The sequence below is a fragment of the Oncorhynchus mykiss genome, chromosome 1 (assembly GCF_013265735.2).
Source record: "Oncorhynchus mykiss isolate Arlee chromosome 1, USDA_OmykA_1.1, whole genome shotgun sequence".
Lineage (NCBI taxonomy): Eukaryota > Metazoa > Chordata > Actinopteri > Salmoniformes > Salmonidae > Oncorhynchus > Oncorhynchus mykiss.
Window position 1 is genome coordinate 90,761,577 of NC_048565.1, and position 72,089 is coordinate 90,833,665.

At 44.0% G+C, this 72,089-nt stretch overlaps 2 protein-coding genes across 2 annotated transcripts; one reads left to right on the forward strand and one right to left on the reverse strand.

Moving 5' to 3' along the window:
- The first annotated feature begins 5,849 nt into the window (after positions 1–5,849).
- On the forward strand, positions 5,850–37,068 carry LOC118966085 (myosin heavy chain, fast skeletal muscle-like). The gene is made up of 41 exons (XM_036988574.1): positions 5,850–5,892; positions 6,405–6,450; positions 6,580–6,807; positions 7,154–7,300; positions 7,490–7,646; positions 7,866–7,893; positions 8,150–8,258; positions 8,365–8,457; positions 8,633–8,693; positions 8,855–8,953; positions 9,238–9,341; positions 10,436–10,574; positions 10,838–10,956; positions 11,125–11,274; positions 11,372–11,542; positions 11,757–12,060; positions 12,654–12,718; positions 12,801–12,888; positions 13,004–13,121; positions 13,253–13,376; positions 13,538–13,674; positions 14,813–15,068; positions 15,283–15,525; positions 15,962–16,138; positions 16,237–16,382; positions 16,574–16,664; positions 17,251–17,640; positions 17,738–17,864; positions 18,038–18,156; positions 18,300–18,496; positions 18,646–18,829; positions 18,965–19,130; positions 19,444–19,568; positions 20,460–20,768; positions 34,247–34,450; positions 34,590–34,715; positions 34,855–35,025; positions 35,310–35,414; positions 35,503–35,598; positions 36,072–36,203; positions 36,959–37,068. The coding sequence occupies exons 3-41, from the start codon at positions 6,592–6,594 to the stop codon at positions 36,974–36,976; spliced, it is 5,811 nt and encodes a 1,936-aa protein (XP_036844469.1). The 5' UTR covers positions 5,850–5,892; positions 6,405–6,450; positions 6,580–6,591; the 3' UTR covers positions 36,977–37,068.
- A 4,679-nt stretch (positions 37,069–41,747) lies between these two features.
- On the reverse strand, positions 41,748–52,355 carry LOC110513773 (myosin heavy chain, fast skeletal muscle-like). Its single transcript, XM_036990082.1, has 19 exons — positions 52,256–52,355; positions 51,203–51,321; positions 50,885–51,034; positions 50,604–50,720; positions 50,077–50,380; positions 49,572–49,636; positions 49,402–49,489; positions 49,169–49,286; positions 46,746–46,869; positions 46,443–46,579; positions 45,038–45,293; positions 44,017–44,256; positions 43,526–43,702; positions 42,992–43,324; positions 42,771–42,897; positions 42,479–42,597; positions 42,139–42,335; positions 41,821–41,989; positions 41,748–41,768 (listed from the first exon to the last, which is right to left on the reverse strand). Exons 1-19 carry the CDS (start codon positions 52,353–52,355, stop codon positions 41,748–41,750), a joined length of 2,961 nt encoding a protein of 986 aa, XP_036845977.1.
- Positions 52,356–72,089: the final 19,734 nt, after the last annotated feature.

The following is a 72,089-nucleotide window of genomic DNA, read 5'->3' on the forward strand; positions in this document are numbered from 1 at the left end:
TAACCTCTACCCTTATCCTTATCCTAAACTCTAACCCTAACCCAAACCCTAACCCCTACCCTTATCCTTACCCTACACCCCAACTCTAACCCCTACCCTTATCCTTACCCTAAACCCCTAACCCTAACTCTAACCCCTACCCTTATCCTTACTCTACACCCTAACCCTAACTCTAACCCCTACCCTTATCCTTACCCTAAACTCTAACCCTAACCCAAACCCTAACCCTAACCCAAACACAAACCCCTAAACTCTAACCCTAACCCAAACCCCTAACTCTAACCCAAACCCATAACCCTAACCTTAACCCTTAACTTAAACCATTTGAAATGTAAACTTCAATGGGATTAGGGACATCCCAAGGATGCTGGATATCACAGACCATTTTCAAATCAGATTGGAACCACATTCATAGGTGGTTTGAAATCAGAAACAAATCAAATTCATGGTCATGAACGGTTAAACTTTTTTTTGTCTCTTACGTGTTGGGCGCTAGCTACTCAGTTGACAGTTTGGCAAGAAAATGTGCTAGCAAACTAGATTGTTTACACCCTAAGGTCGATGGTTGGCTGGATGTCCTTTGGGTGGTGGACCATTCTTGATACACATGGGAAATCCAGCAGCCATGCAGTTCTTGACACAAAATGGTGCGCCTGGTACTTACCATTTCCTGTTCAAAGACACTTAATTTTTTTTGTCTTGCCCATTCACCCTCTGAATGGTACACATACATAATCCATGTCTCAATTGTCTCAAGGCTTAAATCCTTGTTTAACCCATCTCCTCCCCTTCATCTACACTGATTGAAGAGGATTTAACAAGTGACATCAATAAGGGATCATAGCTTTCACCTGGATTCACCTGGTCAGTCTGTGTCATGGGAAGAGCAGGTGTTATTAATGTTTTTTATACTCATCCTTGTATATATTTAAGTTATTTATTAAGTTTAACCAAAGGGGAGAAGTTATTTATTAGGTTTAACCAAAGGGGAAAAGTTATTTATTAGGTTTAACCAAAGGGGAACCGTTATTTATTAGGGTTAACTAAAGGGGAACCGTTATTTATTAGGGTTAACTAAAGGGGAAAAGTTATTTATTAGGTTTAACCAAAGGGGAACCGTTATTTATTAGGGTTAACTAAAGGGGAACCGTTATTTATTAGGGTTAACTAAAGGGGAAAAGTTATTTATTAGGTTTAACCAAAGGGGGAAAGGAAGTTGACTGTTGAAAACCTAATTAATTTACTTCTAACCAGTTGACACCACTTTTAGAGGTCGATTCAAAGAGTAATTTTTTACATATCCTATTATCCTATCATCAGGTCTTCAGTCTTTACAAATATAACAGCTGCCAAAGAGGTTCAGGACATTACCACAACAGCAGTTAAACTGGACAACCTTCTATTCAACTCCTTCTATTCAACTCCTTCTATTCAACTCCCTCTATTCAACACCTTCTATTCAACACCTTCTATTCAACTCCTTCTATTCAACTCCTTCTACTCAACTCCTTCTATTCAACTCCTTCTATTCAACACCTTCTACTCAACTCCTTCTATTCAACTCCTTCTATTCAACACCTTCTATTCAACTCCTTCTATTCAACTCCTTCTATTCAACGCCTTCTACTCAACTCCTTCTATTCAACTCCTTCTATTCAACTCCTTCTATTCAACTCCCTCTATTCAACACCTTCTATTCAACTCCTTCTATTCAACTCCTTCTATTCAACTCCTTCTATTCAACTCCCTCTATTCAACACCTTCTATTCAACTCCTTCTACTCAACTCCTTCTATTCAACTCCTTCTATTCACTCCTTTTATTCAACTCATTCACAGGCAGACAGGAACACTTTCCATTTCCAGCATTATTTAAATCAGTCTTCCAAATAGTGTGACTGGATATGAAGTGTTTCACTTGTAAACGTTGATCATTGGCCTCGTCTAGTGGATTGGGCTGTCACTTGTCCAGACTCTACTAAAGGCTTGGCTAGGACGAGTCCCCTGCTCCCCCAGACTCTACTAAAGGCTTGGCTAGGACGAGTCCCCTGCTACCCCAGACTCTACTAAAGGCTTGGCTAGGACGAGTCCCCTGCTACCCCAGACTCTACTAAAGGCTTGGCTAGGACGAGTCCCCTGCTCCCCCAGACTCTACTAAAGGCTTGGCTAGGACGAGTCCCCTGCTCCCCCAGACTCTACTAAAGTCTTGGCTAGGATGAGTCCCCTGCTCCCCCAGACTCTACTAAAGGCTTGGCTAGGACGAGTCCCCTACTCCCCCAGACTCTTCTAAAGGCTTGGCTAGGACGAGTCCCCTGCTCCCCCAGACTCTACTAAAGTCTTGGCTAGGATGAGTCCCCTGCTCCCCCAGACTCTACTAAAGTCTTGGCTAGGATGAGTCCCCTGCTCCCCCAGACTCTACTAAAGGCTTGGCTAGGACGAGTCCCCTGCTCCCCCAGACTCTACTAAAGGCTTGGCTAGGACGAGTCCCCTGCTCCCCCAGACTCTACTAAAGGCTTGGCTAGGACGAGTCCCCTGCTCCCCCAGACTCTACTAAAGGCTTGGCTAGGACGAATCCCCTGCTCCCCCAGACTCTACTAAAGGCTTGGCTAGGACGAGTCCCCTGCTCTACCAGACTCTTAAGATTGTAGGATTCCCAGTTTTATGTATGTTCTCTGTGTGACATGCGTCACCTACTGTGATTATTCCCAGGTGCTAGATGTTAGAGTCGGACAGGGTTTTACCATTAAATGGCCAGTATTTCCCCTGTGTCTGTGTACAGGTTGGCCTGCTCTGGGAGGATGAGAGAGGGGACGGTGTGGACTGATCCTAATTCCATGAACAAGTTGGTGAGTCTAAAAATAAGGCCGTCCATAAAGAAGGAGGCCGTATCCTCTGGAACACGGCTCAAATAGCAGCAGATCTGCCAACAAAGCAACGAAGCAATGCTAAATTACTTTAGAGATTGCTGTGGAAGCTGGATGTATTTCTGACACTGAACATGGCCATATTGGGCTCGTAACTCATCTGTTGCTTTGGTAGACTGTACTTCTTGCAACTCTGCTATCGACTGTATGGGATGAAATTGGAGTGTCAACAACAGCTCAGCAGTTGGGGTTTGATACTTTGACATTTCTATGTCAGCGGGTAACATTCCAAAACAACTTTAGTCTGCATGTAATTCTGACACCCAGTTTCGGGAACGTGGCCGTTGACTGGAGAAGTTCACTGACAGGGGGGGGTCATCATGGGGACTACTTCTTGTAACATGTTGTAAGTTTGTCTAAAGATCTGTAAAGCTTGATAGAAAAACACAACGGCTAATTGATCCATGTGTTTCTCCTTGTAAATGTCTGAGTTGAATATTACATTTACCCCTCCATTGACTTCACACTGCGTGCTGAAAAGACCTCATAACCTGTAATGTGGACCACAGAGAGTTCCGGTTCAGAACAGCACATTATTTTGACCTTATTGGTCGACCACGAGGTCCTGACATTGCTGACGTTGGCCACCATAATAGATGGACAGTGAGATAATTGACATCTGAATAAGAGCTGAAGGAATCCAGCTTGGTTGTTCTGTGGATCCATGCCACAGCATGTGACATGTCATATATGAGATAATTGAGATCTGAATAAGAACTGAAGGAATCCAGCTTGGTTGTTCTGTGGATCCATGCCACAGCATGTGACATGTCATATATGAGATAATTGAGATCTGAATAAGAGCTGAAGGAATCCAGCTTGGTTGTTCTGTGGATCCATGCCACAGCATGTGACATGTCATATATGAGATAATTGAGATCTGAATAAGAGCTGAAGGAATCCAGCTTGGTTGTTCTGTGGATCCATGCCACAGCATGTGACATGTCATATCCAGATTTACATTTTGACTGTGACATTTTAATGGATTGAATCATGTTAAAAGTGCCAGAGCCTCTTGAGTGTCTCAGTTGTCTCAGGCAAACTCCTGTCTGTGGTGATTAAACTACTTTGCGAGCCTAAGTCGTTGAAAGCACCATTAAAATGTCTTGGATCAAGAGTTACTGTCCGATACTCCCAAGGTCCTGCCAAAATATTTTAAATATGTACAATGACAGTTTTATTATGACAGTTTACTCAAAGGTTTAATGACATCTGCCAGTTAACAGTGTGTCAGAAGCCAGAAACTCCTGTTCTGGACAGCCCCCATTCCACATAGTGTGCAGGTTCTTATTCCACACCAGCACTATGTCCCTCGGATACCAAAACACAGGTTGAATATCATGCCAGATCTTTGCACATTAAAATAACTTTGAATGTCATAAACTCTTAGTCTGCATGGTGTTGATGTTCTCTCCACCCACAAACACGCCAAGTAAATATCTTGTGTCTAATAACAGTGGCATCTGCTCAACTAGTGCATACAGCAGCTCCCCTCTTTGGGGCTCCTTGTACTGATGTGCTGGGTGGACACTGCTCACAGAACAAACAGGGGGTATTCAGGTGAAATGTTCTGAACGTTGCTGATAGAAATGTATTGAATAGAGCTGACGTGATTCTCTATTCTACCTGACAGAGAGTCATATCTGTTCTACTCAATACATTTCTGTCTGAACGTTATGTACGGATTCACCCTATTGAACATTAATATAGCTGGAACCACATTAGACATAAAGAACATTTAAACGACTATTAAATGCAGAGGTTTTGAAACACAAAAGATTTGATAGAGTTCGAAGAATGTGAAATGCCTGTCCATAAAGAAGACCTTGATCAAATACATGTACTAAACATGATTTAAAGCAATGCCTCTGCTGATGGTGTCTCCTTCACAAGTTGCATTGAGGTATAAGTTGTGAAATTGTTAGATATTACTTGTTAGATATTGTTGCACTGTCGGAACTAGAAGCACAAGCATTTCGCCACACCAGCAACAACACCATCTGCTAACCCCATCTGCTGAACACGTGTACAGTATATGACCAATACAAATTGATTTGCTAGAGCTGTCTGTTAGAAAGATATTAAAAATATATTAAAACTGTATTGTAAAGGATTAATTCAAATGTAATGGAAATGGAAAGGAATCTGTTACTTTATTGTAACTATATAGTCATTTTAAAGCAGTTTTATAGAAGCCAGCTGCTAAATGGTTTAACTCAGAGTGTAATAAAAGTTTGAGGCAGCTACTTGGCTGTCAGAAACATGAGTGGATAAGATGATTTAAATACTGTACTGATGTTATGTAAGCCTAAAGAATCCTCCTGGACCGTTTTAGACAACTGACATGTGAGACAAAAAAAAGCTCCTGCAGCATCTTCAATAGATCATACTGTAGATAAATAACTACACCGTTGATTTAACCCTTTTATAGCTTTTAAATAGGTATTTAATATGATAGATCACAAGTATGTGGTGACTGAGGAGACAGTTCAGATTTGTTTTCAAGCAAAGTATAAAACAATCGGTTTAAAAACACATTAAGTTGTTGATGAAGATGAACGTAACTAAAATGTAATGAAATAAGGTCAGATTATTCTGAAATGTTTTTAGTGGTATTGGGTTAACAGGAACTCCATTACAGTATTTGAGGCGCTATGGTAGAAACATTGGAGTCAATCTGATATCGCAAACTTTTGATACGGTCATAATTATTATTAATGACATCTCTTATTGATGTTAACTCAATTCAATTTAAAACCAACTATTGCATTAAAAAGTAACGTAATGGGAGTGTTGCGCTCCTGGGAGTTGGTGGCGCTAGTGAGACACAGAAACACAGAGGGCTCTCAGTCAATCCATGTCCTTTACCAGAGTGGTCCATAATTAACTTTTGCCTGGTTGTCAGTTTCAACCAGATATAAGCAGGCTGAGACCCCAGCATCCATAAGTCAGACACCTTCTTCCTCTGTGGTAAGACTCTCTCCACCTCCTCACATGTATACATTTGTGTCATCTTAGCACTCAGCATGTGAGGCAGTGGCTAAATGCACTGTTTCAGTTGACTTCTGCATTTCGTCATTTACATTATTTCTGCATTGTCAGATTTTACAATATGTACAATATATACAATCAACTGACATTCATTTAAAATGTTTATACTTTAAATGTGTTTTACTTAAAACTTTACTTTTTTAGCTTTTATTTACTGTCAAAAGTGGTTCTCCTGCTGTTTATAAATGGACGGGTTGGTTTATAATGTAACTGGGTTTTCAGGGGTATTTATTTGAATTATTGACAGAATGTGTAGTTAAGTGAGTTGTCACCAGGAAATGAAAGTTACCAGATGCACCTGTAGTTGAATTGGACAAGGTTGTCATGATTGGGTTGAATTATACAGTTCTAAATGGTTTCTACCTCTTCGGGGGGGCTAAATGATAATGCTTTAGACTTGTGCGTATTCACAACAAACTAATGTTTCCCAGGGTTCTCCAAGAAGTACAAATTCATCTGTAGAAGGGGAAAAAGAAGGTGAGACATATTTTGAGTCTTCATAAGAAAAGTGACAAATGTTCTGTGAGAGATACCACTCACAACTCTGTTGACTGTGGAGGAAGCACCACAGAGTCAATCATGTTTCTTGTTTCGTCTCTTTCCTAGTGATCCGTCACCATGAGTACGGACGCGGAGATGCAAATCTACGGCAAGGCTGCCATATACCTCCGTAAGCCTGAGAAGGAGAGGATGGAGGCACAAACCGCACCCTTTGATTCAAAGAACGCATGCTATGTCGCAGACACCAAGGAGCTGTACCTTAAGGGTTTGGTCACTGCCAGGACTGAAGGAAAGTGTACTGTGACAGTCGCGCATCCGGACGGCACTAAGGAGGTAAGCCTGATTTGAAAAGTATTCAAATTTCTCTGTCTTGAAATTAATATCACAATAATCAAAACATGCCAATAGACCAAATGAAATCAATAACAGCAGTAGAATATAACCTTGAAAAACATACGTTTTATTGCTGCTATTTAAAAATAGCATGACATTTTCTGTACTGACTAGTTAAGAATCACCATGTGTGTCAGTGGCTGATGACAAAGTAGTTGGATTAGATTGAGGTTTGCAGTTTTAAACATTATTTTTTTTTAAAGATTGAACTTGTATTTAATGAGCAAACAGAATTCAGTCCTACCCAGTTTGATCTGTGTATAATCTAGATTTCTGACTGTTTCAGGAAGGAAAAGAGTTCAAGGAAGCAGACGTCTACCAGATGAACCCCCCTAAGTACGACAAGATTGAGGACATGGCCATGATGACCTACCTGAATGAAGCCTCTGTGTTGTATAACCTCAAAGAGCGTTATGCAGCATGGATGATCTATGTAAGATACCTGTCTAAACATACACACACATACAGTACTACACATAAAGTCATGGTAGAAACCAAAACAGACCAAATACAGTAGACCTACATTACTATACCATAGTACACCCACATCCTCACATAAATCCAGGTAAACGTCAATCTGATTGTTCTAATCCCCTAATTGAATTTATTCTCGTTCATCCAGACCTACTCTGGGCTGTTCTGTGCCACAGTGAACCCCTACAAGTGGCTTCCTGTGTACGACATGGAGGTTGTTAACGCCTACAGAGGGAAGAAGAGGATGGAGGCTCCACCCCATATCTTCTCCGTCTCTGACAACGCCTTTCAGTTCATGCAGATTGGTACGAGGTCTAATGGAAGGATGGATGGAAGTTAAAATATGTTTTAGGGACGTATCTGCTGACTAGAAGACTACGTTAGAACAGTTTGCTGGTAACATCTGATTTGACTGGCCTTGAATGGAAAAGGTTCCTAATTTAAATCCATGATGATGCTATGAATTCAATAATGTCCCCATAATGTTGCTTGAGTATGATAATCAATATGTTGTTTTGTTGCAGACCAGGAGAACCAGTCCGTCCTGATTACGTAAGTTGTTTACTAAAATCTCACTTGAGAAAATGTTTCTACTGCATTATGTTGTGTCACTTGGGTGTGATATATTACATTATGAATGGATTAGGCTACGCATAGGAATGAGTCGATGAGCGGGGATATTTGTTAATGATTTACTTATGAATTAAAATACGTCAACAGTGTATTTTTCAATGTTATTTATTAGTGTAAGACGATCTGACATTCAAACATGTGACTAAAACCCTTGATTCTCTGTCATATTAACCAGCGGAGAATCCGGTGCAGGAAAGACTGTCAACACCAAGCGTGTCATCCAGTACTTTGCCACCATTGCAGTGTCTGGTGCCAAGAAGGAAGCAGAACCAGGCAAAATGCAGGTATGTTGAACCTTTGTAAGACATTTCAGTTTGGTGGGCTGTGATCAAGCAATCGAGAATAACTAACTTTACCAGTTTCTGAGCAACTTGTGTTTGTCTCAATCAGGGGTCTCTTGAGGATCAGATCATTGCTGCTAACCCTCTGCTGGAGGCTTACGGTAATGCCAAGACAGTGAGGAACGACAACTCGTCTCGCTTCGTAAGTATGAAGGGCACACTGGGAAAGTGATCTATATTGGACAAATGTATTTCAGTATTTCCCTTCTGTTGTATCAATAGATGTCCAACAAACTGTAACATTTAAAGGGGTCTATGAAAGTAAAATGATAGATGTATTTAGTTAACCCCTTTCTAACCCCCATGCTCTACTTTAGGGTAAATTCATCAGGATTCACTTCCAAGGTAGCAAACTGGCTAAAGCTGACATTGAGACCTGTGAGTTGATTTGGATTATTTCTCAATTCTTTACTAAATTCACACAGACTTTTTGGGGAGATAAGCTTTATCCAATGCTCTCTCTCTCTCTTTCTCGCTCTCTCTTCTCTCTTCTCTCCTCTCTCTCTGTCTCTCTCTCTCTCTCTCTCTCTCTCTCTCAGACCTGCTAGAGAAGTCCAGAGTGTCCTTCCAGCTTCCCGATGAGAGAGGTTACCACATCTTCTTCCAGATGATGACCAATCACAAACCTGACATTATTGGTGAGGCAAAGTAGAGGTTCAGGGGGAATGTTTCCTACCTCCATTATAAATACTATTACAATGAGTACATCCATGGTAACAAGGCATCTAGATATGGGTGAGGTCTTTGGGAAATATATATCAAGTAATGGACTGTGATGCACTAGTCCACGAGTCTCAGTTGATGCAATTTATTTTATACTACATCCTTGAGTCCATCTACTGAGTAAAGGAGAGATACTGTAAAGGTAGGACAGTACAGTTCTAAGAGATTTAACTGACAAGACATCCTCTGTTGTCCATAGAAATGTCACTCATCACCACCAACCCCTACGACTTCCCCATGTGCAGTCAGGGTCAGATCACTGTGGCCAGCATCAACGACAAGGAAGAGCTGGATGCCACAGACGTGAGTCAAACAAAGGGTTCATTATATTCTATATATGGAATGGGTAGGACCACCATACACACTGAATGCACTGTGCAATTCCAACCTGGTGGCTGCTGGGAATTTTCATGTATTTGTTTGTTTGATTCTAAATGCCTTGAGTTAGTGTTAGGAATTTTATGAATAATAACTAAACAATAACTACATTTTAAATAGAACTATAACCAATTAAACTCTACTGTTTTATTATATCTGATCAATAATGTTAATTCATAAGGAAGGGATTGTGTAGCATGAAACAGGGGGTAATTAAACATAATAAACACCATTCCAACCAGGTTGGGGAGGAAATGGATTGTGGGTTTTTAAGTAAGCAGAAAGGATCGTTAACCTGTGGTTGAACCGACTCAACTTAGCTCTGGGATGTTCAGATAAGGCAGCAGTGTTTTCCTGGGTTTTCCATCATCTGGAACTGTCTTCTAAATAGTGATGGATGAAGGTGAAGATTGCAGAAGTGAATCTTGATAAGTGTGTGTCTGGAGTGAGCGAGCAAAGCTAGGGGGTTGGAATAAACTTGTGAACCTGTTATGTCCTGGTCGATAGGAGGAAGGACATTTTATAACCTATGACGTCATATTTTGTACATAACCTGTTGTTTGTGGTTTCATGGCAGCTCGCTCCGAGAATAAATAATATTTTTCTAATTTTGATAAGACTGGTCTCAGTCTATTTTATGCAAATAAGAATCTTACAAATTCTCCTAAAATAGACTAAGTGAATTTAATTAATGAACACATATAGGAATTATGAAAGTCCGATGACAGTTAGTTAGGCATGTGCCTCAAGGAACTCTTCATGCCTTCACACTTCACCTTGAGGCCCATACTGTACATGTAAGACATCAACAAGAGAGTGTCACTAAGTCCCTGTGGAACTGTGTCAAATGTATCTTGTGATGTCATCTACCAGTGTTGGTCAAGTGTAATCACGTGGATCTGAGAAGCCAGTCAAATGTCCATCCCATTTGTTCTGTTGAGAAAACAGAACTGTAGTGTACTGTATGTGAGAAAACTACCGTTCAGTTCATCACCATTGTACTTCCTGTCTAATGCCAGGATGCCATTACAATCCTGGGCTTCACTAATGATGAGAAGATCAGCATCTACAAGCTGACAGGAGCTGTACTGCACCATGGCAACTTGAAATTCAAGCAGAAGCAGCGTGAGGAGCAGGCCGAGCCAGACGGCACAGAGGGTGAGTCCCACTCATAGATATACAATAAGTAAAGCATTAGTCCCATTCCCAGTCCCACTCATAGATATACAACGTGTAAGATATACAGAGCCTCCTCAAAGTCCGGCAGGAGATCATTTATGGAGCCCAATTTACAACCTCCAGAAATGATTTAAAATTATGAATGTGGGTTCAAATCAAAACCTAGACCCACAAAAAACTTGTCCGAAAAGAAACAAATGATCTTGTGTTTCTGAGTCTGTTGTTGTTGGTTCTCTCTCCAGTGGCTGATAAAATCGGCTACCTGCTGGGCCTAAACTCAGCTGAGATGCTGAAGGCTTTGTGCTACCCCAAAGTGAAGGTCGGCAATGAGTATGTGACCAAGGGACAGACTGTGCCTCAGGTAAGGCGGCCAAACACAGCGTCTACCATTTTCTGAGAACCATACGTCTTTTGGTGATGAGTGAATTGCTTGTTTTGAATAGTGGTGATGTTTTCCCCGAGCTCTTTTCACCTTGTCACTAGACATGGTCAATATCTCATGTATTCATTTGAGCTATTATCATTGCAGGTTAATAACTCAGTCTCGGCTCTGGCCAAGTCCATCTATGAGAGGATGTTCTTGTGGATGGTCATCCGTATCAACGAGATGTTGGACACCAAGAATCCAAGGCAGTTCTACATCGGTGTGCTCGACATTGCCGGGTTTGAGATCTTTGACGTGAGTCTGAGACCAGAACAAGACAATTAGTTGTGATTGAGAGGGATTACAGCCTTGTATGATGATGAAATGATCACTTCTGAAATTCCATCAACAGTACAACAGCATGGAGCAGCTGTGCATCAACTTCACCAATGAGAAACTGCAACAGTTTTTCAACCACACCATGTTCGTCCTGGAACAAGAGGAGTACAAGAAGGAGGGAATCGTCTGGGCCTTCATTGACTTCGGCATGGACTTGGCTGCCTGCATTGAGCTTATTGAGAAGGTAAGCTGTCTGTCAGGATTATAATGGACCTCAACAGCAAAGTTCAAATGGAGATATTATCACATGGTACAACACATCTGACTGTTGAGAACTCAATATGTTTACTATTATGCCCCTAAATGAAGATACTCTCATAATAGCATATTTGCTAAAAGAACAAATGTGATCCTAAATGTTAATATCACTAATTTGATGTACATCTCTTTTCGTAAAGCCATTGGGCATCTTCTCCATCCTTGAAGAGGAGTGCATGTTCCCCAAGGCTTCAGACACTTCCTTCAAGAACAAGCTGTATGACCAGCATCTTGGCAAAAACAAGGCATTTGAGAAGCCCAAGCCAGCCAAAGGCAAGGCAGAGGCCCACTTCTCCCTGGTGCACTATGCCGGCACTGTGGACTACAACATCACTGGCTGGCTGGACAAGAACAAGGACCCCCTGAACGACTCAGTTCTTCAGCTGTACGGGAAGTCTTCAGTCAAACTGATGGCTACACTGTATGTTGCTGCCCCACCTGAGGGTAAGATTAGCAGAACATCAAAAGACTTCATGAAGAACTAGTTACAAATCAGTCCCATATTCTTTAAAGGGTCAGTCTGCAGTTGCTACATCCATTCGTGGATGTAGAGGTTAGAGGTTAAAAGATATGTACCCATTCATTCTTGAACATTTTTTCTTAAAGAACATTGGCTTAGTTCACCTGTCGTACCCCATCAGAACCCAAAATATGAGCTTGTTTTAATGCTTGTAAGGAAAGTAAAGGCAAACATGCACTTTACAGCCTCAAAACATTATTCATACTATCATTTTGATATCATGGATGGTCAGTCCTTCAATACATAGATCTGTCTATAAATTTGAGTGGTTATGTTTCTCCATTCATATCTCTCAGTTTTTTATCAAAACAGGGGCAGGGAGCATATTTTGTTATTGTTTCAACTGCTGATTGCTGCTTTATATGTATCACAATTTGTCAGGGTGATTTACTGGGTTAATTTACTCATTCAACAGGTGTTATTTTACACAATCTCATTGGCAGCACGTGCATTAAGATAAATGTGAAATTAACATGAGATTCTCTCATTTATATGGAACTTTTCTCCATTATAACAGATACAACCAAGAAAGGAGGCAAGAAGAAGGGTGGTTCCATGCAGACTGTGTCCTCCCAGTTCAGGGTGAGCTTTTAAAATGTGGATATTCAGCTGTAGTGATTATCAGAAATGATTTCTGAGAACATGGTTTGTAACCCTCTTACAGGAGAACTTGGGCAAGCTGATGACCAACTTGAGGAGCACTCATCCTCACTTTGTACGCTGCCTGATCCCCAACGAGTCAAAGACTCCAGGTACAATAGAGGTTGAGTTAAATATGACATCTTGTCAGTACAGAGTCAGTAACACTAACAAACCAGTCTATAACCTGTTTATGAGTATTTAAAGAGACTTGGTTTGTGTTTCCAGGTCTGATGGAGAACTTCCTGGTTATCCACCAGCTCAGGTGTAATGGTGTTCTGGAGGGTATCAGGATCTGCAGGAAGGGCTTCCCTAGTAGAATCATCTATGCTGACTTCAAGCAGAGGTACACGCACGCACGAGCGCGCGCACACACACAGAAATATGATCTCTAAGGGTTTTCCCAACATCAGAATAGCCTTATTATGTTACGTAATATAACCAATCTATTACATCTTGACATTTCTCCTGATTCAGGTACAAAGTACTGAATGCCAGTGTCATCCCCGAGGGACAGTTCATGGACAACAAGAAGGCTTCTGAGAAGCTGCTTGGGTCCATTGATGTGAATCACGAGGACTACAAGTTTGGACACACCAAGGTCAGTCAAATACCCCCAAGCAAAAACACATTTCTATATAAAAGAAATGTATGAGTTGAACAAAAGTTAAGTAAAAACATAAAAACAACTGCAAAAATACTTTCTATCTCTTACCACCTCTTACCACTGGTTCCATAATTGACCATGTCAACCTGTGTCAGGTGTTCTTCAAAGCCGGTCTGCTGGGTGTCCTGGAGGAGATGAGAGATGAGAAGCTGGCCTCTCTGGTCGGCATGGTCCAGGCTCTCAGCCGTGGATTCCTCATGAGGAGAGAGTTCACCAAGATGATGGAGAGGAGGTGAGGAAGAGTAGACATCTTGGCAAAGAATTCTGTCAAACACCTGCATGTAATGTATAATGATTGTGTACTGAATATGCTGTGAGTTGTTCAGGATGAGAAAGTACATGATATAATATTCTATTAAAGCAGCAGGTTGGGATTTAGCAAGCTGTTCAATTGTTATTTAAATAAGTAATATTTACCCATTTTCTCTGGAATAATATGAAATGCCTCATGATCTTAGGGTTACTTGTCAGTCATTCCCTATGTAGCGCTATCTATACATTTAAGAGTGGTTTCATTTCCCTATCCCCATTCCTCAGCTGTATACAAAACATGTCAGGGTCCCTGTTTTGTAATTCTTCAAATCCCAGAATGTAGTTTTAAAGTCCTCCTCTTTAAAACTGGAGGAGATCTTTGTTACTGTAATTTAATTATTCCAATGTGTTTTCATTAATTGAATTCCCTTAATCTATTTTAATGAGAATTTGTAAGGTTCTTGTTTGCATAAAATAGACGGAGACCAGTCTTATCAATAATAGGTAACAGAATATATTCTCGGAGGGCGCTGCCAGGTTACCACGAGCAACAGTTTATATACAATAACATGACGTAATTTCATTTTTTCTAAAATTAATCTCCTCCTCTCGACCGAGACAAAGGGAACTTTAAAAGTTCATTCAAAGTTCATTCTGATCCCCCTAGCACATACACAGGACACACAACCCAAATGAATTAACTTTTGACTCCTCACCATTATCGATCACCACTTAGCTGACAGTTCTAACTAACAGAAAACCTAGGAATGCACTCACTGCCTTATCTAAAACACACCAGAGCTCATTTCTTTGGTTCAACCATAGGTTAACCTTATCTGTTTACTTAATCCACAACCCATTCCTTTCTTCCTAGTTGGAATGGTGTTCATTAACTTTAATTACTCCTTGTTTGTGTCACACAATCCCTTCTTATGAACTCATATTGTTAATCAGATATAATAAAACAGAATATAAGTTTACTTTGTTACAGTTCTATTTAAAATTAGAATATTGTTCAGTCATTTAATCATCATTTTCCTAATAATCTTTAAACATGTCACTCACCATGTCACTCACCATGTCACTCACCATATCACTCTATCCTTTCTGTGGACCAGAGATTCCGTCTTCACCATCCAGTACAACATCCGTTCATTCATGAATGTGAAAACCTGGCCATGGATGAAGTTGTACTTCAAGATCAAGCCCCTGCTGCAGAGCGCTGAGACTGAGAAGGAGCTGGCCAACATGAAGGAGAACTATGAGAAGATGACGTCGGACTTGGCCAAGGCTCTGGCCAAGAAGAAGGAGTTGGAGGAGAAGATGGTGGCCATGGTGCAGGAGAAGAATGACCTGGCGCTTCAAGTCGCATCTGTGAGTGAGCAACAACCCTCATCAGAGCACATTTAGACACACAAGTACACAGATACTAACACAATCGCTATGTGGCTAACTCAAGAAAATGCCCATGGTATATATTTATGTTTAAAACTTTTAATTGATTTGCTCTGAATTATTTGACTAAATAAAGTCTATATGTTGATACGCAAAGTGAAAACACAGTTTTTTTCTCTTGTTCTGAAACCAGGATTCAGAGAATCTGAACGATGCTGAGGAAAGGTGTGAGGGGCTCATCAAGAGCAAGATCCAGCTGGAGGCCAAACTCAAAGAGACGACTGAGAGGCTGGAGGATGAGGAGGAGATGAATGCTGAGTTGACTGCCAAGAAGAGGAAGCTGGAGGACGAGTGCTCTGAGCTGAAGAAGGACATTGATGACCTGGAGCTCACCTTGGCCAAAGTGGAGAAGGAGAAGCACGCCACTGAAAACAAGGTCTTGTAGACAGTCTAACCAAACAATAATCCAAAGAATGATGAACTCAAAACAGAAATGGAAGTCAAGTCTTTTTGTGAGTGCAGTAAAAATGAAGACACAAAATAGTGTAATATGGTCTACTGCCCACATGGGAGTATACCTGGGGTGGCAGGTAGTCAAGTGGTTAGAGTGTTGGACTAGTAATTGAAAGTTAGCAAGATCGAATCCCAGAGCTGACAAGGTAAAAAATCTGTCATTCTTTTCCTGAACAAGGCAGTTCCTAGGCTATCGTTCCTAGGCTACCACTGTTCCTAGGCTATCATTGTAAATAAGAATTTGTTATTAACTGACTTGCCGAGTTAAATAAAGGTAGAAAAAAAATATTCATTGCATGTTCTGCTACTTCACTTATGGTGAATTGACAGAAAACTATGTTTGTTGTGGCCGTTTTCAGGTTAAAAACCTGACCGAGGAGATGGCGTCTGTGGATGAGAGTGTTGCCAAGCTGACCAAGGAGAAGAAAGCCCTCCAAGAGGCACACCAGCAGACACTGGATGACCTGCAGGCAGAGGAGGACAAAGTCAACACTCTGACCAAGGCCAAGACCAAGCTGGAACAGCAAGTGGACGACGTGAGTGGAGTTTGACATTTTGGCCATGATATTATGCAAGATGATATAATCTACAGTTGTTTAGATTTGACCAACACATGTCTGTTTATATCTTGTAGCTTGAGGGTTCTCTGGAGCAAGAGAAGAAGCTCCGTATGGACCTTGAGAGAGCCAAGAGAAAGCTGGAGGGAGATCTGAAACTGGCCCAGGAGTCCATAATGGACCTGGAGAATGACAAGCAGCAGTCTGATGAGAAAATCAAGAAGTAAACACAAATAAATGACTACAGTATTCCCTGCCTTCTTGATCAACATAATGGTTCTTCTTGGCTCATTCTTGTAATCATGAAATAGTCTTTGTATGTGATTCTTAAAAGCAAAGTGAATGGTAGCTTAGGCTCCCTTTACACTGTCTAACCTAAACAAACTTTGCAATCAACGTGTTTGTATTTGTTAGGAAGGAGTTTGAGACCACCCAGCTCCTCAGCAAGATAGAGGATGAGCAGTCTCTGGGAGCTCAGCTGCAGAAGAAGATCAAGGAACTCCAGGTACAGTACAGGATCTAAGCTCCAGTACAGGAAAATAACCAATGCATTTCTTCTGGTAGTGTAACATATAACTTTAGACCGTCCCCTCGCCCATACCCGGGCGCGAACCGGGGACCCTCTGCACACATCAACAACAGTCACCCACGAAGCATCGTTACCCATCGCTCCACAAAAGCCACAGCCCTTGCAGAGCAAGGGGAACAACTACTTCAAGGTCTCAGAGCAAGTGACGTCAAAGATTGAAACGCTATTTAGCGCGCACCACCGCTAACTAGCTAACCGTTTCACATCCGTTACACTAGCACACATTCTTCCTGGTGGATTCTGATGGCTCAGTAAGATGGAAGATGGTGCTTCTTGCTGGTGCTTCTAATCTATGCAAAGATGTTGCTTCTTACCGTTGTTAGTGTGGTTCCTGCATGGGACAATGTCTAATGAATATATTAAATATGTTAGTGTAGCTATGTAGCTATGTATAAACACATTTATGATAAATATACAGTACATGCTATTATTATGTAGTGAGGTTCAATTGTTTCAACTGTATTGTAGTGTTCATTCCCCCTGCTCCTGACCCTTTTTCTAGGCCCGTATTGAGGAGCTGGAGGAGGAAATTGAGGCTGAGCGTGCTGCCAGGGCCAAGGTTGAGAAGCAGAGGGCCGATCTCTCCAGGGAACTTGAGGAGATCAGCGAGAGACTGGAGGAGGCCGGAGGCGCCACTGCTGCTCAGATTGAGATGAACAAGAAGCGCGAGGCTGAGTTCCAGAAGCTGCGTCGTGATCTTGAAGAGTCCACCCTGCAGCATGAGGCCACAGCCGCCGCTCTGCGCAAGAAGCAGGCCGACAGTGTGGCTGAGCTCGGGGAGCAGATCGACAACCTGCAGCGAGTCAAGCAGAAGCTGGAGAAGGAGAAGAGCGAGTACAAGATGGAGATTGATGACCTCTCCAGCAACATGGAGGCTGTCGCCAAGACTAAGGTGAGTAGTGATGTTTTGGTCAAGCAGTGTTGAGGATGGTCAGCTAAATTACCATTAAATAAACTGAAGTTTACAGTTACATATGTTTCACTAACAGGGCAATCTGGAGAAGATGTGCCGTACTCTTGAGGACCAGCTGAGCGAGCTCAAGACTAAGAATGATGAGAATGCTCGCCAGGTCAACGACATCAGCGGACAGAGGGCCAGACTCCTGACAGAAAATGGTACCTCCAACAATGAACAACAAACCAATATAGTTCACCTCAGTAGTACACAATAACATGTGTCGGGGACTGTAAATTCAGTCAACACAGTTTCTGCACTATGATACCTCAAAATAAAATGTCAATCTTTGAGAACAGAGTCCCCATAACAAGATGTTCCTCTTTCCCTGCAGGTGAGTTTGGTCGCCAGCTGGAGGAGAAGGAAGCCCTGGTGTCTCAGCTGACCAGAGGCAAACAGGCCTTCACCCAGCAGGTGGAGGAGCTGAAGAGACTGATTGAGGAGGAGGTCAAGGTAAGGCATCCTAAATGGAAACCACCTTCCAGTTTAGATCTTTATCTACACATAGACTGTTTCTACACCTCCCTCAGAGACTTCTACTGTCATCTGTTTTACTCTCCCTCTCTAATCTCTCTTTGTCTTTCTTTATCTCTCAGGCTAAAAACGCACTGGCCCATGGTGTCCAGTCTGCCCGCCATGACTGTGATCTACTGAGAGAGCAGTTTGAGGAGGAGCAGGAGGCCAAGGCAGAGCTGCAGCGCGGCATGTCCAAGGCCAACAGTGAGGTGGCTCAGTGGAGGACTAAGTATGAAACTGATGCCATCCAACGCACAGAGGAGCTGGAGGAGGCCAAGTGAGTTGCTCTCAATAGTAAAGACTAAAATAAATGCTGTGGATGGTGAGGCTGGTTGGGGATCTGAGAAAATGGTACTTCAATATGTAGTGCAGTATTTGTTTCACAACAAGTTACTCACCATAACACCACCCGCTGTTGTCCAACAGGAAGAAGCTGGCCCAGCGTCTGCAGGAGGCTGAGGAGACCATTGAGGCGACCAACTCAAAGTGTGCCTCCCTGGAGAAGACCAAGCAGAGACTGCAGGGAGAGGTGGAGGACCTCATGATTGACGTTGAGAGAGCCAACGCCATGGCCGCTAACCTTGACAAGAAGCAGAGGAACTTTGACAAGGTGAACATTTATAAACCGCACTCTAGGTTGATATTTTCTGTCTGCTATTTGATCAGTTGCAGTATAATTTTAGCATATTCCGATTGAAAACTCTCTTTCAATGAGTTGTAATGAAAATCCCATGGATTTCCCCAGGTTCTGGCAGAGTGGAAGCAGAAGTATGAGGAGGGCCAGGCTGAGCTGGAAGGAGCTCAGAAGGAGGCTCGCTCAATGAGCACTGAACTCTTCAAGATGAAGAACTCCTACGAGGAGGCTCTGGATCATCTGGAGACTCTGAAGAGAGAGAACAAGAACCTGCAACGTGAGCATTTAACAGCAGTTATTTTTGCATGATGTTTGACCAGTGTTTGAAAATGGAATCGACTGGAATCATCAACATTATATCAAATTGCTATTACACAATCTCAGAATTTTTACATATATTTTAAAATATATATATTTTTGGAACTTGTAATTGGTATTCCTTTGAACAACCCAATGATGTGGGGTGGCAATTAGATTTGCAAGACAATAACTAATTATCTGTTATTATGATTCATTATAAACTTCAGTGCATTGGTGATATCCACTGAAAATCTCCCAAGTCTCAACAGCTTCTGTGTTTGTGTGTGCAGAGGAGATCTCTGACCTGACTGAGCAGATCGGAGAGACTGGCAAGAGCATCCATGAGCTGGAGAAGGCCAAGAAGACCGTGGAGACAGAGAAGTCTGAGATCCAGACCGCTCTGGAGGAGGCTGAGGTACAAACTACAGCTGTTTGATAGGAAAAGCAGTGTTACACTTGGCAATGCCAGCTACAATCCAATGCTCCCTTTTATTGGTGTTTATTGTAGTCATATATATGCAATTCCTTGTGTTTTGCACATCCAAATGTCCTGACCCTTCGCTAAGCTCCGCCCTAACGTTTGTGGGCAACCAATCCCTGTTCTCCAATGGATAGCAACTATCGTCGAGTCGGACACATCGAACAAGCTCTTGTTTCAAACACATGAAAACCAGTAGAAAAAGAAAACAGAAACAGACTTTTCTTAAAATAAAATTCAAGTTTAATAATTGAACAGTTCACCAGGGGTACTTGCTACTTGAATCCTGAAATGCAGAGCCTGTTGATAGAGTGAATCCGATATACTTTTGTTGTATTGTTTTCTAACTCAGCTGGTTAGCTAGCTCTGTCTCATAGACCACCAAACGTTGCTAGCTAGCCATATAACTTATATGATCATGTACATTGGCTAGCTCAGTTAGTCATGTTATGAATACATCTCCCATCTGATTTAAACTTCAGGATACGATTTGAGACCACTAGTTAGTTCCGAAAGTAGTTATAGCTTTGACTGCATGCTGGCACTGAATTCAGAGCCATTCAGTGGCCACACTACAAAAATAATTTGACCAGGAATCCCTTTGAAGCAGCTGTAATGACAGACCAACACAACATACCTGAGGGGTAGTGTTTAATTTCATTGTGTATATAAAAACACAGTTTGAGATTATTGTAAGGGGTTTATGCCAGTGGTCTGAATGGGGAATTGGGCTTCCCAGGAAAATATAGTCTGAGGTTGCAACAGTAACCAAGGGGGGAGAGGAGCTGAGTGAAGGGTTGATTTGACTGACTGCTTCTCTTCGTTCAGGGCACACTGGAACACGAGGAATCCAAGATTCTGCGTGTGCAGCTGGAGCTGAACCAGATCAAGGGTGAGGTGGACAGGAAGATCGCTGAGAAGGACGAGGAGATGGAGCAGATCAAGAGGAACAGCCAGAGGGTGGTTGACTCCATGCAGAGCACCCTGGACTCTGAGGTCAGGAGCAGGAATGATGCCCTGAGGGTGAAGAAGAAGATGGAGGGAGACCTGAATGAGATGGAGATCCAGCTGAGCCACGCCAACAGGCAGGCCGCTGAGGCCCAGAAACAGCTGAGGAACGTCCAGGGACAGTTCAAGGTAAAGGGACTTGGACATCAGGCTCAAAAACCTGAACATGGGGAGGGATTTGTTTGTGAATCAGTAGAAAATAATAGATCAGAGGAATGTAATAGAGTAGACTAATATACTGTAGAAAGGTTGGGATATTAGAGTAGACTAATATACTGTAGGGATATTAGAGTAGACTAATATACTGTAGGAAGGTTGGGATATTAGAGTAGACTAATATACTGTAGGAAGGTTGGGATATTAGAGTAGACTAATATACTGTAGGAAGGTTGGGATATTAGAGTAGACTAATATACTGTAGGAAGGTTGGGATATTAGAGTAGACTAATATACTGTAGGAAGGTAGGGATATTAGAGTGGACTAATATACTGTAGGAAGGTTGGGATATTAGAGTAGACTAATATACTGTAGGAAGGTAGGGATATTAGAGTAGACTAATATACTGTAGGGATATTAGAGTAGACTAATATACTGTAGGGATATTAGAGTAGACTAATATACTGTAGGGATATTAGAGTGGACTAATATACTGTAGGAAGGTTGGGATATTAGAGTGGACTAATATACTGTAGGAAGGTTGGGATATTAGAGTGGACTAATATACTGTAGGAAGGTTGGGATATTAGAGTAGACTAATATACTGTAGGAAGGTAGGGATATTAGAGTAGACTAATATACTGTAGGGATATTAGAGTAGACTAATATACTGTAGGGATATTAGAGTAGACTAATATACTGTAGGGATATTAGAGTGGACTAATATACTGTAGGAAGGTTGGGATATTAGAGTAGACTAATATACTGTAGGGATATTAGAGTAGACTAATATACTGTAGGGATATTAGAGTAGACTAATATACTGTAGGGATATTAGAGTAGACTAATATACTGTAGGGATATTAGAGTAGACTAATATATACTGTAGGGATATTAGAGTAGACTAATATACTGTAGGGATATTAGAGTAGACTAATATACTGTAGGAAGGTTGGGATATTAGAGTAGACTAATATACTGTAGGGATATTAGAGTAGACTAATATACTGTAGGAAGGTAGGGATATTAGAGTAGACTAATATACTGTAGGAAGGTTGGGATATTAGAGTGGACTAATATACTGTAGGAAGGTAGGGATATTAGAGTGGACTAATATACTGTAGGAAGGTTGGGATATTAGAGTAGACTAATATACTGTAGGAAGGTAGGGATATTAGAGTAGACTAATATACTGTAGGGATATTAGAGTAGACTAATATACTGTAGGGATATTAGAGTAGACTAATATACTGTAGGAAGGTTGGGATATTAGAGTAGACTAATATACTGTAGGAAGGTTGGGATATTAGAGTAGACTAATATACTGTAGGAAGGTTGGGATATTAGAGTAGACTAATATACTGTAGGGATATTAGAGTAGACTAATATACTGTAGGGATATTAGAGTGGACTAATATACTGTAGGGATATTAGAGTGGACTAATATATACTGTAGGGATATTAGAGTGGACTAATATACTGTAGGGATATTAGAGTGGACTAATATACTGTAGGGATATTAGAGTGGACTAATATACTGTAGGGATATTAGAGTGGACTAATATACTGTAGGGATATTAGAGTAGACTAATATACTGTAGGGATATTAGAGTGGACTAATATACTGTAGGGATATTAGAGTGGACTAATATACTGTAGGGATATTAGAGTAGACTAATATACTGTAGGGATATTAGAGTGGACTAATATACTGTAGGGATATTAGAGTGGACTAATATACTGTAGGGATATTAGAGTAGACTAATATACTGTAGGGATATTAGAGTGGACTAATATACTGTAGAAAGGTAGGGATATTAGAGTAGACTAATATACTGTAGGGATATTAGAGTAGACTAATATATACTGTAGGGATATTAGAGTGGACTAATATACTGTAGGGATATTAGAGTGGACTAATATACTGTAGGGATATTAGAGTAGACTAATATACTGTAGGGATATTAGAGTGGACTAATATACTGTAGGGATATTAGAGTGGACTAATATACTGTAGGGATATTAGAGTAGACTAATATACTGTAGGGATATTAGAGTAGACTAATATATACTGTAGGGATATTAGAGTGGACTAATATACTGTAGGGATATTAGAGTGGACTAATATATACTGTAGGGATATTAGAGTGGACTAATATACTGTAGGGATATTAGAGTGGACTAATATACTGTAGGGATATTAGAGTGGACTAATATACTGTAGGGATATTAGAGTAGACTAATATACTGTAGGGATATTAGAGTGGACTAATATACTGTAGGGATATTAGAGTAGACTAATATACTGTAGGGATATTAGAGTGGACTAATATACTGTAGAAAGGTAGGGATATTAGAGTGGACTAATATACTGTAGGGATATTAGAGTGGACTAATATACTGTAGGGATATTAGAGTGGACTAATATACTGTAGGGATATTAGAGTGGACTAATATACTGTAGGGATATTAGAGTAGACTAATATACTGTAGGGATATTAGAGTGGACTAATATACTGTAGGGATATTAGAGTAGACTAATATACTGTAGGGATATTAGAGTGGACTAATATACTGTAGGGATATTAGAGTGGACTAATATACTGTAGGGATATTAGAGTGGACTAATATATACTGTAGAAAGGTAGGGATATTAGAGTAGACTAATATACTGTAGGGATATTAGAGTGGACTAATATACTGTAGGGATATTAGAGTGGACTAATATATACTGTAGAAAGGTAGGGATATTAGAGTAGACTAATATACTGTAGGGATATTAGAGTGGACTAATATACTGTAGGGATATTAGAGTGGACTAATATATACTGTAGAAAGGTAGGGATATTAGAGTAGACTAATATATACTGTAGAAAGGTAGGGATATTAGAGTGGACTAATATATACTGTAGGGATATTAGAGTAGACTAATATACTGTAGGGATATTAGAGTGGACTAATATACTGTAGGGATATTAGAGTAGACTAATATACTGTAGGGATATTAGAGTGGACTAATATACTGTAGGGATATTAGAGTGGACTAATATACTGTAGGGATATTAGAGTAGACTAATATACTGTAGGGATATTAGAGTGGACTAATATACTGTAGGGATATTAGAGTGGACTAATATACTGTAGGGATATTAGAGTAGACTAATATACTGTAGGGATATTAGAGTAGACTAATATACTGTAGGGATATTAGAGTAGACTAATATACTGTAGGGATATTAGAGTGGACTAATATACTGTAGGGATATTAGAGTAGACTAATATATACTGTAGGAAGGTTGGGATATTAGAGTAGACTAATATACTGTAGGAAGGTTGGGATATTAGAGTAGACTAATATACTGTAGGAAGGTAGGGATATTAGAGTAGACTAATATACTGTAGGGATATTAGAGTAGACTAATATACTGTAGGGATATTAGAGTAGACTAATATACTGTAGGGATATTAGAGTGGACTAATATATACTGTAGGGATATTAGAGTGGACTAATATACTGTAGGGATATTAGAGTGGACTAATATACTGTAGGGATATTAGAGTGGACTAATATATACTGTAGGGATATTAGAGTGGACTAATATACTGTAGGGATATTAGAGTGGACTAATATACTGTAGGGATATTAGAGTAGACTAATATACTGTAGGGATATTAGAGTAGACTAATATATACTGTAGAAAGGTAGGGATATTAGAGTGGACTAATATACTGTAGGGATATTAGAGTAGACTAATATACTGTAGGGATATTAGAGTAGACTAATATACTGTAGGGATATTAGAGTGGACTAATATATACTGTAGGGATATTAGAGTGGACTAATATACTGTAGGGATATTAGAGTGGACTAATATACTGTAGGGATATTAGAGTGGACTAATATACTGTAGGGATATTAGAGTGGACTAATATATACTGTAGGGATATTAGAGTGGACTAATATATACTGTAGGGATATTAGAGTGGACTAATATACTGTAGGGATATTAGAGTGGACTAATATATACTGTAGGGATATTAGAGTAGACTAATATACTGTAGGGATATTAGAGTGGACTAATATACTGTAGGGATATTAGAGTAGACTAATATACTGTAGGGATATTAGAGTAGACTAATATACTGTAGGGATATTAGAGTAGACTAATATACTGTAGGGATATTAGAGTGGACTAATATACTGTAGGGATATTAGAGTAGACTAATATACTGTAGGGATATTAGAGTAGACGAATATACTGTAGGGATATTAGAGTGGACTAATATACTGTAGGGATATTAGAGTAGACTAATATACTGTAGGGATATTAGAGTAGACTAATATACTGTAGGGATATTAGAGTGGACTAATATACTGTAGGGATATTAGAGTGGACTAATATACTGTAGGGATATTAGAGTGGACTAATATATACTGTAGGGATATTAGAGTGGACTAATATACTGTAGGGATATTAGAGTGGACTAATATACTGTAGGGATATTAGAGTGGACTAATATACTGTAGGGATATTAGAGTGGACTAATATACTGTAGGGATATTAGAGTGGACTAATATATACTGTAGGGATATTAGAGTGGACTAATATACTGTAGGGATATTAGAGTGGACTAATATATACTGTAGGGATATTAGAGTGGACTAATATATACTGTAGGGATATTAGAGTGGACTAATATACTGTAGGGATATTAGAGTAGACTAATATACTGTAGGGATATTAGAGTAGACTAATATACTGTAGAAAGGTAGGGATATTAGAGTGGACTAATATACTGTAGGGATATTAGAGTGGACTAATATACTGTAGGGATATTAGAGTGGACTAATATACTGTAGGGATATTAGAGTGGACTAATATACTGTAGGGATATTAGAGTGGACTAATATACTGTAGGAATATTAGAGTGGACTAATATACTGTAGGGATATTAGAGTGGACTAATATACTGTAGGGATATTAGAGTAGACTAATATACTGTAGGGATATTAGAGTGGACTAATATATACTGTAGGGATATTAGAGTAGACTAATATACTGTAGGGATAATAGAGTAGACTAATATACTGTAGGGATATTAGAGTAGACTAATATACTGTAGGGATATTAGAGTAGACTAATATACTGTAGGAAGGTTGGGATATTAGAGTGGACTAATATACTGTAGGGATATTAGAGTAGACTAATATACTGTAGGGATATTAGAGTGGACTAATATATACTGTAGGGATATTAGAGTGGACTAATATATACTGTAGGGATATTAGAGTGGACTAATATACTGTAGGGATATTAGAGTGGACTAATATATACTGTAGGGATATTAGAGTGGACTAATATATACTGTAGGGATATTAGAGTGGACTAATATACTGTAGGGATATTAGAGTAGACTAATATACTGTAGGGATATTAGAGTGGACTAATATATACTGTAGGGATATTAGAGTAGACTAATATATACTGTAGGGATATTAGAGTAGACTAATATACTGTAGGGATATTAGAGTGGACTAATATACTGTAGGGATATTAGAGTAGACTAATATACTGTAGGGATATTAGAGTGGACTAATATATACTGTAGGGATATTAGAGTGGACTAATATATACTGTAGAAAGGTAGGGATATTAGAGTAGACTAATATATACTGTAGGGATATTAGAGTGGACTAATATACTGTAGGGATATTAGAGTGGACTAATATATACTGTAGGGATATTAGAGTAGACTAATATATACTGTAGGGATATTAGAGTGGACTAATATACTGTAGGGATATTAGAGTGGACTAATATATACTGTAGGGATATTAGAGTGGACTAATATATACTGTAGGGATATTAGAGTGGACTAATATACTGTAGGGATATTAGAGTGGACTAATATATACTGTAGGGATATTAGAGTGGACTAATATATACTGTAGGGATATTAGAGTGGACTAATATACTGTAGGGATATTAGAGTGGACTAATATATACTGTAGGGATATTAGAGTGGACTAATATATACTGTAGGGATATTAGAGTGGACTAATATATACTGTAGGGATATTAGAGTGGACTAATATACTGTAGGGATATTAGAGTGGACTAATATACTGTAGGGATATTAGAGTAGACTAATATACTGTAGGGATATTAGAGTGGACTAATATACTGTAGGGATATTAGAGTGGACTAATATACTGTAGGGATATTAGAGTGGACTAATATACTGTAGGGATATTAGAGTGGACTAATATACTGTAGGGATATTAGAGTGGACTAATATACTGTAGGGATATTAGAGTAGACTAATATACTGTAGGGATATTAGAGTGGACTAATATATACTGTAGGGATATTAGAGTAGACTAATATACTGTAGGGATATTAGAGTGGACTAATATATACTGTAGGGATATTAGAGTGGACTAATATACTGTAGGGATATTAGAGTGGACTAATATATACTGTAGGGATATTAGAGTAGACTAATATACTGTAGGGATATTAGAGTGGACTAATATACTGTAGGGATATTAGAGTAGACTAATATACTGTAGGGATATTAGAGTAGACTAATATACTGTAGGGATATTAGAGTGGACTAATATATACTGTAGGGATATTAGAGTAGACTAATATACTGTAGGGATATTAGAGTAGACTAATATACTGTAGGGATATTAGAGTAGACTAATATACTGTAGGGATATTAGAGTAGACTAATATATACTGTAGGGATATTAGAGTAGACTAATATATACTGTAGAAAGGTAGGGATATTAGAGTGGACTAATATACTGTAGGGATATTAGAGTGGACTAATATATACTGTAGGGATATTAGAGTGGACTAATATATACTGTAGGGATATTAGAGTAGACTAATATACTGTAGGGATATTAGAGTGGACTAATATACTGTAGGGATATTAGAGTAGACTAATATATACTGTAGGGATATTAGAGTAGACTAATATACTGTAGGGATATTAGAGTAGACTAATATACTGTAGGGATATTAGAGTAGACTAATATATACTGTAGGGATATTAGAGTAGACTAATATATACTGTAGAAAGGTAGGGATATTAGAGTGGACTAATATACTGTAGGGATATTAGAGTAGACTAATATATACTGTAGGGATATTAGAGTAGACTAATATACTGTAGGGATATTAGAGTGGACTAATATATACTGTAGGGATATTAGAGTGGACTAATATATACTGTAGAAAGGTAGGGATATTAGAGTGGACTAATATACTGTAGGGATATTAGAGTAGACTAATATACTGTAGGGATATTAGAGTAGACTAATATACTGTAGGGATATTAGAGTGGACTAATATACTGTAGGGATATTAGAGTAGACTAATATACTGTAGGGATATTAGAGTGGACTAATATACTGTAGGGATATTAGAGTGGACTAATATACTGTAGGGATATTAGAGTAGACTAATATACTGTAGGGATATTAGAGTAGACTAATATATACTGTAGGGATATTAGAGTAGACTAATATACTGTAGGGATATTAGAGTGGACTAATATACTGTAGGGATATTAGAGTGGACTAATATATACTGTAGAAAGGTAGGGATATTAGAGTGGACTAATATACTGTAGGGATATTAGAGTAGACTAATATACTGTAGGGATATTAGAGTAGACTAATATATACTGTAGGGATATTAGAGTGGACTAATATATACTGTAGGGATATTAGAGTGGACTAATATACTGTAGGGATATTAGAGTGGACTAATATACTGTAGGGATATTAGAGTGGACTAATATACTGTAGGGATATTAGAGTGGACTAATATATACTGTAGGGATATTAGAGTGGACTAATATATACTGTAGGGATATTAGAGTAGACTAATATATACTGTAGGGATATTAGAGTGGACTAATATATACTGTAGGGATATTAGAGTAGACTAATATATACTGTAGGGATATTAGAGTGGACTAATATACTGTAGGGATATTAGAGTGGACTAATATATACTGTAGGGATATTAGAGTGGACTAATATATACTGTAGGGATATTAGAGTGGACTAATATACTGTAGGGATATTAGAGTGGACTAATATACTGTAGGGATATTAGAGTAGACTAATATATACTGTAGGGATATTAGAGTGGACTAATATATACTGTAGGGATATTAGAGTGGACTAATATACTGTAGGGATATTAGAGTGGACTAATATATACTGTAGGGATATTAGAGTGGACTAATATACTGTAGGGATATTAGAGTGGACTAATATATACTGTAGGGATATTAGAGTAGACTAATATATACTGTAGGGATATTAGAGTGGTTCTAATATACTGTAGGGATATTAGAGTGGACTAATATATACTGTAGGGATATTAGAGTGGACTAATATATACTGTAGGGATATTAGAGTGGACTAATATATACTGTAGGGATATTAGAGTGGACTAATATACTGTAGGGATATTAGAGTGGACTAATATACTGTAGGGATATTAGAGTAGACTAATATATACTGTAGGGATATTAGAGTGGACTAATATATACTGTAGGGATATTAGAGTGGACTAATATACTGTAGGGATATTAGAGTGGACTAATATATACTGTAGGGATATTAGAGTAGACTAATATACTGTAGGGATATTAGAGTGGACTAATATACTGTAGGGATATTAGAGTAGACTAATATACTGTAGGGATATTAGAGTGGACTAATATATACTGTAGGGATATTAGAGTAGACTAATACACTGTAGGGATATTAGAGTGGACTAATATACTGTAGGGATATTAGAGTAGACTAATATACTGTAGGGATATTAGAGTGGACTAATATACTGTAGGGATATTAGAGTGGACTAATATACTGTAGGGATATTAGAGTGGACTAATATATACTGTAGGGATATTAGAGTAGACTAATATACTGTAGGGATATTAGAGTGGACTAATATACTGTAGGGATATTAGAGTGGACTAATATATACTGTAGGGATATTAGAGTGGACTAATATACTGTAGGGATATTAGAGTGGACTAATATATACTGTAGGGATATTAGAGTAGACTAATATACTGTAGGGATATTAGAGTGGACTAATATACTGTAGGGATATTAGAGTGGACTAATATATACTGTAGGGATATTAGAGTGGACTAATATACTGTAGGGATATTAGAGTGGACTAATATATACTGTAGGGATATTAGAGTAGACTAATATACTGTAGGGATATTAGAGTGGACTAATATATACTGTAGGGATATTAGAGTAGACTAATATACTGTAGGGATATTAGAGTGGACTAATATATACTGTAGGGATATTAGAGTGGACTAATATACTGTAGGGATATTAGAGTAGACTAATATACTGTAGGGATATTAGAGTGGACTAATATACTGTAGGGATATTAGAGTGGACTAATATACTGTAGGGATATTAGAGTAGACTAATATACTGTAGGGATATTAGAGTGGACTAATATATACTGTAGGGATATTAGAGTGGACTAATATATACTGTAGGAAGGTAGGGATATTAGAGTAGACTAATATACTGTAGGGATATTAGAGTAGACTAATATACTGTAGGGATATTAGAGTGGACTAATATATACTGTAGGAAGGTTGGGATATTAGAGTAGACTAATATACTGTAGGAAGGTTGGGATATTAGAGTAGACTAATATACTGTAGGGATATTAGAGTGGACTAATATATACTGTAGGGATATTAGAGTGGACTAATATATACTGTAGGGATATTAGAGTGGACTAATATACTGTAGGGATATTAGAGTGGACTAATATACTGTAGGGATATTAGAGTGGACTAATATACTGTAGGGATATTAGAGTAGACTAATATACTGTAGGGATATTAGAGTAGACTAATATATACTGTAGGGATATTAGAGTGGACTAATATACTGTAGGGATATTAGAGTGGACTAATATATACTGTAGGGATATTAGAGTAGACTAATATACTGTAGGGATATTAGAGTAGACTAATATATACTGTAGAAAGGTAGGGATATTAGAGTAGACTAATATACTGTAGGGATATTAGAGTAGACTAATATACTGTAGGGATATTAGAGTAGACTAATATACTGTAGGGATATTAGAGTGGACTAATATATACTGTAGGGATATTAGAGTAGACTAATATACTGTAGGGATATTAGAGTAGACTAATATACTGTTGGGATATTAGAGTAGACTAATATACTGTAGGAAGGTAGGGATATTAGAGTAGACTAATATACTGTAGGAAGGTTGGGATATTAGAGTAGACTAATATATACTGTAGGAAGGTTGGGATATTAGAGTAGACTAATATACTGTAGGAAGGTTGGGATATTAGAGTAGACTAATATACTGTAGGAAGGTAGGGATATTAGAGTAGACTAATATACTGTAGGGATATTAGAGTAGACTAATATATACTGTAGGAAGGTTGGGATATTAGAGTAGACTAATATACTGTAGAAAGGTAGGGATATTAGAGTAGACTAATATACTGTAGGAAGGTTGGGATATTAGAGTAGACTAATATACTGTAGGAAGGTTGGGATATTAGAGTAGACTAATATACTGTAGGAAGGTAGGGATATTAGAGTAGACTAATATACTGTAGGGATATTAGAGTAGACTAATAAACTGTAGGGATATTAGAGTAGACTAATATACTGTAGGGATATTAGAGTAGACTAATATACTGTAGGGATATTAGAGTAGACTAATATATACTGTAGGAAGGTAGGGATATTAGAGTAGACTAATATACTGTAGGAAGGTTGGGATATTAGAGTAGACTAATATACTGTAGAAAGGTAGGGATATTAGAGTAGACTAATATACTGTAGGAAGGTTGGGATATTAGAGTAGACTAATATATACTGTAGGAAGGTAGGGATATTAGAGTAGACTAATATACTGTAGGAAGGTTGGGATATTAGAGTAGACTAATATACTGTAGAAAGGTAGGGATATTAGAGTGGACTAATATACTGTAGGAAGGTTGGGATATTAGAGTAGACTAATATACTGTAGAAAGGTAGGGATATTAGAGTAGACTAATATACTGTAGGGATATTAGAGTAGACTAATATACTGTAGGGATATTAGAGTAGACTAATATACTGTAGGAAGGTTGGGATATTAGAGTAGACTAACATACTGTAGGGATATTAGAGTAGACTAATATACTGTAGGGATATTAGAGTAGACTAATATACTGTAGGGATATTAGAGTAGACTAATATACTGTAGGGATATTAGAGTGGACTAATATACTGTAGGGATATTAGAGTAGACTAATATACTGTAGGGATATTAGAGTAGACTAATATACTGTAGGGATATTAGAGTGGACTAATATACTGTAGGGATATTAGAGTGGACTAATATACTGTTGGGATATTAGAGTGGACTAATATACTGTAGGGATATTAGAGTGGACTAATATATACTGTAGGGATATTAGAGTAGACTAATATACTGTAGGGATATTAGAGTGGACTAATATACTGTAGGGATATTAGAGTGGACTAATATACTGTAGGGATATTAGAGTAGACTAATATACTGTAGGGATATTAGAGTGGACTAATATATACTGTAGGGATATTAGAGTAGACTAATATACTGTAGGGATATTAGAGTGGACTAATATACTGTAGGGATATTAGAGTAGACTAATATACTGTAGGGATATTAGAGTGGACTAATATATACTGTAGGGATATTAGAGTAGACTAATATACTGTAGGGATATTAGAGTGGACTAATATACTGTAGGGATATTAGAGTGGACTAATATACTGTAGGGATATTAGAGTGGACTAATATACTGTAGGGATATTAGAGTGGACTAATATACTGTAGGGATATTAGAGTGGACTAATATATACTGTAGGGATATTAGAGTAGACTAATATATACTGTAGGGATATTAGAGTAGACTAATATACTGTAGAAAGGTAGGGATATTAGAGTAGACTAATATATACTGTAGGGATATTAGAGTAGACTAATATATACTGTAGGGATATTAGAGTAGACTAATATACTGTAGAAAGGTAGGGATATTAGAGTAGACTAATATATACTGTAGGGATATTAGAGTAGACTAATATACTGTAGGGATATTAGAGTAGACTAATATACTGTAGGGATATTAGAGTAGACTAATATACTGTAGAAAGGTAGGGATATTAGAGTAGACTAATATACTGTAGGGATATTAGAGTAGACTAATATACTGTAGGGATATTAGAGTGGACTAATATACTGTAGGGATATTAGAGTGGACTAATATACTGTAGGGATATTAGAGTAGACTAATATACTGTAGGGATATTAGAGTGGACTAATATACTGTAGGGATATTAGAGTGGACTAATATACTGTAGGGATATTAGAGTGGACTAATATATACTGTAGGGATATTAGAGTGGACTAATATATACTGTAGGGATATTAGAGTGGACTAATATATACTGTAGGGATATTAGAGTGGACTAATATACTGTAGGGATATTAGAGTGGACTAATATACTGTAGGGATATTAGAGTGGACTAATATACTGTAGGGATATTAGAGTAGACTAATATACTGTAGGGATATTAGAGTGGACTAATATACTGTAGGGATATTAGAGTGGACTAATATATACTGTAGGGATATTAGAGTAGACTAATATACTGTAGGGATATTAGAGTGGACTAATATACTGTAGGGATATTAGAGTGGACTAATATATACTGTAGAAAGGTAGGGATATTAGAGTAGACTAATATACTGTAGGGATATTAGAGTAGACTAATATACTGTAGGGATATTAGAGTGGACTAATATACTGTAGGGATATTAGAGTGGACTAATATATACTGTAGGGATATTAGAGTGGACTAATATACTGTAGGGATATTAGAGTAGACTAATATACTGTAGGGATATTAGAGTGGACTAATATACTGTAGGGATATTAGAGTGGACTAATATATACTGTAGGGATATCGGGGACATTTTTACCAATGAACCTAGCTAGGTAGACTAGTGGTTTGAGCGTTGGGCCAGTAACCAACAGGTTGCTGGATCTGTCATTCTGCCCCTGAGCAAGGCAGTTAACCCACTGTTCCCCTGAGCAAGGCAGTTAACCCACTGTTCCCCTGAGCAAGGCAGTTAACCCACTGTTCCCTGGGCGCGGATGACGTGGATGTCGATTAAGGCAGACCCCTTCACCTCTCTGATTCAGAGGAGTTTAGGTTAATTGCAGAAGACACATTTCAGTTGAAGGCAGTCAGTTGTACAACTGACTAGTTATCCCCCATTCCCCCTTATTACCAATCCTATCGCCCCTACTTCCACAAGTCTAATGATACTATGTAATTGTGAACCCCAGGATGCCCAATTGCACCTTGATGATGCCGTCCGCGCCGCAGAGGACATGAAGGAGCAGGCAGCCATGGTGGAGCGCAGAAACGGTCTGATGGTGGCTGAAATCGAGGAGCTGAGAGTTGCTCTGGAGCAGACAGAGAGAGGTCGCAAAGTGGCTGAGACTGAGCTGGTGGACGCCAGCGAGCGTGTTGGACTGCTGCACTCCCAGGTACGGGTCAAAAGCCATTTCTAATGAAACTCAACCAAGCAAACCGTTTACATTTTCATGACTTCAGCCTTGTGACTTTCTCTATCTCACTTGTAAGTTCTCTTGGGAGTCAAACAAATCGCCTTGTTTCCTCCTTCAGAACACCAGCCTTGCGAACACCAAGAAGAAGCTGGAGACTGACCTGGTTCAGGTGCAGGGAGAGGTGGACGACATCGTCCAGGAGGCCAGGAATGCAGAGGAGAAGGCCAAGAAGGCCATCACTGACGTGAGTCCTTGAATTACATCAACTTGATTTGTCCCCAAGGGCCAGCAGTCACTGGGCTGGTTTAACCACACCAAAGATCCCAAAGGAGCTTTATGATTGGTGCCAGTTGGTGCATAAATGAAACTAACTACCATTCCAGGCGGCCATGATGGCTGAGGAGCTGAAGAAGGAGCAGGACACCAGCTCTCACCTGGAGAGGATGAAGAAGAACCTGGAGGTCACAGTCAAGGACCTGCAGCACCGTCTGGATGAGGCTGAGAATCTGGCCATGAAGGGAGGCAAGAAGCAGCTCCAGAAACTGGAGTCCAGGGTGAGTTAACAGCAGGGTGGATTGAAAAACAGTTTGCTGGAAATGTATTTGATCATATGAAAATGAACAGGGGTATTGTGTAATGGCTTTTTCTCTCAATCAACCACCTACATCATGAAATGTAGTTGTTTTCATTATAGACCCCTTTAATTAAAATCGTAAAAGTTCATAGGAGCAGACAACACTTATTGACCACTAGAAGAAGAGTCCTCTGTTTTACAAACATTTGTTACGTCTGACTTTACCACCTCACATAAATGCTGACCTTTATTTCTTCCACAAAGGTGCGTGAGCTCGAGACTGAGGTGGAGGCCGAGCAGAGAAGAGGTGTAGACGCGGTCAAGGGAGTCCGCAAGTATGAGCGCAGAGTCAAGGAGCTCACTTACCAGGTAAGAGAAAGTGCATTCTTCACACACTAAAGCACTCTGGTTTGTGTGTTAAACTATGGACTATTGATTCTTGTAACTTCTCCCACAGACTGAGGAGGATAAGAAGAACGTTGCCAGACTTCAGGACCTGGTAGATAAGCTGCAGATGAAAGTGAAGGCCTACAAGAGGCAGGCTGAGGAAGCGGTGAGTCACAGACTTAGTCAAATCCTCTGAGAGCTTACAGTCCCAAGGAGACATTACAATACATTTAGTGAGATTAGTTGAAGTGAAGTTACTGCACAACTGTCAACATTGACTCAGTTGATAGTGCAAGTCCTTTCTGAAGAAATGTTTGCACAGTGACTCCTCTTCCTATGTGTAACATTTTAAAGTAGAGAGGGTTGAATATTATTTAGCTTTGTGCCGGGGGCTGGTCTGGTGGTGGTGCTGACTCTCCTGGATCACATGGCCCTGGAAGCAGCAGATTGATCCTCTGTTCCACCACTCACTATCTCTTCTGTATCATCCATCTCCCTATATATACTGTACAATGCTATCCAAAATCTGTCAATAAAAAAAAACTTTCAAATAAATTTTAAAAATATATATTAATTTGGTACCTGAAGCTCCAAACTTTCAATACTGATGTTATGCTCTCCTCTCTTTTCCTCACTCAGGAGGAAGCATCCAACCAGCACATGTCTAAGTTCCGGAAGGTTCAGAATGAGCTGGAAGAGGCTGAGGAGCGTGCTGACATCGCTGAGACTCAGGTCAACAAGCTCAGAGCCAAGACCCGTGACTCCGGAAAGGTACAAAACTGCTGCTAAACCTACACCTGACTCATGTTCAAACATGACCACATCAACACCACCTATGATTCATTCTTCACAGAGGTCAATACTGATGTTTAACAATCACTCAAATCTATTTAAGATATGAGATAAAATTTCAAGCTGAGTAGTCTTAAATACTTGATGAATTCTGTTATTACCAAGTGTTGATATATTTATCATGTTCATTACTAATACTGATCCATTCTGTTATTACCAAGTGTTGATATATTTATCATGTTCATTATTAATACTGATCCATTCTGTTATTACCAAGTGTTGATATATTTATCATGTTCATTATTAATACTGATCCATTCTGTTATTACCAAGTGTTGATATATTTATCATGTTCATTATTAATACTGATCCATTCTGTTATTACCAAGTGTTGATATATTTATCATGTTCCTTATTAATACTGATCCATTCTGTTATTACCAAGTGTTGATATAATTATCATGTTCATTATTAATACGGATCCATTCTGTTATTACCAAGTGTTGATATATTTATCATGTTCATTATTCATACTGATCCATTCTGTTATTACCAAGTGTTGATATATTTATCATGTTCATTATTAATACTGATCCATTCTGTTATTACCAAGTGTTGATATAATTATCATGTTCATTATTAATACTGATCCATTCTGTTATTACCAAGTGTTGATATATTTATCATGTTCATTATTAATACTGATCCATTCTGTTATGTCTTTCTTCTTACAGGGAAACCAAGCTGAATAAACAAGACCAAAGTCAATTTCCTGTGTTTCATAAAATATGATTTTCATGGTGAAATGTTGAGCATTGATTAAAAACATGTCGGCCTACATACACTTCCTTTGTGACTGTGGACTTATTTGTCAGAAAACAGCTTTTTTTCATACCATAAAAATACTGTACTTTAACTAAAGGAGCAATCTGGGATTCAAACCACATCAAAGCAGACACCCCAACAAAGAGGTCACTTGTTTTGGTAACCAGTTGAGGGATGAGGATGGAGAAATGTAACTACACAATTCATACACTAAGCTATTATAATCATCCATGATCGTTTTAACCCTTTACACTCAGGGGAAGTGGCCTGTATGAACATGCCCAAATTGAAATGTCTCCATAAGAAACAAATAGGAGAGGCAAGATGGAAACATAAACATGGTAGTAATTGAGAGAGAACACTTTGGTGATTGGGCCGGAAATTCTCAGAACAAAGTTCTCAGGATACAACGTTTTTTTCATTTGAATTTTGTCCCAGATAATGTGCACAATAATCTAATGTGGCCAGACGACGTGAAAACAAATGGCACTCGATTATCTGACCAAATAACACTAGATTTTAGTCCTGGGTTATCCGAGATAATACGCACATATACATGAAAAAAGTAAAGAAAACATGATATTGATTTATCATTAGCCAATTTACACCTCCCCCCCCTAAAGACATGCAGATATATATACATCCATAATGATTGGTGTTCCCTCGTCCCCTCTAGTGGTGAAATTATGATAATTCACATGACAAACACGATAAAACATTATAAACACGGTAATTCACATTATAAACACGGTAATTCACATTATAAACATGGTACCAGACATTATAAACACGGTCATTCACATTATAACCATGGTAATTCACATTATAAACACGGTAATTCACATTAGAAACACGGTAATTCACATTAGATACAAGGTAATTCACATTATAAACACGGTAATTCACATTATAACCATGGTAATTCACATTAGAAACACGGTAATTCACATTAGAAACACGGTAACAGACATTATAAACATGGTACCAGACATTATAAACATGGTACCAGACATTATAAACATGGTACCAGACATTAGAAACACGGTAATTCACATTATAACCATGGTAATTCACATTAGAAACACGGTAATTCACATTAGAAACACGGTAACAGACATTATAAACATGGTACCAGACATTAGAAACACGGTAATTCACATTATAACCATGGTAATTCACATTAGAAACACGGTAATTCACATTAGAAACACGGTACCAGACATTATAAACATGGAACCAGACATTATAAGTCATAGACTGTTTTCTCTGCTACCGCCCACCAAGCGGTAACAGACATTATAAACATGGAACCAGACATTATAAGTCATAGACTGTTTTCTCTGCTACCGCCCACCAAGCGGTACCAGACATTATAAACATGGAACCAGACATTATAAGTCATAGACTGTTTTCTCTGCTACCGCCCGCCAAGCCGTACCAGACATTATAAACACAGTACCAGACATTATAAGTCATAGACTGTTTTCTCTGCTACCGCCCACCAAGCGGTACCAGACATTATAAACATGGAACCAGACATTATAAGTCATAGACTGTTTTCTCTGCTACCGCCCACCAAGCGGTACCAGACATTATAAACACGGTACCAGACATTATAAGTCATAGACTGTTTTCTCTGCTACCGCCCACCAAGCGGTACCAGACATTATAAGTCATAGACTGTTTTCTCTGCTACCGCCCGCCAAGCGGTACCAGACATTATAAACATGGTACCAGACATTATAAACATGGAACCAGACATTATAAGTCATAGACTGTTTTCTCTGCTACCGCCCACCAAGCGGTACCAGACATTATAAACACGGTACCAGACATTATAAGTCATAGACTGTTTTCTCTGCTACCGCCCACCAAGCGGTACCAGACATTATAAACACAGTACCAGACATTATAAGTCATAGACTGTTTTCTCTGCTACCGCCCGCCAAGCGGTACCAGACATTATAAACATGGTACCAGACATTATAAACATGGAACCAGACATTATAAGTCATAGACTGTTTTCTCTGCTACCGCCCACCAAGCGGTACCAGACATTATAAACATGGAACCAGACATTATAAGTCATAGACTGTTTTCTCTGCTACCGCCCACCAAGCGGTACCAGACATTATAAACACGGTACCAGACATTATAAGTCATAGACTGTTTTCTCTGCTACCGCCCACCAAGCGGTACCAGACATTATATACACAGTACCAGACATTATAAGTCATAGACTGTTTTCTCTGCTACCGCCCACCAAGCGGTACCAGACATTATAAACACAGTACCAGACATTATAAGTCATAGACTGTTTTCTCTGCTACCGTCCACCAAGCGGTACCAGAGTGCCAAGTCTCGGTTATTGAAGGGGTTTTCCTATGGGGACGGACAAAGAACCCTTTTAGGTTCTAGATAGCACACTTATTTTGTTCTAATGTGGAGACTGAAGGGCAACATAGGATGAGATGAACTCAACGTTCTTGACCGCAGTTCCAATAGCTGCAGGAGACTGCTCCATCTAATATCTCCTCCCAGGCGCTGTTCCTCCTTTTCACGCTGCTTGGTCCTTGTAGTGCGGGTTGTTCTGTCACGGTCGTCATAATGAGGAGACCAAGGCGCAGCGTGATAAGCGTACATAACTCTTTTAATGAACAGAACGACCACTGAACAAAACGAACCGTGACGCTATATAACTACTACAGGCAACTAAACATAGAATAACAACCCACAAACTATCCATTGAATATGGCGACCTAAATATGGTTAAACACTAGTTAAACACCATAAATAAACCAAAACCCTTAGACAATACAAAACTACACAAATCACCCTTGTCACACCCTGACCTAACCAAATAATAAAGAAAACAAAGATAACTAAGGTCAGGGTGTGACACTTATGTAACAGTATAACTTTAGACCGTCCCCTCGCCCATACCCGGGTGCGAACCAGGGACCCTCTGCACACATCAACAACTGACACCCACGAAGCATCGTTACCCATCGCTCCACAAAAGCTTGCTGAGAAAAGGGAACCACTACTTCAAGGTCTCAGAGCAAGTGATGCCACCGATTGAAATGCTATTTAGTGCGCACCACCGCTAACTAAGCTAGCCATTATAACCATGGTAATTCACATTAGAAACACGGTAATTCACATTAGAAACACGGTACCAGACATTATAAACATGGAACCAGACATTATAAGTCATAGACTGTTTTCTCTGTACCAGACATTATAAACACGGTACCAGACATTATAAGTCATAGACTGTTTTCTCTGCTACCGCCCACCAAGCGGTACCAGACATTATAAACACAGTACCAGACATTATAAGTCATAGACTGTTTTCTCTGCTACCGCCCGCCAAGCGGTACCAGACATTATAAACATGGTACCAGACATTATAAACATGGAACCAGACATTATAAGTCATAGACTGTTTTCTCTGCTACCGCCCACCAAGCGGTACCAGACATTATAAACACGGTACCAGACATTATAAGTCATAGACTGTTTTCTCTGCTACCGCCCACCAAGCGGTACCAGACATTATAAACACGGTACCAGACATTATAAGTCATAGACTGTTTTCTCTGCTACCGCCCACCAAGCGGTACCAGACATTATAAACACAGTACCAGACATTATAAGTCATAGACTGTTTTCTCTGCTACCGTCCACCAAGCGGTACCAGAGTGCCAAGTCTCGGTTATTGAAGGGGTTTTCCTATGGGGACGGACAAAGAACCCTTTTAGGTTCTAGATAGCACACTTATTTTGTTCTAATGTGGAGACTGAAGGGCAACATAGGATGAGATGAACTCAACGTTCTTGACCGCAGTTCCAATAGCTGCAGGAGACTGCTCCATCTAATATCTCCTCCCAGGCGCTGTTCCTCCTTTTCACGCTGCTTGGTCCTTGTAGTGCGGGTTGTTCTGTCACGGTCGTCATAATGAGGAGACCAAGGCGCAGCGTGATAAGCGTACATAACTCTTTTAATGAACAGAACGACCACTGAACAAAACGAACCGTGACGCTATATAACTACTACAGGCAACTAAACATAGAATAACAACCCACAAACTATCCATTGAATATGGCGACCTAAATATGGTTAAACACTAGTTAAACACCATAAATAAACCAAAACCCTTAGACAATACAAAACTACACAAATCACCCTTCTCACACCCTGACCTAACCAAATAATAAAGAAAACAAAGATAACTAAGGTCAGGGTGTGACACTTATGTAACAGTATAACTTTAGACCGTCCCCTCGCCCATACCCGGGTGCGAACCAGGGACCCTCTGCACACATCAACAACTGACACCCACAAAGCATCGTTACCCATCGCTCCACAAAAGCTTGCTGAGCAAAGGGAACCACTACTTCAAGGTCTCAGAGCAAGTGATGCCACCGATTGAAACGCTATTTAGTGCGCACCACCGCTAACTAAGCTAGCCGTTTCACATCCGTTACACTTAGTCATATCTCAGCTTACTCACTTACTTACGGAGCTGCCTACTCCTGATTATTCGTTTTTTTCAAATCATATGAGCAAAAAATATTTAGATTTATCTGGGATGCTAATCCAGACAAAATAAAGTGTGCCTATCTATATAATGAATATGAATTGGGTGGGTTGAGATGATTAAATATAAAAGCACTAAACCTCTCTCTAAATGCTTCACTTATACAACTGGTCTGCCTGTCCAAAACAAAAGATCACCACTGGAGGAATAATAAATAGGAAATGATACCAGTTTCAAATATTGGTTGGCGGCCATGGCGTTGGCTCCCTCAACGTATATCATGAGGTCCTCCACCTCTCCCTGCAGTCTCTGCTTGGTCTTCTCCAGGGAGGCACACTTTGAGTTGGTCGCCTCAATGGTCTCCTCAGCCTCCTGCAGACGCTGGGCCAGCTTCTTCCTGTTGGACAACAGCGGGTGGTGTCATGGTGAGTAACTTGTTGTGAAACAAATATTGCACTACATATTGAAGTAGCATTTTCTCAGATCCCCAACCAGCCTCACCATCCACAGCCTTTATTTTAGTCTTTACTATTGAGAGCAACTCACTTGGCCTCCTCCAGCTCCTCTGTGCGTTGGATGGCATCAGTTTCATACTTAGTCCTCCACTGAGCCACCTCACTGTTGGCCTTGGACATGCCGCGCTGCAGCTCTGCCTTGGCCTCCTGCTCCTCCTCAAACTGCTCTCTCAGGAGATCACAGTCATGGCGGGCAGACTGGACACCATGGGCCAGTGCGTTTTTAGCCTGAGAGAGAAAGAAAGACAAAGAGAGATTAGAGAGGGAGAGTAAAACAGATGACAGTAGAGGTCTCTGAGGGAGGTGTAGAAACAGTCTATGTGTAGATAAAGATCTAAACTGGAAGGTGGTTTCCATTTAGGATGCCTTACCTTGACCTCCTCCTCAATCAGTCTCTTCAGCTCCTCCACCTGCTGGGTGAAGGCCTGTTTGCCTCTGGTCAGCTGAGACACCAGGGCTTCCTTCTCCTCCAGCTGGCGGCCAAACTCACCTGCAGGGAAAGAGGGACATCTTGTTATGGGGACTCTGTTCTCGAAGATTGACATTTTATTTTGAGGAATCGTAGTGCAGAAACTGTGTGGACTGAATTTACAGCCCCCGACACATGTTATTGTGTACTACTGAGGTGAACTATATTGGTTTGTTGTTCATTGTTGGAAGCACCATTTTCTGTCAGGAGTCTGGCCCTCTGTCCGCTGATGTTGTTGACCTGGCGAGCATTCTCATCATTCTTAGTCTTGAGCTCGCTCAGCTGGTCCTCAAGAGTACGGCACATCTTCTCCAGATTGCCCTGTTAGTGAAACATATGGGACTGTCAACTTCAGTTTATTGAATGGTAATTTAGCTGACCCTCAACACTGCTTGACCAAAACATCACTACTCACCTTAGTCTTGGCGACAGCCTCCATGTTGTTGGAGAGGTCATCAATCTCCATCTTGTACTCGCTCTTCTCCTTCTCCAGCTTCTGCTTGACGCGCTGCAGGTTGGCTGTGGCCTCATGCTGCAGGGTGGACTCTTCAAGATCACGACGCAGCTTCTGGAACTCAGCCTCGCGCTTCTTGTTCATCTCAATCTGAGCAGCAGTGGCGCCTCCGGCTTCCTCCAGTCTCTCGCTGATCTCCTCAAGTTCCCTGGAGAGATCGGCCCTCTGCTTCTCAACCTTGGCCCTGGCAGCACGCTCAGCCTCAATTTCCTCCTCCAGCTCCTCAATACGGGCCTAGAAAAAGGGTCAGGAGCAGGGGGAATGAACACTACAATACAGTAGAAACAATTGAACCTCACTACATAATAATAGCATGTACTGTATATTTAGCATAACTGTGTTTATACATAGCCAGCTACACTAACATATTTAATATATTCATTAGACATTGTCCCATGCAGGAACCACACTAACAACGGTAAGAAGCAACATCACGTCGTCCTCTTGCTGTTCCAGCTTGGTCTTGGCCTTGGTCAGAGTGTTGACTTTGTCCTCCTCTGCCTGCAGGTCGTCCAGTGTCTGCTGGTGGGCCTCTTGGAGGGCTTTCTTCTCCTTGGTCAGCTTGGCAACACTCTCATCCATAGACGCCATCTCCTCTGTCAGGTTTTTAACCTGAAAACGGCCACAACAAAATGTGTTTTTGGTCACTTCACCATAAGTGGTTAAATGGATAATAGAAATGTGTCAACAAGTACTGTACTATAGATTCAACACTAGATGGCCCTGTACTCCATGCCAGTGTGCTGAATGGAAATCATAAACGAGGGGGGAGCAGAACATGTAATGAATTTGGGGAGTCAACCACAACTGAAATTCCACTATTTTGTGTCTTAATTTTTACTGCACTCACAAAAAGACTTGAATTACATTTCTGTTTTGAGTTGATGATTCTTTGGATTATTGTTTGGTTGGACTGTCTACAAGACCTTGTTTTCAGTGGCGTGCTTCTCCTTCTCCACTTTGGCCAAGGTGAGCTCCAGGTCATCAATGTCCTTCTTCAGCTCAGAGCACTCGTCCTCCAGCTTCCTCTTCTTGGCAGTCAACTCAGCATTCATCTCCTCCTCATCCTCCAGCCTCTCAGTCGTCTCTTTGAGTTTGGCCTCCAGCTGGATCTTGCTCTTGATGAGCCCCTCGCACCTTTCCGCATCGTTCAGATTCTCTGAATCCTGGTTTCAGAACAGGAGAAAAAACCTGTGATCTCACTTTGTGTATCAAAATATAGACTTCATTTAGTCAAATAAGTGAGAGCAAATCAATTTAAATGCATGACATATATATCACATGCCAAAAAGATCATCAATGACTTCAACCGCCTGTTCCCCCCGCTATCATCCAGAAGGTGAGGTCAGTACAGGTGTGTCAAAGCAGGGACAGAGAGACTGAAAAACAACTTCTATCTCAAGGCCATCAGACTGTTAAACAGCCATCACAAGCCGGTTACTACCTAGTTACTCAACCCTGCACCTTAGAGGCGGCTGCCCTATGTACATAGACCTGGCATCACTGGCCACTTTAATAATCAAACGATGATCCATCCTTGAAGAGGAGTGCATGTTCCCCAAGTCTTGGGAGGGGGGGAACATACTGTTTTACCCACGTCATGTATACAGTATATACTGTATTCTAGTCACCTTAGTGGCTGCTGCCCTATGTACATAGACCTGTCATCACTGTTCTATGTACTTCATATGTATATACTGTATTCTAGTCACCCTAGTGGCTGCTGCCCTACGTACATAGACCTGTCATCACTGTTCTATGTACTTCACATGTATATACTGTATTCTAGTCAAGGCCATCCTATTCAATTATTGTTCATATGTATATACTGTATTCTAGTCAAGGCCATCCTTTTAAATTCTTTTTCGTATGTGCTGATGTGTGTGCGATTGTGTCTGTGTACTTGTGTGTCTAAATGTGCTCTGATGAGGGTTGTTGCTCACTCACAGATGCGACTTGAAGCGCCAGGTCATTCTTCTCCTGCACCATGGCCACCATCTTCTCCTCCAACTCCTTCTTCTTGGCCAGACCCTTGGCCAAGTCCGACGTCATCTTCTCATAGTTCTCCTTCATGTTGGCCAGCTCCTTCTCAGTCTCAGCGCTCTGCAGCAGGGGCTTGATCTTGAAGTACAACTTCATCCATGGCCAGGTTTTCACATTCATGAATGAACGGATGTTGTACTGGATGGTGAAGACGGAATCTCTGGTCCACAGAAAGGATAGAGTGACATGGTGAGTGACATGGTGAGTGACGTGGTGAGTGACGTGGTGAGTGACGTGGTGAGTGACGTGGTGAGTGACATGGTGAGTGACATGGTGAGTGACATGGTGAGTGACGTGGTGAGTGACGTGGTGAGTGACATGGTGAGTGACGTGGTGAGTGACGTGGTGAGTGACGTGGTGAGTGACATGGTGAGTGACATGGTGAGTGACATGGTGAGTGACATGGTGAGTGACGTGGTGAGTGACGTGGTGAGTGACGTGGTGAGTGACGTGGTGAGTGACATGGTGAGTGACATGGTGAGTGACGTGGTGAGTGACGTGGTGAGTGACGTGGTGAGTGACATGGTGAGTGACATGGTGAGTGACGTGGTGAGTGACGTGGTGAGTGACGTGGTGAGTGACGTGGTGAGTGACGTGGTGAGTGACGTGGTGAGTGACGTGGTGAGTGACGTGGTGAGTGACGTGGTGAGTGACATGGTGAGTGACATGGTGAGTGACGTGGTGAGTGACATGCTTAAATATCTCCTCCAGTGTTTTAGTTTTTTACTTTTCCTGTGGAAAACGACATCCCAAGTATAAATACAGTAAAGTATAAATACAGTAAAGTATAAATACAGTAAAGTACACACACTAAAGGGTCAAAATATATGTTTCAAATATTTTTTTATATATTTTTTTATACAACTGCAAACTTCAAGGACTGGCATTCCCAGTATTCCTTAACTGGAAAAGTAAAAAATAAAATCACTGGATGACGTCTTTAAAGCTACATTCTGCGATTCGGAGAATAACAAAATGGGGACCCCACCACTTTTTGCATACAGCTGAGGAATGAGGCTAGGGAAATGTAATCCCTCTTAAATGTATAGATGGCGCTCTAGATGAAAGAACTGACAGGTGATGTTAAGATCACGAGGCATTTCATATTATTCCAGAAAAAATGGGTAAAAATCACTTATTTAAATAACAATTGAACAGCTTGCTAAATCCCAACCTGCTGCTTTAATAGAATATTATATCATGTACTTTCTCATCCTGAACAACTCACAGCATATTCAGTACACGATCATTATACATTACATGCAGGTGTTTGACAGAATTCTTTGCCAAGATGTCTACTCTTCCTCACCTCCTCTCCATCATCTTGGTGAACTCTCTCCTCATGAGGAATCCACGGCTGAGAGCCTGGACCATGCCGACCAGAGAGGCCAGCTTCTCATCTCTCATCTCCTCCAGGACACCCAGCAGACCGGCTTTGAAGAACACCTGACACAGGTTGAGATGGTCAATTATGGAACCAGTGGTAAGAGGTGGTAAGAGATAGAAAGTGTTTTAGCTTTTGTTTTTATTTCTTTACTTAACTTTTCTTCACCTCATACATTGCTTTTTTTACATAGAAATTCGTTTTTGCTTGGGGGTATATTTGACTGACCTTGGTGTGTCCAAACTTGTAGTCCTCGTGATTCACATCAATGGACCCAAGCAGCTTCTCAGAAGCCTTCTTGTTGTCCATGAACTGGCCCTCGGGGATGACACTGGCATTCAGTACTTTGTACCTAAATCAGGAGAAATGTCAAGATGTAATAGGTCGGTTATATTACGTAAAATAATAAGGCTATTCTGATGTTGGGAAAACCCTTAGAGAAGATTAGTGTGTGTGTGTGTGTGTGTGTGTGTTTGTGAGTGTGTTTGTGAGTGTGTGTGTGTGTGTGTGTCACGTTCTGACCATAGTTCTTGTGTGTTTTCCTTGTTTTAGTGTTGGTCAGGACGTGAGCTGGGTGGGCATTCTATGTTGTGTGTCTGGTTTGTCTATTTCTATGTTTGGCCTGATATGCTTGTCAATCAGAGGCAGGTGTTAGTCATTGTCTCTGATTGGGAACCATATTTAGGTATCCTGTTTTGTGTTGGGATTTGTGGGTGGTTGTTTCCTGTCTTTGTGTTTTATGCACCAGTTAGGACTGTTTCGGTTTTATTGTTTTGTATCCTGTTCATGGTTGAGTTACCTTCTTAAATTAACATGAACTCTAACCACGCTGCGTTTTGGTCCGCCTCTCCTTCCCAGGAAGAAAGCCGTTACAGAACCACCCACCACAACAGGACCAAGCAGCATGGTAACAGGCAGCGGCAGCAGGAGAAGCAGCCAGCATCACAAGAGTCATGGACATGGGAGGACGAGTTGGACGGAAAAGGACCCTGGGCAGAGCCAGGGGAATATCGCCGCCCCAAAGCAGAGCTGGAGGCAGCGAAAGCAGAGAGGCTTCATTACGAGGAGCAGGAGAGGCAGCGATGTCAGGATTTCGGGACATGGTAGCAGAATCTGGACTTTACAACTTGGGAAGAGATAGACAGGTGGGCGGTCGACCCTGGGAGAGTGCCGGAGCCCGCCTGGGATTCGATGGAGCAGTGCGAGGAAGGTTACAGGAAAATGAGGTTGGCGAAGCGAGCACGGCGAAGCGGTAGGAAGCCCGAGAGTCAGCCCCAAAAATGTATTGGGAGGGGGCACACAGGGAGTATGGCGAAGCCAGGTAGGAGACCTGCGCCAACTTCCTGTGCTTACCGGAGAGCGAGAGAGACCGGGTAGGCACCGTGTTATGCTGTGGAGCGCACGGTGTCTCCAGTGCGGGTGCATAGCCCGTGCGGTACATACCAGCTCCTCTTATCGGCCGGGCTAGAGTGGGCATCGAGCCAAGTAAGGTTGGGCAGGCTCGGTGCTCAAGAGCTCCAGTGCACCTGCACGGTCCGGTCTATCCAGTGCCACCTACACGCACCAGCCCTCCGGTGGCAGCCCCCCGCACCAGGCTTCCTGTGCGTGTCCAGAGCCCAGTACTCCCTGTTTCTCCTCCCCGCACTCGCCCTGAGGTGCGCGTCCTCGGCCCAGTACCACCAGTCCCGGCACCACGCATCAAGCCTATAGTGCGTCCCGCCTGTCCGGCGCTGCCAGAGTTTCCGCCCCTCTGTCCAGAGGCGCCAGAGCCCCTCAGTCCAGCACTGCCAGAGCCTTCCTCCTCTCCAGCGTTGCCGGAGCTGCCCGTCTGTCCAGAGCCGCTAGAGTCTCCCGTCTGTCCAGAGCCGCTAGAGTCTCCCGTCTGTCCAGAGCCGCTAGAGTCTCCCGTCTGTCCAGAGCCGCTAGAGTCTCCCGTCTGTCCAGAGCCGCTAGAGTCTCCCGTCTGTCCAGAGCCGCTAGAGTCTCCCGTCTGTCCAGAGCCGCTAGAGTCTCCCGTCTGTCCAGAGCCGCTAGAGTCTCCCGTCTGTCCAGAGCTGCTAGAGTCTCCCGTCTGTCCAGAGCTGCTAGAGTCTCCCGTCTGTCCAGAGCCGCTAGAGTCTCCCGTCTGTCCAGAGCTGCTAGAGTCTCCCGTCTGTCCAGAGCCGCTAGAGTCTCCCGTCTGTCCAGAGCCGCTAGAGTCTCCCGTCTGTCCAGAGCCGCTAGAGTCTCCCGTCTGTCCAGAGCCGCTAGAGTCTCCCGTCTGTCACGTTCTGACCATAGTTCTTGTGTGTTTTCCTTGTTTTCGTGTTGGTCAGGACGTGAGCTGGGTGGGCATTCTATGTTGTGTGTCTGGTTTGTCTATTTCTATGTTTGGCCTGATATGGTTCTCAATCAGAGGCAGGTGTTAGTCATTGTCTCTGATTGGGAACCATATTTAGGTATCCTGTTTTGTGTTGGGATTTGTGGGTGGTTGTTTCCTGTCTTTGTGTTTTATGCACCAGTTAGGACTGTTTCGGTTTTATTGTTTTGTATCCTGTTCACGGTGGAGTTACCTTATTAAATTAACATGAACTCTAACCACGCTGCGTTTTGGTCCGCCTCTCCTTCCCAGGAAGAAAGCCGTTACAGTGTGTGTGTGTGTGTGTGTGTACCTCTGCTTGAAGTCAGCATAGATGATTCTACTGGGGAAGCCCTTCCTGCAGATCCTGATCCCCTCCAGAACACCATTACACCTGAGCTGGTGGATAACCAGGAAGTTCTCCATTAGACCTGGAAACACAAACCAAGTCTCTTTAAATACTCATAAACAGGTTAAAGACTGGTTTGTTCATGTTACTGATACGGTACTGACAAGATGTCATATTTAACTCAACATCTACTGTACCTGGAGTCTTTGACTCGTTGGGGATCAGGCAGCGTACAAAGTGAGGATGAGTGCTCCTCAAGTTGGTCATCAGCTTATGTAAGTTCTCCTGTAGGAGGGTTACAAACCATGTTCTCAGAAATCATTTCTGATAATCACTACAGCTGAATATCCACATTTTAAAAGCTCACCCTGGACTGGGAGGACACAGTCTGCATGGAACCACCCTTCTTCTTGCCTCCTTTCTTGGTTGTATCTGTTATAATGGAGAAAAGTTCAATATAAATGAGAGAATCTCATGTTAATTTCACCCTTATCTTAATGCAAATGCTGCCAATGAGATTGTGTAAAATAACACCTATTGTAGGAGTAAATTAACCCAGGAGGACTGACCATTCATGATATCAAAATGATGGTATGAATAATGTTTTGAGGCTGTAAAGTGCATGTTTCCCTTTACTTTGCTTACAAACATTAAAACAAGCTCATATTTTGGGTTCTGATGGGGTATGACAGGTGAACTAAGCCGATGTTCTTTAAGAAAAAATGTTCAAGAATGAATGGGTACATATCTTTTAACCTCTAACCTCTACATCCACGAATGGATGTAGAAACTGCAGACTGAGCCTTTAAAGAATATGGGACTGATTTGTAACTAGTTCTTCATGAAGTCTTTTGATGTTCTGCTAATCTTACCCTCAGGTGGGGCAGCGACATACAGGATCGCCATCAGTTTGACTGAAGACTTCCCGTACAGCTGAAGAACTGAGTCGTTCAGGGGGTCCTTGTTCTTCTCCAGCCAGCCAGTTATGTTGTAGTCCAAAGTGCCAGCGTAGTGCACCAGGGAGAAGTGGGCCTCTGCCTTGCCTTTGGCTGGCTTGGGCTTCTCAAACGCCTTGGTTTTGCCAAGATGCTGGGAGTACAGCTTGTCCTTGAAGGAAGTGGCTGAAGCCTTGGGGAACATGCACTCCTCTTCAAGGATGGAGAATATGCCCAATGGCTTTACAAAAAGAGATGTACATCAAATTAGTGATATTTACATTTAGGATCACATTTATTATTTTAGCAAACATGCTATTATGAGAGTATCTTCATTTAGGGGCACAATAGGAAACATATTGAGTTCTCAACAGTCAGATGTGTCATACCATGTGATAATATCTCACATCACTCCATTTAAACTTTGCTGTTGGGGTCCATTATAATCCTGACAGACAGCTTACCTTCTCAATAAGCTCAATGCAGGCAGCCAAGTCCATGCCGAAGTCAATGAAGGCCCAGACGATTCCCTCCTTCTTGTACTCCTCTTGTTCCAGGACGAACGTGGTGTGGTTGAAAAACTGTTGCAGTTTTGGTGAAGTTGGTAAAGTTGGTGAAGTTGATGCACAGCTGCTCCATGCTGTTGTACTGTTGAAGGAATTTCAGAAGGGATCATTTCATCATCATACAAGGCTGTAATCCCTCTCAATCACAACTAATTGTCTTGTTCTGGTCTCAGACTCACGTCAAAGATCTCAAACCCGGCAATGTCGAGCACACCAATGTAGAACTGCCCTGGATTCTTGGTATCCAACATCTCATTGATACGGACGACCATCCACAGGAACATCCTCTCGTAGATGGACTTGGCCAGAGCCGAGACTGAGTTATTAACCTGCAATGATAATAGCTCAAATGAATACATGAGATATTGACCATGTCTAGTAACAAGGTGAAAAGAGCTCGGGGAAAACATCACCACTATTCAAAACCAGCAATTCACTCATCACCAAAAGATGTATGGTGCTCAGAAAATGGTAGACGCTGTGTTTGGCCGCCTTACCTGAGGCACAGTCTGTCCCTTGGTCACACACTCGTTGCCGACCTTCACTCTGGGGTAGCACAGAGCCTTCAGCATCTCAGCTGAGTTCAGGACCAGCAGGTAGCCGATTTTATCAGCCACTGGAGAGAGAACCAACAACAACAGACTCAGAAACACAAGATCACTTGATTCTGATGTCACACTGACAAAAGGGTTAGGTTTTGATTTGAACCCACTTCCATCATTTTAAATCATTTCTGGAGGTTGGAATTTGGTCTCCATAAATGATCTCCTGCCGGACTTTGAGGAGGCTCTGTCTATCTTACACGTTGTATATCTATGAGTGGGACTGGGACTGGGACTGGGACTAATGCTTTATATATTGTATATCTATGAGTGGGACTGGGACTGGGACTAATGTTTACATATTGTATATCTATGAGTGGGACTGGGACTAATGTTTACATATTGTATATCTATGACTGGGAATGGGACTAATGTTTACATATTGTACATCTATGAGTGGGACTGGGACTGGGACTAATGTTTACATATTGTATATCTATGTTTGGGACTGGGACTAATGTTTACATATTGTATATCGATGAGTGGGACTGGGACTGGGACTAATGTTTACATATTGTATATATATGAGTGGGACTGGGACTAATGTTTACATATTGTATATCTATGACTGGGACTGGGAATGGGACTAATGTTTACATATTGTACATCTATGAGTGGGACTGGGACTGGGACTAATGTTTACATATTGTATATCTATGAGTGGGACTGGGACTGGGACTAATGTTTACATATTGTATATCTATGAGTGGGACTGGGACTGGGACTAATGTTTACATATTGTATATCTATGAGTGGGACTGGGACTGGGACTAATGTTTACATATTGTATATCTATGAGTGGGACTGGGACTGGGACTAATGTTTACATATTGTATATCTATGAGTGGGACTGGGAATGGGACTAATGCTTGACATATTGTATATCTATGAGTGGGACTGGGAATGGGACTAATGTTTACATATTGTATATCTATGAGTGGGACTCACCCTCTGTGCCGTCTGGCTCGGCCTGCTCCTCATGCCGCTTCTGCTTGAATTTCAAGTTGCCATGGTGCAGTACAGCTCCTGTCAGCTTGTAGATGCTCATCTTCTCATCATTAGTGAAGCCCAGGATTGTAATGGCATCCTGGCATTAGACAGGAAGTACAACAGTGATGAACTGAACGGTAGTTTTCTCACATACAGAACACTACAGTTCTGTGCTCTCAGCAGAACAAATGGGATGGATACATTTGACTGGCTTCTCAGATCCACGTGATTACACTTGACCAACACTGGTAGATGACATCACAAGATACATTTGACACAGTTCCACAGGGACTTAGTGACACTCTCTTGTTGATGTCTTACATGTACAGTATGGGCCTCAAGGTGAAGTGTGAAGGCATGAAGAGTTCCCTGAGGCACATGCCTAACTAACAACAAGGCAGAATAAAACAAAACCAAATACATGAAAATTCCCAGCAGCCACCAGGTTGGAATTGCACAGTGCATTCAGTGTGTACGGTGGTCCTACCCATTCCATATATAGAATATGAGGAACCCTTTGTTTGACTCACGTCTGTGGCATCCAACTCTTCCTTGTCGTTGATGCTGGCCACAGTGATCTGACCCTGACTGCACATGGGGAAGTCGTAGGGGTTGGTGGTGATGAGCGACATTTCTATGGACAACAGATCACAGTCCATTACTTCATACATCTTTGCCAAAGACCTGACCCATATCTAGATGCCTTGTTACGTTGGATGTACTCATTGTAATCATATTAATCATGTGGACGATGAATTCCACAGACGGGGGATCATTTATCCTGTACCTCTATCCTGTACCTCTATCCTCTATCCTGTACCTCTATCCTGTACCTCTCTCTCCTTTACCTCTCTCCTGTACCTCTCTCCTCTACCTCTCTCCTGTACCTCTATCCTCTATCCTGTACCTCTATCCTGTACCTCTATCCTGTACCTCTCTAATTAACAAATATCCCCGCTCATCGACTCATTCCTATGCGTAGCCTAATCCATTCATAATGTAATATATCACACCCAAGTGACACAACATATTGCAGTAGAAACATTTTCTCAAGTGAGATTTTAGTAAACAACTTACGTAATCAGGACGGACTGGTTCTCCTGGTCTGCAACAAAACAACATATTGATTATCATACTCAAGCAACATTATGGGGACATTATTGAATTCATAGCATCATCATGGTTCCAGCTATATTAATGTTCAATAGGGTGACATTTAGACAGAAATGTATTGTGTAGAACAGATATGACTGTCTGTCAGGTAGAATAGAGAATCACGTCAGCTCTATTCAATACATTTCTATCAGCAATGTTCAGAACATTTCACCTGAATACCTCCTGTTTGTTCTGTGAGCAGTGTCCACCCAGCACATCAGTACAAGAAGCCCCATAGAGGGGAGCTGCTGGATGCACTAGTTGAGCAGATGCCACTGTTATTAGACACAAGATATTTACTTGGCGTGTTTGTGGGTGGAGGGAACATCAACACCATGCAGACTAAGAGTTTATGACATTCAAAGTTATTTTAATGTGCAAAGATCTGGCATGATATTCGACCTGTGTTTTGGTATCCGAGGGACATAGTGCTGGTGTGGAATAAGAACCTGCAGACTATGTGGGATGGGGCTGTCCAGAACAGGAGTTTCTGGCTTCTGAGACACTCGTTAACTGCCAGATGTCATTAAACCGTTGAGTAAACTGACATTAAAACTGTCATTGTACATATTTAAAATATTTTGGCCGGACCTTGGGAGTATCGGACAGTAACTCTTGATCCAAGACATTTTAATGGTGCTTTCAACACTTACACTGTTCTTGCCAAGTAGTTTAATCACCACAGACAGGAGTTTTCCTGAGACACGCAAGAGCTTTGGCACACGGCAGCACTTTCTACATGATTCAATCCATTAAAATGTCACAGCCAGTCAGAATATATGACATGTCACATGATGATCCCTAAAACAACCAAGCTGGATCCCTAAAACAACCAAGCTGGATCCCTAAAACAACCAAGCTGGATCCCTAAAACAACCAAGCTGGATCCCTAAAACAACCAAGCTGGATCCCTAAAACAACCAAGCTGGATCCCTAAAACCACCAAGCTGGATCCCTAAAACATCCAAGCTGGATCCCTAAAACAACCAAGCTGGATCCCTAAAACAACCAAGCTGGATCCCTAAAACAACCAAGCTGGATCCCTAAAACATCCAATCGGGATCCCTAAAACAACCAAGCTGGATCCCTAAAACAACCAAGCTGGATCCCTAAAACAACCAAGCTGGATCCCTAAAACATCCAAGCTGGATCCCTAAAACAACCAAGCTGGATCCCTAAAACAACCAAGCTGGATCCATAAAACAACCAAGCTGGATCCCTAAAACAACCAAGCTGGATCCCTAAAACAACCAAGCTGGATCCCTAAAACAACCAATCTGGATCCCTAAAACAACCAAGCTGGATCCCTAAAACAACCAAGCTGGATCCCTAAAACCACCAAGCTGGATCCCTAAAACAACCAAGCTGGATCCCTAAAACAACCAAGCTGGATCCCTAAAACAACCAAGCTGGATCCCTAAAACAACCAAGCTGGATCCCTAAAACAACCAATCTGGATCCCTAAAACAACCAAGCTGGATCCCTAAAACAACCAAGCTGGATCCCTAAAACAACCAAGCTGGATCCCTAAAACAACCAAGCTGGATCCCTAAAACAACCAAGCTGGATCCCTAAAACAACCAAGCTGGATCCCTAAAACAACCAAGCTGGACTTCATTCAGATCTTATTTTTCAGGTCACATATCAAATCAAATCAATTCAGTTCAATTCAAAGGGCTTTATTGGCATGGGGGAAACAGATGTTTACATTGACAAAGCAAGTGAAATAGATAATAAAAACATCAACAGTTAATATTACGCTCATAAAAGTTCCAAAAGAATAAAGACATTTCAAATGTCATATTATGTCTATATACAGTTATGTAATTATGTGCAAATAGTTCAAGTCCAAAAAGGGAAAAGAAATAAGCATAAATATGGGTTGTATTTACAATGGTGTTTGTTCTTCACTGGATGCCCTTCTCGTGGCAACAGATCAAAAATATTGCTGCTGTGATGGCACACTGTGGAATTTCAACAATAGATATGGGAGTGTATCAAAATTGGATTTGTTTTCAAATTCATTGTGGGTCTGTGTAATCTCAGGGAGATATGTGCCTCTAATATATCATGATAAGTCTGTTACTGGGGCCAATGTCAGCAATGTGAGGACCTCGTGGTCGACCAATAAGGTCTAAATAATGTGCTGTTCTGAACCGGAACTCTCTGTGGTCCACATTACAGGTTATGAGGTCTTTTCAGCACGCAGTGTGAAGTCAATGAAGGGTTAAATGTAATATATTAATCTCAGACATTTACAAGGAGAAACACATGGATCAATTAGCCGTTGTGTTTTTCTATCAAGCTTTACAGATCTTTAGACAAACATACAACATGTTACAAGAAGTAGTCCACATGATGACCCCCCCCTGTCAGTGAACTTCTCCAGCCAATGGCCACGTTCTGAAACTGGGTGTCAGAATTACATGCAGCCTAAAGTTGTTTAGGAATGTTACCCGCTGACATAGAAATGTCAAAGTATCAAACCCCAACTGCTGAGCTGTTGTTGACACTCCAATTTCATCCCATACAGTCGATAGCAGAGTTGCAAGAAGTACAGTCTACCAAAGCAACAGATGAGTTACGAGCCCAATATGGCCATGTTCAGTGTCAGAAATACATCCAGCTTCCACAGCAATCTCTAAGGTAATTTAGCATTGCTTCGTTGCTTTGTTGGCAGATCTGCTGCTATTTGAGCCGTGTTCCAGAGGATACGGCCTCCTTCTTTATGGACTGCCTTATTTTTAGACTCACCAACTTGTTCATGGAATTAGGATCAGTCCACACCGTCCCCTCTCTCATCCTCCCAGAGCAGGCCGACCTGTACATAGACACAGGGGAAATACTGGCCATTTAATGGTAAAACCCTGTCCGACTCTAACATCTAGCACCTGGAAATAATAACAGTAAGTGACGCATGTCACACAGAGAACATACATAAAACTGGGAATCCCACACACATAAGAGTCTGGGGGAGCAGGGGACTCGTCCTAGCCAAGCCTTTAGTAGAGTCTGGGGGAGCAGGGGACTCGTCCTAGCCAAGCCTTTAGTAGCGTCTGGGGGAGCAGGGGACTCGTCCTAGCCAAGCCTTTAGTAGAGTCTGGGGGAGCAGGGGACTCGTCCTAGCCAAGCCTTTAGAAGAGTCTGGGGTAGCAGGGGACTGGTCCTAGCCAAGCCTTTAGTAGAGTCTGGTGGAGCAGGGGACTCGTCCTAGCCAAGCCTTTAGTAGAGTCTGGAGGAGCAGGGGACTCGTCCTAGCCAAGCCTTTAGAAGAGTCTGGGGGAGCAGGGGACTCGTCCTTGCCAAGCCTTTAGTAGAATCTGGAGGAGCAGGGGACTCGTCCTAGCCAAGCCTTTAGTAGAGTCTGGGGGAGCAGGGGACTCGTCCTAGCCCAGCCTTTAGAAGAGTCTGGGGGAGCAGGGGACTCGTCCTAGCCAAGCCTTTAGTAGAGTCTGGGGGAGCAGGGGACTCGTCCTAGCCAAGCCTTTAGTAGCGTCTGGGGGAGCAGGGGACTCGTCCTAGCCAAGCCTTTAGTAGAGTCTGGGGGAGCAGGGGACTCGTCCTAGCCAAGCCTTTAGAAGAGTCTGGGGTAGCAGGGGACTGGTCCTAGCCAAGCCTTTAGTAGAGTCTGGTGGAGCAGGGGACTCGTCCTAGCCAAGCCTTTAGTAGAGTCTGGAGGAGCAGGGGACTCGTCCTAGCCAAGCCTTTAGAAGAGTCTGGGGGAGCAGGGGACTCGTCCTTGCCAAGCCTTTAGTAGAATCTGGAGGAGCAGGGGACTCGTCCTAGCCAAGCCTTTAGTAGAGTCTGGGGGAGCAGGGGACTCGTCCTAGCCCAGCCTTTAGAAGAGTCTGGGGGAGCAGGGGACTCGTCCTAGCCAAGCCTTTAGTAGAGTCTGGGGGAGCAGGGGACTCGTCCTAGCCAAGCCTTTAGTAGAGTCTGGGGGAGCAGGGGACTCGTCCTAGCCAAGCCTTTAGTAGAGTCTGAGGGAGCAGGGGACTCGTCCTAGCCAAGCCTTTAGTAGAGTCTGGGGGAGCAGAGGAATCGTCCTAGCCAAGCCTTTAGTAGAGTCTGGGGGAGCAGGGGACTCGTCCTAGCCAAGCCTTTAGTAGAGTCTGGGGGAGCAGGGGACTCGTCCTAGCCAAGCCTTTAGTAGAGTCTGGGGGAGCAGGGGACTCGTCCTAGCCAAGCCTTTAGTAGAGTCTGGGGGAGCAGGGGGCTCGTCCCAGCCAAGCCTTTAGTAGAGTCTGGGGGAGCAGGGGACTCGTCCTAGCCAAGCCTTTAGTAGAGTCTGGGGGAGCAGGGGACTCGTCCTAGCCAAGCCTTTAGTAGAGTCTGGGGGAGCAGGGGACTCGTCCTAGCCAAGCCTTTAGTAGAGTCTGGGGGAGCAGGGGACTCGTCCTAGCCAAGCCTTTAGTAGAGTCTGGGGGAGCAGGGGACTCGTCCTAGCCAAGCCTTTAGAAGAGTCTGGGGTAGCAGGGGACTGGTCCTAGCCAAGCCTTTAGTAGAGTCTGGTGGAGCAGGGGACTCGTCCTAGCCAAGCCTTTAGTAGAGTCTGGAGGAGCAGGGGACTCGTCCTAGCCAAGCCTTTAGAAGAGTCTGGGGGAGCAGGGGACTTGTCCTTGCCAAGCCTTTAGTAGAATCTGGAGGAGCAGGGGACTCGTCCTAGCCAAGCCTTTAGTAGAGTCTGGGGGAGCAGGGGACTCGTCCTAGCCAAGCCTTTAGAAGAGTCTGGGGGAGCAGGGGACTCGTCCTAGCCAAGCCTTTAGTAGAGTCTGGGGGAGCAGGGGACTCGTCCTAGCCAAGCCTTTAGTAGAGTCTGGGGGAGCAGGGGACTCGTCCTAGCCAAGCCTTTAGTAGAGTCTGGGGGAGCAGGGGACTCGTCCTAGCCAAGCCTTTAGTAGAGTCTGGGGGAGCAGGGGACTCGTCCTAGCCAAGCCTTTAGTAGAGTCTGGGGGAGCAGGGGACTCGTCCTAGCCAAGCCTTTAGTAGAGTCTGAGGGAGCAGGGGACTCGTCCTAGCCAAGCCTTTAGTAGAGTCTGGGGGAGCAGAGGAATCGTCCTAGCCAAGCCTTTAGTAGAGTCTGGGGGAGCAGGGGACTCGTCCTAGCCAAGCCTTTAGTAGAGTCTGGGGGAGCAGGGGACTCGTCCTAGCCAAGCCTTTAGAAGAGTCTGGGGGAGCAGGGGACTCGTCCAAGCCAAGCCTTTAGTAGAGTCTGGGGGAGCAGGGGACTCGTCCTAGCCAAGCCTTTAGTAGAGTCTGGGGGAGCAGGGGACTCGTCCTAGCCAAGCCTTTAGTAGAGTCTGGGGGAGCAGGGGACTCGTCCTAGCCAAGCCTTTAGTAGAGTCTGGGGGAGCAGGGGACTCGTCCTAGCCAAGCCTTTAGTAGAGTCTGGGGGAGCAGGGGACTCGTCCTAGCCAAGCCTTTAGTAGAGTCTGGGGGAGCAGGGGACTCGTCCTAGCCAAGCCTTTAGTAGAGTCTGAGGGAGCAGGGGACTCGTCCTAGCCAAGCCTTTAGTAGAGTCTGGGGGAGCAGAGGAATCGTCCTAGCCAAGCCTTTAGTAGAGTCTGGGGGAGCAGGGGACTCGTCCTAGCCAAGCCTTTAGTAGAGTCTGGGGGAGCAGGGGACTCGTCCTAGCCAAGCCTTTAGTAGAGTCTGGGGGAGCAGGGGACTCGTCCTAGCCAAGCCTTTAGTAGAGTCTGGGGGAGCAGGGGACTCGTCCTAGCCAAGCCTTTAGTAGAGTCTGGGGGAGCAGGGGACTCGTCCTAGCCAAGCCTTTAGAAGAGTCTGGGGTAGCAGGGGACTGGTCCTAGCCAAGCCTTTAGTAGAGTCTGGTGGAGCAGGGGACTCGTCCTAGCCAAGCCTTTAGTAGAGTCTGGAGGAGCAGGGGACTCGTCCTAGCCAAGCCTTTAGAAGAGTCTGGGGGAGCAGGGGACTTGTCCTTGCCAAGCCTTTAGTAGAATCTGGAGGAGCAGGGGACTCGTCCTAGCCAAGCCTTTAGTAGAGTCTGGGGGAGCAGGGGACTCGTCCTAGCCAAGCCTTTAGAAGAGTCTGGGGGAGCAGGGGACTCGTCCTAGCCAAGCCTTTAGTAGAGTCTGGGGGAGCAGGGGACTCGTCCTAGCCAAGCCTTTAGTAGAGTCTGGGGGAGCAGGGGACTCGTCCTAGCCAAGCCTTTAGTAGAGTCTGGGGGAGCAGGGGACTCGTCCTAGCCAAGCCTTTAGTAGAGTCTGGGGGAGCAGGGGACTCGTCCTAGCCAAGCCTTTAGTAGAGTCTGGGGGAGCAGGGGACTCGTCCTAGCCAAGCCTTTAGTAGAGTCTGAGGGAGCAGGGGACTCGTCCTAGCCAAGCCTTTAGTAGAGTCTGGGGGAGCAGAGGAATCGTCCTAGCCAAGCCTTTAGTAGAGTCTGGGGGAGCAGGGGACTCGTCCTAGCCAAGCCTTTAGTAGAGTCTGGGGGAGCAGGGGACTCGTCCTAGCCAAGCCTTTAGTAGAGTCTGGGGGAGCAGGGGACTCGTCCTAGCCAAGCCTTTAGTAGAGTCTGGGGGAGCAGGGGACTCGTCCTAGCCAAGCCTTTAGTAGAGTCTGAGGGAGCAGGGGACTCGTCCTAGCCAAGCCTTTAGTAGAGTCTGGGGGAGCAGAGGAATCGTCCTAGCCAAGCCTTTAGTAGAGTCTGGGGGAGCAGGGGACTCGTCCTAGCCAAGCCTTTAGTAGAGTCTGGGGGAGCAGGGGACTCGTCCTAGCCAAGCCTTTAGTAGAGTCTGGGGGAGCAGGGGACTCGTCCTAGCCAAGCCTTTAGTAGAGTCTGGGGGAGCAGGGGACTCGTCCTAGCCAAGCCTTTAGTAGAGTCTGGGGGAGCAGGGGACTCGTCCTAGCCAAGCCTTTAGAAGAGTCTGGGGTAGCAGGGGACTGGTCCTAGCCAAGCCTTTAGTAGAGTCTGGTGGAGCAGGGGACTCGTCCTAGCCAAGCCTTTAGTAGAGTCTGGAGGAGCAGGGGACTCGTCCTAGCCAAGCCTTTAGAAGAGTCTGGGGGAGCAGGGGACTTGTCCTTGCCAAGCCTTTAGTAGAATCTGGAGGAGCAGGGGACTCGTCCTAGCCAAGCCTTTAGTAGAGTCTGGGGGAGCAGGGGACTCGTCCTAGCCAAGCCTTTAGAAGAGTCTGGGGGAGCAGGGGACTCGTCCTAGCCAAGCCTTTAGTAGAGTCTGGGGGAGCAGGGGACTCGTCCTAGCCAAGCCTTTAGTAGAGTCTGGGGGAGCATGGGACTCGTCCTAGCCAAGCCTTTAGTAGAGTCTGGGGGAGCAGGGGACTCGTCCTAGCCAAGCCTTTAGTAGAGTCTGGGGGAGCAGGGGACTCGTCCTAGCCAAGCCTTTAGTAGAGTCTGGGGGAGCAGGGGACTCGTCCTAGCCAAGCCTTTAGTAGAGTCTGAGGGAGCAGGGGACTCGTCCTAGCCAAGCCTTTAGTAGAGTCTGGGGGAGCAGAGGAATCGTCCTAGCCAAGCCTTTAGTAGAGTCTGGGGGAGCAGGGGACTCGTCCTAGCCAAGCCTTTAGTAGAGTCTGGGGGAGCAGGGGACTCGTCCTAGCCAAGCCTTTAGTAGAGTCTGGGGGAGCAGGGGACTCGTCCTAGCCAAGCCTTTAGTAGAGTCTGGGGGAGCAGGGGGCTCGTCCCAGCCAAGCCTTTAGTAGAGTCTGGGGGAGCAGGGGACTCGTCCTAGCCAAGCCTTTAGTAGAGTCTGGGGGAGCAGGGGACTCGTCCCAGCCAAGCCTTTAGTAGAGTCTGGAGGAGCAGGGGACTCATCCTAGCCAAGCCTTTAGTAGAGTCTGGGGGAGCAGGGGACTCGTCCCAGCCAAGCCTTTAGTAGAGTCTGGGGGAGCAGGGGACTCGTCCCAGCCAAGCCTTTAGTAGAGTCTGTAGGAGCAGGGGACTCGTCCCAGCCAAGCCTTTAGTAGAGTCTGGAGGAGCAGGGGACTCGTCCTAGCCAAGCCTTTAGTAGAGTCTGGAGGAGCAGGGGACTCGTCCTAGCCAAGCCTTTAGAAGAGTCTGGGGGAGCAGGGGACTCGTCCTAGCCAAGCCTTTAGTAGAGTCTGGGGGAGCAGGGGACTCGTCCTAGCCAAGCCTTTAGTAGAGTCTGGGGGAGCAGGGGACTCGTCCTAGCCAAGCCTTTAGTAGAGTCTGAGGGAGCAGGGGACTCGTCCTAGCCAAGCCTTTAGTAGAGTCTGGGGGAGCAGAGGAATCGTCCTAGCCAAGCCTTTAGTAGAGTCTGGGGGAGCAGGGGACTCGTCCTAGCCAAGCCTTTAGTAGAGTCTGGGGGAGCAGGGGACTCGTCCTAGCCAAGCCTTTAGTAGAGTCTGGGGGAGCAGGGGACTCGTCCTAGCCAAGCCTTTAGTAGAGTCTGGGGGAGCAGGGGGCTCGTCCCAGCCAAGCCTTTAGTAGAGTCTGGGGGAGCAGGGGACTCGTCCTAGCCAAGCCTTTAGTAGAGTCTGGGGGAGCAGGGGACTCGTCCTAGCCAAGCCTTTAGTAGAGTCTGGGGGAGCAGGGGACTCGTCCTAGCCAAGCCTTTAGTAGAGTCTGGGGGAGCAGGGGACTCGTCCTAGCCAAGCCTTTAGTAGAGTCTGGGGGAGCAGGGGACTCGTCCTAGCCAAGCCTTTAGAAGAGTCTGGGGTAGCAGGGGACTGGTCCTAGCCAAGCCTTTAGTAGAGTCTGGTGGAGCAGGGGCTCGTCCTAGCCAAGCCTTTAGTAGAGTCTGGAGGAGCAGGGGACTCGTCCTAGCCAAGCCTTTAGAAGAGTCTGGGGGAGCAGGGGACTCGTCCTTGCCAAGCCTTTAGTAGAATCTGGAGGAGCAGGGGACTCGTCCTAGCCAAGCCTTTAGTAGAGTCTGGGGGAGCAGGGGACTCGTCCTAGCCAAGCCTTTAGAAGAGTCTGGGGGAGCAGGGGACTCGTCCTAGCCAAGCCTTTAGTAGAGTCTGGGGGAGCAGGGGACGAGTCCCCTGGTGGAGCAGGGGACTCGTCCTAGCCAAGCCTTTAGTAGAGTCTGGAGGAGCAGGGGACTCGTCCTAGCCAAGCCTTTAGAAGAGTCTGGGGGAGCAGGGGACTTGTCCTTGCCAAGCCTTTAGTAGAATCTGGAGGAGCAGGGGACTCGTCCTAGCCAAGCCTTTAGTAGAGTCTGGGGGAGCAGGGGACTCGTCCTAGCCAAGCCTTTAGAAGAGTCTGGGGGAGCAGGGGACTCGTCCTAGCCAAGCCTTTAGTAGAGTCTGGGGGAGCAGGGGACTCGTCCTAGCCAAGCCTTTAGTAGAGTCTGAGGGAGCAGGGGACTCGTCCTAGCCAAGCCTTTAGTAGAGTCTGGGGGAGCAGGGGACTCGTCCTAGCCAAGCCTTTAGTAGAGTCTGGGGGAGCAGGGGACTCGTCCTAGCCAAGCCTTTAGTAGAGTCTGGGGGAGCAGGGGACTCGTCCTAGCCAAGCCTTTAGAAGAGTCTGGGGTAGCAGGGGACTGGTCCTAGCCAAGCCTTTAGTAGAGTCTGGTGGAGCAGGGGACTCGTCCTAGCCAAGCCTTTAGTAGAGTCTGGAGGAGCAGGGGACTCGTCCTAGCCAAGCCTTTAGAAGAGTCTGGGGGAGCAGGGGACTTGTCCTTGCCAAGCCTTTAGTAGAATCTGGAGGAGCAGGGGACTCGTCCTAGCCAAGCCTTTAGTAGAGTCTGGGGGAGCAGGGGACTCGTCCTAGCCAAGCCTTTAGAAGAGTCTGGGGGAGCAGGGGACTCGTCCTAGCCAAGCCTTTAGTAGAGTCTGGGGGAGCAGGGGACTCGTCCTAGCCAAGCCTTTAGTAGAGTCTGGGGGAGCAGGGGACTCGTCCTAGCCAAGCCTTTAGTAGAGTCTGGGGGAGCAGGGGACTCGTCCTAGCCAAGCCTTTAGTAGAGTCTGGGGGAGCAGGGGACTCGTCCTAGCCAAGCCTTTAGTAGAGTCTGGGGGAGCAGGGGACTCGTCCTAGCCAAGCCTTTAGTAGAGTCTGAGGGAGCAGGGGACTCGTCCTAGCCAAGCCTTTAGTAGAGTCTGGGGGAGCAGAGGAATCGTCCTAGCCAAGCCTTTAGTAGAGTCTGGGGGAGCAGGGGACTCGTCCTAGCCAAGCCTTTAGTAGAGTCTGGGGGAGCAGGGGACTCGTCCTAGCCAAGCCTTTAGTAGAGTCTGGGGGAGCAGGGGACTCGTCCTAGCCAAGCCTTTAGTAGAGTCTGGGGGAGCAGGGGGCTCGTCCCAGCCAAGCCTTTAGTAGAGTCTGGGGGAGCAGGGGACTCGTCCTAGCCAAGCCTTTAGTAGAGTCTGGGGGAGCAGGGGACTCGTCCCAGCCAAGCCTTTAGTAGAGTCTGGAGGAGCAGGGGACTCATCCTAGCCAAGCCTTTAGTAGAGTCTGGGGGAGCAGGGGACTCGTCCCAGCCAAGCCTTTAGTAGAGTCTGGGGGAGCAGGGGACTCGTCCCAGCCAAGCCTTTAGTAGAGTCTGTAGGAGCAGGGGACTCGTCCCAGCCAAGCCTTTAGTAGAGTCTGGAGGAGCAGGGGACTCGTCCTAGCCAAGCCTTTAGTAGAGTCTGGAGGAGCAGGGGACTCGTCCTAGCCAAGCCTTTAGAAGAGTCTGGGGGAGCAGGGGACTCGTCCTAGCCAAGCCTTTAGTAGAGTCTGGGGGAGCAGGGGACTCGTCCTAGCCAAGCCTTTAGTAGAGTCTGGGGGAGCAGGGGACTCGTCCTAGCCAAGCCTTTAGTAGAGTCTGAGGGAGCAGGGGACTCGTCCTAGCCAAGCCTTTAGTAGAGTCTGGGGGAGCAGAGGAATCGTCCTAGCCAAGCCTTTAGTAGAGTCTGGGGGAGCAGGGGACTCGTCCTAGCCAAGCCTTTAGTAGAGTCTGGGGGAGCAGGGGACTCGTCCTAGCCAAGCCTTTAGTAGAGTCTGGGGGAGCAGGGGACTCGTCCTAGCCAAGCCTTTAGTAGAGTCTGGGGGAGCAGGGGGCTCGTCCCAGCCAAGCCTTTAGTAGAGTCTGGGGGAGCAGGGGACTCGTCCTAGCCAAGCCTTTAGTAGAGTCTGGGGGAGCAGGGGACTCGTCCTAGCCAAGCCTTTAGTAGAGTCTGGGGGAGCAGGGGACTCGTCCTAGCCAAGCCTTTAGTAGAGTCTGGGGGAGCAGGGGACTCGTCCTAGCCAAGCCTTTAGTAGAGTCTGGGGGAGCAGGGGACTCGTCCTAGCCAAGCCTTTAGAAGAGTCTGGGGTAGCAGGGGACTGGTCCTAGCCAAGCCTTTAGTAGAGTCTGGTGGAGCAGGGGCTCGTCCTAGCCAAGCCTTTAGTAGAGTCTGGAGGAGCAGGGGACTCGTCCTAGCCAAGCCTTTAGAAGAGTCTGGGGGAGCAGGGGACTCGTCCTTGCCAAGCCTTTAGTAGAATCTGGAGGAGCAGGGGACTCGTCCTAGCCAAGCCTTTAGTAGAGTCTGGGGGAGCAGGGGACTCGTCCTAGCCAAGCCTTTAGAAGAGTCTGGGGGAGCAGGGGACTCGTCCTAGCCAAGCCTTTAGTAGAGTCTGGGGGAGCAGGGGACTCGTCCTAGCCAAGCCTTTAGTAGAGTCTGGGGGAGCAGGGGACTCGTCCTAGCCAAGCCTTTAGTAGAGTCTGGGGGAGCAGGGGACTCGTCCTAGCCAAGCCTTTAGTAGAGTCTGGGGGAGCAGGGGACTCGTCCTAGCCAAGCCTTTAGTAGAGTCTGGGGGAGCAGGGGACTCGTCCTAGCCAAGCCTTTAGTAGAGTCTGGGGGAGCAGGGGACTCGTCCTAGCCAAGCCTTTAGTAGAGTCTGGGGGAGCAGGGGACTCGTCCTAGCCAAGCCTTTAGTAGAGTCTGGGGGAGCAGGGGACTCGTCCTAGCCAAGCCTTTAGTAGAGTCTGGGGGAGCAGGGGACTCGTCCTAGCCAAGCCTTTAGTAGAGTCTGGGGGAGCAGGGGACTCGTCCTAGCCAAGCCTTTAGTAGAGTCTGAGGGAGCAGGGGACTCGTCCTAGCCAAGCCTTTAGTAGAGTCTGGGGGAGCAGAGGAATCGTCCTAGCCAAGCCTTTAGTAGAGTCTGGGGGAGCAGGGGACTCGTCCTAGCCAAGCCTTTAGTAGAGTCTGGGGGAGCAGGGGACTCGTCCTAGCCAAGCCTTTAGAAGAGTCTGGGGGAGCAGGGGACTCGTCCTAGCCAAGCCTTTAGTAGAGTCTGGGGGAGCAGGGGACTCGTCCTAGCCAAGCCTTTAGTAGAGTCTGGGGGAGCAGGGGACTCGTCCTAGCCAAGCCTTTAGTAGAGTCTGGGGGAGCAGGGGACTCGTCCTAGCCAAGCCTTTAGTAGAGTCTGGGGGAGCAGGGGACTCGTCCTAGCCAAGCCTTTAGTAGAGTCTGGGGGAGCAGGGGACTCGTCCTAGCCAAGCCTTTAGTAGAGTCTGGGGGAGCAGGGGACTCGTCCTAGCCAAGCCTTTAGTAGAGTCTGAGGGAGCAGGGGACTCGTCCTAGCCAAGCCTTTAGTAGAGTCTGGGGGAGCAGAGGAATCGTCCTAGCCAAGCCTTTAGTAGAGTCTGGGGGAGCAGGGGACTCGTCCTAGCCAAGCCTTTAGTAGAGTCTGGGGGAGCAGGGGACTCGTCCTAGCCAAGCCTTTAGTAGAGTCTGGGGGAGCAGGGGACTCGTCCTAGCCAAGCCTTTAGTAGAGTCTGGGGGAGCAGGGGACTCGTCCTAGCCAAGCCTTTAGTAGAGTCTGGGGGAGCAGGGGACTCGTCCTAGCCAAGCCTTTAGAAGAGTCTGGGGTAGCAGGGGACTGGTCCTAGCCAAGCCTTTAGTAGAGTCTGGTGGAGCAGGGGACTCGTCCTAGCCAAGCCTTTAGTAGAGTCTGGAGGAGCAGGGGACTCGTCCTAGCCAAGCCTTTAGAAGAGTCTGGGGGAGCAGGGGACTTGTCCTTGCCAAGCCTTTAGTAGAATCTGGAGGAGCAGGGGACTCGTCCTAGCCAAGCCTTTAGTAGAGTCTGGGGGAGCAGGGGACTCGTCCTAGCCAAGCCTTTAGAAGAGTCTGGGGGAGCAGGGGACTCGTCCTAGCCAAGCCTTTAGTAGAGTCTGGGGGAGCAGGGGACTCGTCCTAGCCAAGCCTTTAGTAGAGTCTGGGGGAGCAGGGGACTCGTCCTAGCCAAGCCTTTAGTAGAGTCTGGGGGAGCAGGGGACTCGTCCTAGCCAAGCCTTTAGTAGAGTCTGGGGGAGCAGGGGACTCGTCCTAGCCAAGCCTTTAGTAGAGTCTGGGGGAGCAGGGGACTCGTCCTAGCCAAGCCTTTAGTAGAGTCTGAGGGAGCAGGGGACTCGTCCTAGCCAAGCCTTTAGTAGAGTCTGGGGGAGCAGAGGAATCGTCCTAGCCAAGCCTTTAGTAGAGTCTGGGGGAGCAGGGGACTCGTCCTAGCCAAGCCTTTAGTAGAGTCTGGGGGAGCAGGGGACTCGTCCTAGCCAAGCCTTTAGTAGAGTCTGAGGGAGCAGGGGACTCGTCCTAGCCAAGCCTTTAGTAGAGTCTGGGGGAGCAGAGGAATCGTCCTAGCCAAGCCTTTAGTAGAGTCTGGGGGAGCAGGGGACTCGTCCTAGCCAAGCCTTTAGTAGAGTCTGGGGGAGCAGGGGACTCGTCCTAGCCAAGCCTTTAGTAGAGTCTGGGGGAGCAGGGGACTCGTCCTAGCCAAGCCTTTAGTAGAGTCTGGGGGAGCAGGGGGCTCGTCCCAGCCAAGCCTTTAGTAGAGTCTGGGGGAGCAGGGGACTCGTCCTAGCCAAGCCTTTAGTAGAGTCTGGGGGAGCAGGGGACTCGTCCTAGCCAAGCCTTTAGTAGAGTCTGGGGGAGCAGGGGACTCGTCCTAGCCAAGCCTTTAGTAGAGTCTGGGGGAGCAGGGGACTCGTCCTAGCCAAGCCTTTAGTAGAGTCTGGGGGAGCAGGGGACTCGTCCTAGCCAAGCCTTTAGAAGAGTCTGGGGTAGCAGGGGACTGGTCCTAGCCAAGCCTTTAGTAGAGTCTGGTGGAGCAGGGGCTCGTCCTAGCCAAGCCTTTAGTAGAGTCTGGAGGAGCAGGGGACTCGTCCTAGCCAAGCCTTTAGAAGAGTCTGGGGGAGCAGGGGACTCGTCCTTGCCAAGCCTTTAGTAGAATCTGGAGGAGCAGGGGACTCGTCCTAGCCAAGCCTTTAGTAGAGTCTGGGGGAGCAGGGGACTCGTCCTAGCCAAGCCTTTAGAAGAGTCTGGGGGAGCAGGGGACTCGTCCTAGCCAAGCCTTTAGTAGAGTCTGGGGGAGCAGGGGACTCGTCCTAGCCAAGCCTTTAGTAGAGTCTGGGGGAGCAGGGGACTCGTCCTAGCCAAGCCTTTAGTAGAGTCTGGGGGAGCAGGGGACTCGTCCTAGCCAAGCCTTTAGTAGAGTCTGGGGGAGCAGGGGACTCGTCCTAGCCAAGCCTTTAGTAGAGTCTGGGGGAGCAGGGGACTCGTCCTAGCCAAGCCTTTAGTAGAGTCTGAGGGAGCAGGGGACTCGTCCTAGCCAAGCCTTTAGTAGAGTCTGGGGGAGCAGAGGAATCGTCCTAGCCAAGCCTTTAGTAGAGTCTGGGGGAGCAGGGGACTCGTCCTAGCCAAGCCTTTAGTAGAGTCTGGGGGAGCAGGGGACTCGTCCTAGCCAAGCCTTTAGTAGAGTCTGGGGGAGCAGGGGACTCGTCCTAGCCAAGCCTTTAGTAGAGTCTGGGGGAGCAGGGGGCTCGTCCCAGCCAAGCCTTTAGTAGAGTCTGGGGGAGCAGGGGACTCGTCCTAGCCAAGCCTTTAGTAGAGTCTGGGGGAGCAGGGGACTCGTCCCAGCCAAGCCTTTAGTAGAGTCTGGAGGAGCAGGGGACTCATCCTAGCCAAGCCTTTAGTAGAGTCTGGGGGAGCAGGGGACTCGTCCCAGCCAAGCCTTTAGTAGAGTCTGGGGGAGCAGGGGACTCGTCCCAGCCAAGCCTTTAGTAGAGTCTGTAGGAGCAGGGGACTCGTCCCAGCCAAGCCTTTAGTAGAGTCTGGAGGAGCAGGGGACTCGTCCTAGCCAAGCCTTTAGTAGAGTCTGGAGGAGCAGGGGACTCGTCCTAGCCAAGCCTTTAGTAGAGTCTGGAGGAGCAGGGGACTCGTCCCAGCCAAGCCTTTAGTAGAGTCTGGGGTAGCAGGGGACTCGTCCCAGCCAAGCCTTTAGTAGAGTCTGGGGGAGCAGGGGACTCGTCCCAGCCAAGCCTTTAGTAGAGTCTGGAGGAGCAGGGGACTCGTCCCAGCCAAGCCTTTAGTAGAGTCTGGAGGAGCAGGGGACTCGTCCCAGCCAAGCCTTTAGTAGAGTCTGGAGGAGCAGGGGACTCGTCCTAGCCAAGCCTTTAGTAGAGTCTGGAGGAGCAGGGGACTCGTCCTAGCCAAGCCTTTAGTAGAGTCTGGGGGAGCAGGGGACTCGTCCTAGCCAAGCCTTTAGTAGAGTCTGGGGGAGCAGGGGACTCGTCCTAGCCAAGCCTTTAGTAGAGTCAGTGACAGCCCAATCCACTAGACGAGGCCAATGATCAACATTTACAAGTGAAACACTTCACATCCAGGCACACTGTTTGGAAGACTGATTTAAATAATGGGGGAAATGGAAACTTTTGACTGGTACTGTATATCTTAAATGAAAACATTTTCATGAATAAGTCGATATAATCAACAAGCCCATTCAAAAGACAGGACCCAGAAGTGTGACGCAGGACGACACCACTTGCACATCGTATTAAGGGCAGCTGTAATGGGGCGGCATGGCGGCACCATCAGCACCCTAAAGAAATAATGTGTTTTTCACCATATACTGGAAACACCCGTACGCAACGACTAAGCCCTCAGTTATCCTGCTGCCACCACTTCCTCACACACTCTCTGATCCTTTTAAAACACCAATGGTAATGTCTGAAAACTCTGATCTTACCAAATGTAAATATGCACCGCCTTGTAACCGTCATCACGTGTTCACAGAAGGCGTTGTTTACGTAGCTAGCTAGTCTACTGGTGTGAAAACCTGACTGCAGGGTGTTAGCAAAGATACGTCTGTTTCCCCTGTTCATCTGTGGTGAATGGTGTAGTCAAGAATCAATATCATGCTAATTCATTTAACACTGATTCATTCATTTAAACACTGAGTAATGCTATGCATTTCATGAAATATAGAGTTTCTGGAGCTGGTACAAATGTGCACTGCTCATGCTATTTAAGATACAAACATTTTTAAATATTTTTAATTGTGTTTCCTTCTACACACACCTGGGTCTACTGTGGAGATCCCCTGCCAGTATCCTATAGAGCGCACACACACACACACACACACACACACACACACACACACACACACACACACACACACACACACACACACACACACACACACACACACACACACACACACACACACACACACACACACACACACCACAGTAGTCTAGCCAGCCCATGGATAAGCCCTTGCTGAGTCCTGCATTGATCCCTGTTTCCTAAAACACTAACACACTTTGTCTATAAATAGACTGGCCAACCACCTGTCAGAGGAAGCCTTCCCTACATGTTGACTCACAGAGGTCAGGGTGGAGAGGTTAACTGTGTTGAATAGTTATACTACATGTTGACTCACAGAGGTCAGGATGGACAGGTTAACAGTGGTTATTTAACTGTTTGTTTTGGACATTCTTCAGGCTCCTCCCATTTCCCTCCAGAATCTATTTCAGGGATTATACTAAGCTAACATATGGAATTGTCATTTCCCTCCAGAATCTCTTTCAGGGATTCTACACAGCTAACATATGGAATTGTCATTTCCCTCCAGAATCTCTTTCGGGGATTCTACACAGCTAACATATGGAATTGTTTTAAGATGGTCATACCATGGCTAATTGAGTTATTTCATTTTGAATTTTAGGAACCCTTTAGGTATACAAAATATATTTTTAAGTTGTCCTCTACTACAGTACTATAGCCCATAGATGCAGAAGTGCGACATAGTCGGATGCGGAGGGTTGAGACACGTCCAAGGCAAAAAAACGGATATTTCTAGATTAAATTGAAGGATTTTTATGGGTAGTTTTTGAATTATGCTAATTATATTTAATCTTGGGCAGGGACATCGACCTTAGGGTGTAAACAATCTAGTTTGCTCGCACATTTTCTTGCCAAACTGTTAACTGAGTAGCTAGCGCCCAACACGTAAGAGACAAAAAAAAGTTTAACCGTTCATGACCATGAATTTGATTTGCTTCTGATTTCAAACCACCTATGAATGTGGTTCCAATCTGATTTGAAAATGGTCTGTGATATCCAGCATCCTTGGGATGTCCCTAATCCCATTGAAATTTATAAGGATAAGGATAAGCGGTCAGACAAGTGAAATTATGATCAGTAAAGAAAACTTTAAGCTCGTCTCTCAATTAAATAAAACCTGTCAATACTTTGCCCCTTGATAACCAGCGCACTTCTGTCTGTTGTAGAAGCGTTACATGGTTTCTACCCGTATCATTGCATTGTGCAGAAAATACACAAGTTCAGGGGCCTTGCTTTGACAAAGTTAACCATTTTCACTGTAGTGTCCAAAACATCTTTCAAGCTGTCAGGCATTCCCTTGGCAGCAAGAGCCTCTTGGTAGATGCTGCAGTGGACCCAAGAGCCTCTTGGTAGATGCTGCAGTGGACCCAAGAGCCTCTTGGTAGATGCTACAGTGGACTCAAGAGCCTCTTGGTAGATGCTGCAGTGGACCCAAGAGCCTCTCGGTAGATGCTGCAGTGGACCCAAGAGCCTCTCGGTAGATGCTGCAGTGGACCCAAGAGCCTCTCGGTAGATGCTGCAGTGGACCCAAGAGCCTCTCGGTAGATGCTGCAGTGGACCCAAGAGCCTCTCGGTAGATGCTGCAGTGGACCCAAGAGCCTCTCGGTAGATGCTGCAGTGGACCCAAGAGCCTCTCGGTAGATGCTGCAGTGGACCCAAGAGCCTCTTGGTAGATGCTGCAGTGGACCCAAGAGCCTCTCGGTAGATGCTGCAGTGGACCCAAGAGCCTCTTGGTAGATGCTGCAGTGGACCCAAGGTGCGGCTTTTGCTCCATCAGTACAAATACCAACACATCTTGACATCTACAAAAGTCAATTTGATTTCACAAAGCTGCCCAGTATTTAAAAAATATCCTCTCCTATTGTTCTCATTTCCAGTGGTTTGCAGAAGATGTCTTCCTTGATTGAACCCCCCGTAAACGAAATGGACATATACCAGGAGCTGTGCCAGGCCTGTTGACTCATCCAGCTGTAACAGACATATATACCAGGAGCTGTGCCAGGCCTGTTGACTCATCCAGCTGTAACATACATATACCAGGAGCTGTGCCAGGCCTGTTGACTCATCCAGCTGTAACAGACATATACCAGGAGCTGTGCCAGGCCCACCACGTCTGTTGACTCATCCAGCTGTAACAGACATATACCAGGAGCTGTGCCAGGCCCACCACGTCTGTTGACTCATCCAGCTGTCACAGACATATACCAGGAGCTGTGCCAGGCCCACCACGTCTGTTGACTCATCCAGCTGTAACAGACACATACCAGGAGCTGTGCCAGGCCCACCACGTCTGTTGACTCATCCAGCTGTAACAGACATATACCAGGAGCTGTGCCAGGCCC

Excerpts from the sequence above, each read along its gene's own strand:
- LOC110513773 (XM_036990082.1), bottom strand. The coding sequence starts at position 52,355 with ATGAGCATCTACAAGCTGACAGGAGCTGTACTGCACCATGGCAACTTG. Across the intron at positions 51,322-52,255 it reads CGAGCCAGACGGCACAGAGG|TGGCTGATAAAATCGGCTAC; the intron begins GTGAGTCCCACT and ends TTCTCTCTCCAG. Across the intron at positions 41,990-42,138 it reads GAGGAGCTGGAGGAGGCCAA|GAAGAAGCTGGCCCAGCGTC; the intron begins GTGAGTTGCTCT and ends GTTGTCCAACAG.
- LOC118966085 (XM_036988574.1), top strand. The coding sequence starts at position 6,592 with ATGAGTACGGACGCGGAGATGCAAATCTACGGCAAGGCTGCCATATAC. Across the intron at positions 10,575-10,837 it reads CGAGCCAGACGGCACAGAGG|TGGCTGATAAAATCGGCTAC; the intron begins GTGAGTCCCACT and ends TTCTCTCTCCAG. Across the intron at positions 11,275-11,371 it reads CCGGGTTTGAGATCTTTGAC|TACAACAGCATGGAGCAGCT; the intron begins GTGAGTCTGAGA and ends TTCCATCAACAG.